Source organism: Helianthus annuus, chromosome 13, assembly GCF_002127325.2.
Source record: "Helianthus annuus cultivar XRQ/B chromosome 13, HanXRQr2.0-SUNRISE, whole genome shotgun sequence".
Classification (NCBI taxonomy): domain Eukaryota; kingdom Viridiplantae; phylum Streptophyta; class Magnoliopsida; order Asterales; family Asteraceae; genus Helianthus; species Helianthus annuus.
The window spans coordinates 79,906,077-79,977,800 of record NC_035445.2 but is presented as its reverse complement, the minus strand read 5'-3'; the positions used below and the strand labels follow the sequence as shown (position 1 = coordinate 79,977,800).

General features: G+C 36.5%; 5 protein-coding genes and 3 long non-coding RNA genes across 50 annotated transcripts in view; 4 read left to right on the top strand and 4 right to left on the bottom strand.

The window, feature by feature from the left end:
- The window catches only part of LOC110898299, a 2,886-nt gene extending 2,646 nt beyond the window's left edge, over positions 1 to 240 (top strand). For both annotated transcript variants that reach the window (XR_002569336.2, XR_002569338.2), the window contains one exon: positions 97 to 240. This is a non-coding gene — a long non-coding RNA (uncharacterized LOC110898299). The remainder of the gene's footprint in view (positions 1 to 96) is intronic.
- An 8,074-nt stretch (positions 241 to 8,314) lies between these two features.
- On the top strand, positions 8,315 to 18,120 carry LOC110898297. 41 transcript variants are annotated; one of them, XR_004877294.1, is made up of 16 exons: positions 8,319 to 8,541; positions 8,756 to 8,813; positions 9,139 to 9,208; positions 9,406 to 10,385; positions 10,474 to 10,550; positions 10,651 to 11,189; positions 12,369 to 12,491; positions 12,761 to 12,848; positions 12,967 to 14,207; positions 14,302 to 15,622; positions 15,753 to 15,816; positions 16,067 to 16,223; positions 16,302 to 16,459; positions 17,004 to 17,066; positions 17,166 to 17,229; positions 17,474 to 18,120. It is a non-coding gene; the product is annotated as an uncharacterized LOC110898297 (long non-coding RNA). The 41 variants fall into 41 exon arrangements; XR_004877290.1 differs by having other exon boundaries at positions 8,319 to 8,550; XR_004877300.1 differs by lacking the exon at positions 9,139 to 9,208 and having other exon boundaries at positions 8,323 to 8,550; positions 9,406 to 9,523; positions 10,323 to 10,385.
- Positions 18,121 to 19,183: 1,063 nt separating this feature from the next.
- LOC110898296 (60S acidic ribosomal protein P0) lies at positions 19,184 to 22,879 on the top strand. Of its 2 annotated transcripts, none has more exons than XM_022145055.2 (4): positions 19,184 to 19,689; positions 21,849 to 22,016; positions 22,105 to 22,497; positions 22,592 to 22,879. In XM_022145055.2, exons 1-4 carry the CDS (start codon positions 19,435 to 19,437, stop codon positions 22,727 to 22,729), a joined length of 954 nt encoding a protein of 317 aa, XP_022000747.1. In that variant the 5' UTR covers positions 19,184 to 19,434; the 3' UTR covers positions 22,730 to 22,879. The 2 variants fall into 2 exon arrangements, with proteins under 2 accessions (XP_022000747.1, XP_035837897.1); XM_035982004.1 differs by lacking the exon at positions 19,184 to 19,689 and adding an exon at positions 21,522 to 21,602.
- Positions 22,880 to 23,640: 761 nt separating this feature from the next.
- LOC110898295 lies at positions 23,641 to 25,107 on the bottom strand. Its single transcript, XR_002569321.2, has 2 exons — positions 24,884 to 25,107; positions 23,641 to 24,157 (listed from the first exon to the last, which is right to left on the bottom strand). It is a non-coding gene; the product is annotated as an uncharacterized LOC110898295 (long non-coding RNA).
- Positions 25,108 to 34,029: 8,922 nt separating this feature from the next.
- Positions 34,030 to 36,127, top strand: LOC110898293 (DNA-binding protein S1FA). The gene is made up of 2 exons (XM_022145054.2): positions 34,030 to 34,164; positions 35,692 to 36,127. Exons 1-2 carry the CDS (start codon positions 34,150 to 34,152, stop codon positions 35,908 to 35,910), a joined length of 234 nt encoding a protein of 77 aa, XP_022000746.1. The 5' UTR covers positions 34,030 to 34,149; the 3' UTR covers positions 35,911 to 36,127.
- Positions 36,128 to 36,900: 773 nt separating this feature from the next.
- LOC110898292 (cell number regulator 8) lies at positions 36,901 to 39,568 on the bottom strand. Its single transcript, XM_022145053.2, has 3 exons — positions 39,172 to 39,568; positions 38,797 to 38,999; positions 36,901 to 37,323 (listed from the first exon to the last, which is right to left on the bottom strand). The coding sequence occupies exons 1-3, from the start codon at positions 39,461 to 39,463 to the stop codon at positions 37,093 to 37,095; spliced, it is 726 nt and encodes a 241-aa protein (XP_022000745.1). The 5' UTR covers positions 39,464 to 39,568; the 3' UTR covers positions 36,901 to 37,092.
- A 5,197-nt stretch (positions 39,569 to 44,765) lies between these two features.
- On the bottom strand, positions 44,766 to 47,700 carry LOC110898291 (lipid phosphate phosphatase gamma). The gene is made up of 2 exons (XM_022145052.2): positions 46,884 to 47,700; positions 44,766 to 44,978 (listed from the first exon to the last, which is right to left on the bottom strand). The coding sequence occupies exon 1, from the start codon at positions 47,567 to 47,569 to the stop codon at positions 46,901 to 46,903; it is 669 nt and encodes a 222-aa protein (XP_022000744.1). The 5' UTR covers positions 47,570 to 47,700; the 3' UTR covers positions 44,766 to 44,978; positions 46,884 to 46,900.
- Positions 47,701 to 60,787: 13,087 nt separating this feature from the next.
- On the bottom strand, positions 60,788 to 61,618 carry LOC110898290 (lipid phosphate phosphatase gamma). Its single transcript, XM_022145051.2, has one exon. It carries the CDS (start codon positions 61,554 to 61,556, stop codon positions 60,888 to 60,890), a length of 669 nt encoding a protein of 222 aa, XP_022000743.1. The 5' UTR covers positions 61,557 to 61,618; the 3' UTR covers positions 60,788 to 60,887.
- Positions 61,619 to 71,724: the final 10,106 nt, after the last annotated feature.

Below are 71,724 nucleotides of genomic sequence, written 5' to 3'. Positions count from 1 at the left end.
GCTGGATAACAACTGTACTGTTTTGTGCTATTTTAATAAAAGTTGGTTTTTGTTAAAGAAAATGTAGTTGTTTATTGTTTTGCAATATGGATGCAGGTTGTGTATCTTGATAAAGATAAGAGGAAAGCTATTGTCCATGTGTAATGAACTTACCTATATGTACTAAAGTCTTTGTAATACAAACATCCGACCTGTCATTGGTTTTACCCTAATGAAGTTACCTGTTAATTCTTTTTTTTTTTTTTTCTGTAATGAACTTACCTTTTTTCATAAATGTACTCAATCCCATGTAACACCTGAAATAATTGAACTGATTATTCAGTTATGATTTTTTCAAAACAATTTATTAAATAGTACAACCTGTGTATCACATGGGTAAATAATCTAGAGGTGTTTATGGTTCGGTTTTTAATGGTTTTAAGGTGAAACCGTTAGTAACGGTTTTTTATTATTGAAAACTGAAGAAGACCAATAACGGAGTTGTAGTGTTTATTTTATATGAATAAAGTTGGATGATCCGATCAAAAAAAAAAAAAAACAAAAAAACCGATCAACATTCATTTGAATCCCGTGTGAAATTATGTGTTTATGGTATGGTACATTTTTTTTGTTGGTAATGTTTGCCAAACATGAATGGTTATCCACTTGTAAGAAATCATATAAAAAAATTTCTTTTGTAAATATAATTTTTTTTAACACAACTCATAACCCGTGAAACTCACGGGTATATAACCTAGTAGTATAGATATAGAGGTAGAGGATCCTGTACAAAGTCCTACTTTTGTGAGAAGGGTGAGAAATAATGTGGTGATGACAAGTGTCCTATATCTAAATTAATTCAAAAGGGTGAATTAATAATTTTCTATTTCTTTCAATTAATTGATTAAAAGATAACTGCCCAAAATAACCGCCACCCTTTATTATAGGAATTCGAATTTAGGAATTAATCTACGAATTTGTGTAGTGTTATATAATTCTGTAGTGCAACAACCATTCAGAACTGTATAGTGTTATATATTTTTTATATAGTGTTACTTGGTGTTATATGGTGTTATAATATGGTTTTTGGTGTTATATAATTCTGTAGTGTTATATAATTCTGTAGCGCAACCATCAAATAACACTATATAACACCATAAATTATTAATGCTGTAGTGCAACTACCATTCAGAACTGTATAGTGTTATATATTTTTTATATAGTGTTACATGGTGTTATATAGTGTTCTTTGGTTATATAGTGTTAGATGATGGACGCATAGTGTTATATAGTGTTATATTTTTCTAGTAGCATGCTATGATGGATGTATAGTGTTATATATTGTTATATAGTGTTATATGATAGATGTATAGTGTTATATGATAGATGTATAGTGTTATATGATGGATGTATAGTGTTATACGTTTCTTGCAGCAGTTACATATTTTTGTATTTTTAGAATTAAGGATCGATATAATTTAGCAATTAAATTTGAATAGCTAGTTTTTAGGAGATTAATGGGGGTTTTGGTTGTGTAGGATACGGTTACCATATTTGAAACATTGGAAAAGACACTATTGCCCTTCAATTTTACATAAGGTCCTTCTAATTAAAACACAATTTACATTTTTATACCCTATTGATCTCAACCATTAGATCAAATATCCAATGGTTTAAAACACTTCTTACCCTTCTCACATTTTAGACACTTTTTACCATATCCCTACCCTAGATATAGATTTATTAAAATGTTGGAAAAGATTTTTCCTAGAGTATCAGAATTAATATGGTTATCTAAGTTATATTACACAAATGGGGCGTACTCAACCAAAGAGAGGAAAGGAGGCAAAACCAAAAGTAGCGGCCCAACAAAAATGCTTTGATCTTTAAGCTTTTGTCTTTCTCTTTCTTGGTCAAGGTTAATTAATCTCACTTGATTTGCTTTGATTCTCTGTTGATAAAGTCCTTGTCACAAAGTAAAATATATTTGGACCATTCACAACGAACTATTTTTTTAGAGTAAAAGGTGGATAACACAGTCTGCGGTTGGTGTACGATTTAACCATGGATCGACTATAAGATTTTTGTCCAATTTGACTAACCTTTTGCACATGAGAAACCAGAAGTATTTTTTTAAATTTATTGAGTGTTTATATTAATCAATCTTACACTAAAGATTAAACACAACAATAGAAGGTGTTTGTTGAACTTATTGTGTTATCATACACAGGGCCGACCCCTAACACATGTGCAGGGTGGGCGACCGCAAAATGCCCACTCTTCCGGAGGTCAGAGTCTCTGTTGTTCTCATTTTTTTTTACTTTCTTTTATTTTTTCATTATTGTGACAGTGGGCCCTTGCAATTCCAACAAGATCAATTATTTTTATTTTCAGCTCAAAATAAATTTATATTTATATTTATATTTGTCATTTTTATGTTATCCATATAAACAAAATCCCAATAAATATTGTTTCTTCGTTCTATTTTTTAACTAAATCTTTTAAACACATTTTATTTAACCTATAAAATTCAAAATATAAACTAATAAAGTATCAGTTCAAATAATTTTGCCACTAAAATGTCTAAATAAATGTATAATGTATGATTTGCCATTTCGAAGTGAATCTTTTTTTGTAGGGTGAACGCCATTGTACAAGTCTACATACTTTTTAAATAAATCTAGAAATTATGGAATCGTTTCATTCCAAAATCTTGGATAGGTAAGGAAGACACGTGTCAACTCAAGATTCTTATTTATTAGGTAGTATGAATATGAATATAGACATAGATATAGATATAGATTACTGATTTCAAAACAACAAAGATTTTTAATTAACAAACATTTTGAGACGAAGAAACTACATAAATATTTGTCATTAATTTTAAAATAAATTATCCACCTCGCTATTGATTGTGGTTTGTCTTATGAAACCAAACATTTGTCACACCCTTTCAAAGTTGCAGTACATCGAAGGACTACTTGCACATCGCAAGGCAGCATGTTTTTCTACTTTTGTGTATAGAAGCCGAGGCTTTCATGAACAAAATAATGTGGATTGTATATTTTGTATTAAGATGCGATGTGATATTAAGCTAGAGTCTACTTTCATTAACTTGATACGTGATGAAACACTGGTTAACACTTAGGCTAACCAGCTGGGTCGTCTCGTATGTGGGGTTCAATATCTTTCTCCACTCGCTGATTACTGGAATCCTGCAAAACAAAACACCGGTGACTCGCCACAAGGAGGAGAATAGGGGGGTTCTCCTTATGACCACCCTCCGGCGTGAGAATAAGTACCGTTTTGAGGAGAATAGTGTGTGTTGTAGGTGAAGGGTAAGGGGAGCAGAATGTTCTACCTGAATGAGAAAGGGTCCTATTTATAGCCGAAGGATGAAGAAGGGAGGAGAGGCCTTGGCAGCGGCCACCGGGCGCCAGCTGTCCGACCAAGGGGAATATCCTCTTGGTCTCCTCTGCTGCACTCAGAGTAGTGGGTGACGTGGCGCGCCGCTATTTGTCCAGGTAAGGGAATTGTATCAGCAGTTGTCGGCCTGTCCTAAGATCGTGTTGCAGGTCCATATGGCGTCTGATCATTGGTGACACGTGTTGTCTTTTTTGTCTGGAGGAGCATCTTTGGTGTCATCTGCGATAGCTTCCAGAAGCTTCTAGAAGCTTCTAGATACGCTTGCTAATGTAGGCGTCATATTGGATAAAAGGGGTGTGGTCCCTGCCATGTATGCATGGAATTGGGACCATACCTCTTCAATACGTCTCATTAGTTAAGTTGCTCGGGTGGGTGTTTTTTGTATAAAAAGTAGTATACTTACTATATGAAAATGTGTATTAAAAAGTATAGAAATTTCAAACTGAATGATATGATATCGACATAAAGAAAAGTTGAATTGCAATGAGCTAAAGTGATCAACCCACCTTACCATTCTACAACCTTATGAGATGGCTCTGGCCCCTTGGTTGCTAAAACCTGTTCTTTTGAGATTTGAGCCTGTGGTTTTCACTAACAAAGTAACAATTGTCATATGTGCAGTTTGTAATCCACAACATACAACATCTATTGTAATCTTTACTAATCATTGCAGCGTTATTGGTTGATCTTCTTAGTTTTTATTTGAATTAATTACATGGTTAGTATATGTGGTTTACCTATTTTGTCATTTCCATGCCTATTTTTGAAAATTACACCATTGGTACCAACTTTTACAAAATGATTTCACCATTGGTAAGTCAAAGATACTAATGGTGAAACAATTTGTAAAAGTTGGTACCAATGATGTAATTTTCAAAAATTAGATATGAAAATGGTAAAATAGGTAAACCACATGTACTCCATGCAATTATTTCATTTTCTTATTTGAGAATTGTTTTACTTTTACACGAAGCATATTGATATTGTACTAGAGAGAAATGCGGTGGGGAGCACAACTATTAGGTTGGTGTTTTTAATTTTAATGACTTGGATTTTATTCTAGTTGATCCAATCAAACTCGGATTTATGTGTATGGGGATTGTGCTCGACTCTCATATACCTTTTAGCTAGAATTCAACCAAGTTGTCTCAACTCAAGTTCAAAATTGAGCTAGTTTGAGGCCTAAGCTCAAGTTGAATAAAATTCGAGTCAACTTAGCTCGGCTTGATTTAGCTCAATTTTGTTTTGAGTCACAACCATAACGAAAACCAAATGTTTGGTTTAGTTCAGTTTTGAACCCAACTACTGATTATTAATAATAGGCTCATGAACCAAGAAAAAACTAAACAGGCCAAAGGACCCATCAACGCAACCAGTGCCGTTCCTACGTTTTCGGAGGCCCTAATCGAACTGCGAAGTGGTGGCCCTTTTGCAAAGTTATCATTTTGAACATATTTAGTGACAAAACTCTCCTTCTTTATCCGGGCTTGGGACCGACAATTATAAACTAAAAAGTTTATAATTAGCGTAGTTAATTTTTTTTCGAAAGTCATATGTTTTCTATACTTACAGTGTATGTTTAAACGATTCTTCTAAATCGATAAACAATAAAACTAAAACGCTAGGGTTTCATAATGAATTACCAACATAAGGACCGTTGATCATCGGGGCCACGTACATTCTGCACAGATGATCTTTTCAGAGGGTGATTAGCCGATATAGACGTATAAAAATCAGGAATATTGTGAGCTATTATAAGACGCCACTGATTTATCACACGATCGCCCATCAACATGGCCATTTCAGACCATCTGTTCTCAGTAAACAATGTATCTTCAGGCTTAAACATCTTTATCCATCTTAATCTACAACTGTTGCCTAAATATTTGTACACACACATTAATAAATAAATAAGTTGTTAACTGATTATATTAAATGTATTATAATAAATGAATCAAAAGGTATAGAATGTTTAATTAATTACTGGTTCTTTGAGGGAATTCAGCTGCTATTGTTTTCCATACAAATTTCTGCTTCTGACTAGCAATCACCTCCACTAGCTTACAATCCTCTAACAAAGTCCAGCGGCGGCGAGATACACATTGGCGACGCCTTCGAATGTTGTCGCGATCGCCTCCTTCTTTTGTTCTTGTAGGGTCTTCGGAGGCATCATCAGAAATAATAACCACTTCCTGACTGTACATGTAAATAAATCAAGATGATAAAAATGTAATCTTTATACCCATTTCAAACATTTGGTAAAACAAGGAATGATAGTGTATTTGGACAAGCTATTCCAAATACGACTAAAGTACTGGATGAAGTGAGATCTATGGATTAAAAATCGATCAAGGGAGGCGGAGCTCACATGGGAAAATTGGTGTAGGTTCAATTTATTTGGCTAAATTGTTTGTGTAATCTTGTATAATTTGGTGTACTTTGTAATTATGGTGTATAGCACCTTGCTATAATGAATATAATTTTCTCGGCCGTTCAAAAAAAAAAAAAGAAATCTAACAAATTCTGGTGACGAAGTCAGCAGACCCTTTTGACTTCCGCCCCTGGACTTTTACACTTTTACTTACCTAATGGTTTCTTCTTCATATGTGGATATCAAGCTTGTGCTCTTTGGGTTGTCATGACCATTAAAAACACCTCTCCTTGATTACTGTAAGAAAAACAAATGCAATCTTTATCATATCATCTATCAGCTAAATTAAAAAAAATAATAAAAAGTAAAACTCAATGCTTTAATGGTACGAGGTTTATTCAAAAGGAATTACCTTTGAGGAAAGAGCTCCATTGTGGTCAGTGGCGAAGCTTGAAAAAAATGTTCGGGGGGTCGGAAGTTAACGGTCCTAAAAAAAATTTCTATCGCGATTTTCGAGGTGTACGTTCGGGTCGGACATCGGTGATTCGTTTCGGATCGGGTCGGGTCAAACACTAATATCAAATAAAAAACGTTCTCAAACATTAAAAAAAAAGTTATCATTTTATTCTTCCCCATAGCATAATCTAATAACAAAACAAGTTAACAAATTACCATAAATTTCAAACTCTAATTTCTATCTAAATCAAATCATAATAAGATTAAACAAATAAAATTAGACATAGTTACAGAAAGATTCAAAAAATTTAGAGCGAAAATTCGGACCATTTTCACCCCTAATTTCAACTTAAATCACATAAATTGTAGCCTTAAATTAAACCTAAAGATAAAAAATACATACCTTTAACCTTATGAAGATTGAAGAAGAAGTCGAACAAGAGTACAAGACCACAACAACGAGCAGCGTTTTGGCTTCTGTTCTCGAACAAGAAGCTGAATTTGAACAGTTCTAGAACTTGCGTTTTCCCCCCTTCTGCAGTTCTGGCTTGTGGCTTCTGTTTTTCTGGTTGATGTCCCAAAGTAAACGAATTTGGTTTTTTTTATAGGGTGAGCTTTTAAGTTGGGCTATATAATGATTTGATCTCGGTTATATAATATACATTCTAGTATTCTACCAAATATAATGATTTACCCTATAATATTTTGGCTAATTAAATATTTTGTTTGGGCTATATAAATAAAAAAAAATAAAACCAGGGGGTCGAAAACGTAATACCTAATTTTTTTTTATAAATCCGGGGGTTCGAAAAAGTATATACCTACAAAATCCTATAGGAAACGTACATATATAACACTGCTGACCAAAAAGTTCGGGGGCTCGGGCGCCCCTCCCCGCCCCTTAAATCCTGCGCCCCTGATTGTGGTTGTGGTTTTTTTCTGTTTGTCTGATTATCTCTTTATAGCAAAAACCCATGGATCAATAAAAACGAGGAGGGAGAGAGATTGCAGAAGAAAACAAAAACACACACAGATGAAATAGCGAGGAAGGAATTGCAATGGATCTTCATCATCATCTATGGTTGCGTGTGTTGTGAGCCGTGACAAGGTAAGAAAGCAGAGCAACCCTAGGTAAAAAACGATAGGACGGAGTAAGTTAAAGAAAAAGAACGTAGGAACAGGCTCCGGATGGAGGTGTACAAGTCCTGTGCTTGGAAGCATTTGGGTTTGGAACATAATATTATTGAAGAAAGAGGTCCAAAATCCAAAATCTTGAGACCCTTAAAATTTGGAGGTCCAAGGCCTTTGCCTAGATCCACAAGCCCATTGGGCCGGCTCTAAACGCAACTAAATAAAGCCACTAAGGAACTTTGTTGAATTACTAATCTCTATTTATAAGAGTTTTCTTTGACAATGTTTCTTTATGCAAGCGATGTGAGACAAAACGTGTTTGAGAGTTCCAGCTTTATAAACTCTAATTTTAAGACGCTAAACTCGCTTAAATATTTGAAAATCGTCGCAAAACTAGTATTAGTTCTCGCGCTTCGTTGCGGGGTCATAGAAAAGTGCTGGCGAGGATGTATTTGTTACATGATATATTGATGCGTTATATAGACCACACAAGCTTTAATCTCAACGATGGTAAAAAAACAAGCAACACGATTTAGTAAAGTTAAAAGTTAGCTTTAACTATAATAAGTAAAATAAATATAAAAAGGATAAAAGAACAAAAAATATAAAAAAATTAACTTTATTAAACTTCAGGGCCCGTATTATCACTCTATTAAAGTTCGAGGGATCAAAACGTAAATTGTTTATAGAAAAAAGAATTATTATTAAACTTCCGTTGAAAAAAGAATTATTAAAGTTAAGAGTTATGAACGTAAATTATCTATATCTATACTATATTAAAAAGGAGAAGTGATGTACTGAAATGTAATTTTACATCGTGTACAAGTTTTGAAATAATATGTACAAAGAAATACAGCACGTTTTAAAGGAGTAGAATGGAAAAGGGCTCAACATTTTAAGACCCTAGAGGGTAATTGGGGGATTTCACTCCTCACATATTGAATGCTTCAGTTTCAGATGAGAACGTCACCCCATTCAATCCAATAGATTTTATAGAAAGCATATTAGACTACGGCGACGAAGAGATTCCAACTCTGAATCCATAAAACAGATTTGGTGATTTCAGCAACCCTCTTTGGAGACATCGACATCCAATTTTGGTGGTTTCATCAATAGCCGCCAAAGGATTGAAGCACATATTATAGATGAGAGAGAGAAAACACACCGGAGGGACCCCGGTAATCCAGGTTTCTTCTCTCGATTTCTATTTATGCATATGTTGAATTGTTGATTATTACGTGATGTTACTTGTCGATTATGATTGAGTACCTTGCAGTTTTAGTTCATCACTGATATTCCAATTTGTGATTTTTGATTTCCCAGTGTCGGTTTTTCAGTTACAATTTTATTGGTTGTTGATTGCTTTATGTTTTGGGGTTTTTCCTTATTCAGATAGGGCTTTTTTGGATGGGAATATGAAGAATTTGATCAAGTGATGTTAAAGGCGCTGGTATTCTCTCTACCCTTTCTACAACTGTTGATGTGCCAGTCAACCTGTTTGTCAAGAAATCATCTACCGTTTTAAGTGTTAGTTGATGAATAATTGCAGTTAAATTAAAAGAGAGTTTTAGAACTATGTTTGCTATTATTCATACAGTGTTCTATGACCATGGCCTAATGAAAATTAGGTGATACGTTTGAACCTGCATTTTATAAAATATTCAAATATTTTAGGACATATATGTGGGTGTGTTAGGTTGTAATTAAAAGAAAGATATTCTTAGACCATGGAATGTATATGATTTTGTTGCTTTTAATGGCTCTGATGGTGTTAGGGTTGTGTGGCGGCAACCGCCGCCCTAGCGGCCACAACCGGTCGTGGCTACGGAGGATCTAGATGCGAAGGTAGGTGAATTTGTTTGAGCGTTGACTGGCGACCGTAAGAAGCTAAAGTTCTCGTGACCTAAAGATATTCACTATCCAGTTAATTTATTTTTTCTTAAAAAGCAAAAATAATAATGTTAAAAAGTAAAAAATATATATATATAAAAAATGGGGTTGTATGGTCATTGGTGATGTTGTTCTAACTCCAGCCCTTTCAGGTTGAAAATGACGTCTCATAGTGGTGTTCAACAAACTAACAGAGATATAGAGATATGTGATAAAAACCATTAAGGTTTTTATATATGTGATCTGAGCGGTCGTGTTGGGTCGATTCTGGTACGGGGGCTTTATATTTCACTACGGAGAACCAGTTACAAGTCGATTTAAATTGACCCATTTGACACACATATATATATATATACACTATGTAAAACATTTCCTTAGAGTATGTGTTATGGGGCGGCATGTGAGGGGCGGTATGCCTCTTCGCGCCTGCATAGCGCCGGCACACCGCCACGGAGGGCGCCATGGCTGGAAAAAATGGAGGAGGCGCGATGGTGATGGCGCCGCTACTCTTGTTCCTTTCCAAAATTCCACCAATCAGAAACAAGCAATTTTTTTTTATATTAATTAATAAAGTTGAAAATTATTAAATAGGTAATGATGGGTAGGGGCTTTATGACTACGGGCTCTAGTGTTATAACGCCCCATAAAGCCCTTGTGTGACGTGGCACGACACGTGTCGCATAACGCCCCACAAGGGGCTTTATGACTACGGATGGCCTTAGGAGGACTTGATAGTAATTTCCATAAAAATTTTTAAGACGGCAGACGAAAGATCATAAGTTCTTAACCTAATCTTCATCTCTTTCTCCCAAATTTGCCCCCAATTCATTGTCAGTCGCCAAACAGATCAAGGAATTATATGTATAATATCAACCAGCTGAACAGGGGAGATGCAAACATCAGTGCAATTACTAATTCAATCAAGATTGAAATCAATTCTTCCCCACGAAACTGAAATCAATTACTGATATCATCAATAAGGCTTGATGGATGAAACTGATATCACACCAAAAGCCACCAAAACCCTACTATTTCAATCCCATAAATCCGATCAATTCTCCCTCTCCAGGACTTGGACCAGCCGATCGATTATCTCTTCTGGAAGTGACACAGTTCCTCTAATAAAAAAGATGTAAGATTTTCATTATTTCTTGATCGATTACTTGTCTTTCCATTGTATTTTTTACTATAATCTTAAATTTATCAAAATTAATATGTAGGTTTGGTAAAAATTTGATCTATGAAGAAAACCCTAACGGTGGTAGCTGTGAAGCAACCAGTAGAATCTCATTTTTCAGTTATTTGTTTTGAGTTTTGTTGAAATTATTAATGAGATTTTGGAATTTAGGGTTTAATTTAGGATATTGTTTGGTAATTTATGTTAATTGAATATGCAGGTTAGTATAAAGATATCACGCAGTTTTAGGGGGTGTTTGGATGCACCATTAAATTGATAATGGTTGTTTGGAGTTGCAATTATCAGTCTTGAGAACTCTACATGGTGTTGCTTCCTGCTGGAACTTTCAGTTCAGGTGAGCTTTCTATTTTTACTATTCAAACCCAACCACTTTATGTGGTGCATTTTTATGTTTTAGAACTTAAAATATAAAAAATAATCCCATATTATTGTATTTGTTGGACCTTTATTCTGGGCATACGGACTCCGGAATATCCAACTCAAGTGTTTCAGTGAAGTCCGGGGGGTGCTAACCCTGGATTGTGAGCCTAAACGTATTAGGACCAGGGTTTCAAGCTTATTTTGGACTCAACCCGGCCTAGGAGTGGGCTTGCGGAAAATATGTAGGACTAATGGACATTTAGGCTAAAGCATGCCATTTTGAGTTCGTTTGGCCTTTTCTTTAACCTGTCTCGGGTTTTAACAATTGAAGATGCACCAGACGCTTTGTACCGTTGCCGTGGCAGATCTGCGTTCAAGGTAATTTTCGAATCGATTACTGCATAATATCAAATTTGCGTTTTCTGTTCTGGTGATTTGAATGAGTATTCTAGAGAATGGGAACAAGACGATTTTGATGATTTTCGTTTCATAACTGTGTGTAGTGGGTTGAAGGTTCAGATTGCCAGTGAGTCATTTAGGGAATTTTAATTTTTCTAACCGATTTCAAGATGTCAATCCAAATAAATTGTTTTTAAATTACCGTTTGTTTGATGGTTTTGGTGTTTTGGTTTGTTATGTCAGTTGATGATGATGCAGGCTGGGGCTATAGTCGGTCCGACTGACAGATCTATTGTGGCTAAGTCCAGGTTGCGTCAAACATTGCTCATGATCGTAATGTGCCGTTAAAAGGTCCTGAAGTATAGTTTGGGTTTGAAATGATTTTCAGATTAGTTAGGGTTTGAAATGATTTATTTTGAATTAATTTTAGGACTGATACAATTGATAATTTGTATTTGTAATTTTAGCGTAGTTAAAGTATAGTTTGATTTTAAAATTTATAGATGCTCAATTTGTATTCTGATGTCAGTTGAAGTTAACCAGTTATAAGTAGAATGTTATGCGGTAATGGAATTAGGGATGTTGAGTTTGTGACTTGAGCTATATTGATCTTGTGTTTTGAGTTTTGAAATCTATTAGTAATGTCAATTTCTCGCTTTAATAATCGGGTTGTTTCGTTAGAAGTAGAAGTAGAACACCTTATGTTAAAATAATAATCTACGGCGTTATTTCACCCGGTCTCTGAATCTCAGCGCTTCGCTGAATTGGAGTTGTTTTTTGGATCGTTTTCGAGGTTCGTTTTAACTTCCGGATCAAGTTTTCCCCCTCTTTGGTATACATTTATGCACTGTATAATTATCTGGTGAAAATATTTAGTTTTTGGGTGATTCTTGATCATATGATGCTAACAGCTACGAGTATTTACAAACACAAAATTGATTTCTTTATTTGTTCTTTTGAAATTGATGATTGGTTTAATGGTTTTTTTTTTTTTTAAATTATGTGGGCCAATTAGTTAGTAAACAAGTGTCTGACATCACTGATCACACACTCTCTGGATACATTAGACCAAGTTTCACCCAATCTTTTGTCTCTATCAGGAACCGGTTATTTTTCAAAATATGGTTCTCATTTGTTTTTCCACGTTATGCTTTTCAGTTCTTGTTGTAGACCAAAAAAACTAGAAGTTAATCAATCAATTTTAGGAGAGGATGAAGATGTGACTCTAACCTATGAAGAGCCTCCTACTCGGCCTAAACATGAAGCTGAGATTACAGGAAGGTAATTTGTTTCGCACATATGTTTTAGGGAGTAAAATGGGTATTGCTGGGTTGACCAAGATTGAATTCAGTGTTCATTATTTGAATGTGTTTCAAACGAATAATCTTTACTATGATATTATGCTTCATTTTACACATGATCTTGTAATTTAAACCAAGTTATATGTAGAGTTCTGTTATTACATCAGCAATTTAATAGTAGTAGACGACCTTATATCCAAAAGATTTAGTTTGAGATTTGTCAACTTTCATGATGCTTTGTGTTTGTAGATTTCCCAGCACTACTTCATTGTGTGTCCAGCATATACACATCTGGCAAGAACGATAGTATTATGACTGAACGTGACACTAATGAAAGGTGAGTGCTTTGTCTCAGTTCGCTAAGTTTGTGTCATCTTTATTAAAGATAAAAGACACACCACCGGTAGCAATGAAGTTAACACAAATACTTGGTGTGTGAATTTTTGACATCACAGAAACTAACATAAAGTTCGGGGGAAAACAAGTTTCGTTTGTTTTTGGGTGGAAACCATGTTCACGCATAGCTTAAAGGGTCTAATTCAGGTCAGCCCGCAATGTTATACATTTTCTTTAACGGACCGTCCATAATCTTGAACATTGTTCAAAGCCATGTCGGTGTTGAGACCATTATGATGGATAATCTCCTCAAGCCGACAACGGAAACGCTCACGACGCCATATCACGTTTCAACGAGATGATTCGCATCGGTCTGACGCCAGACGAGGTGACGTTTCTCGGCGTTCTGTCAGCTTGTTGCCATGGCAGTTTGGTACACGAGGATCGTGAAATTTTCACCCAAATGACATCGAAGTTCAACGTTTTGCCGAAATGTAAACACTACTCGTGTATGCTAGACCTTCTTGGTCGGGCTGGGTTGCTGAACGAAGCCGAAGAGGTTATAAACAACATGCCGATTAAACCGGATGACGGTGTGTGGGGAGCGTTGTTTTTTGCGTGCAGGATTCATAATAACATTGAGATGGGTGAACGGGCGGGGTTTAAGCTTCTTGAACTGGACCCGAGTGACGATGGGATTTATGTGTTGTTAGCGAGTATGTATTGGGAAGCGATGATGTTCGAGAAGTCGATGTAAGTGAGGAAGTTGATGAGGATACGAGGGGTAGATAAGACGCCTGGTTGCAGTTCGGTTGAGATTAATGGACGCGTTTTTGAGTTTCTAATTAGAGACAAATCGCACCCTCAAAATCGAGAAATTAGTGAAGTCTTGGTTCATTTGATGAAACAACTTGTTGGTTTTGAAGATTTAGATTGTCAATTCGTTCTACTGTCAAGTGCTTAGTTAAATGGCATCAACTGCACCTGCAAGTAAATCAGCAAGAAATATCGAGATTTACAACATTCAAGCACCTTACTAGCGTTATCTTTTCTAGAGGTGGTAAAGTAGATGGGTTGGGCTGGGCTGGTCGGACCTGAAACATGAGGCTGCTGCAAAGTTGCAAAACCAAAACGTTCATAAAAGCTTTCGGACGCGAAGAAAGCTGGTAGATTGTGCAGTTTTAGTTAAACAAAGCTGGTTAGTAACACTTGTATGGGGATCTCTTATTTTGCTAATGCAGTGTTTTTGTGATTGTTGGATTCTGTAGAACTCAATAGAAGTTCTATATCATTTTTCCATATTCGTAAACATGAATCCGCTATATCACGTTCGGACAGAGCAAAAACAAGAGCTGCCAAGGTATATTCAAAACCAAAAGAATACGATTGAATACAATTATACAAACAAAGGGTTATTAAAGATCGATCTAAGACATCGTTATTGATTTTTGCAGGTTGGGAAAGGGTTATTAAAGAATTGTTATGCCCAGAAGCTTGCTTTGCAGCATTGGCTTGAGGCGGTAGTGGAAACCGTGGTTTTACATGATTTTTCTAACATTGTTTATATCTCATCTCTTTTTAACTGGTAGCATTGTAAGAAACTTAAAATATCAGTTTCAACATATATGATTTTATAAAAATTAAAATGTACAGAACTGCATTAAATAGAAATCGAAACTGCAGTAGAGGTGGTGGGGGTTCTGGATCACAAGTGATGTTTATGTTTGTAATGAAAATTAATTACTTTGTTGAATTTTACCCTTCACAACAACAAATGAATGTAAGGATTCTATCATGAGATGTCCAAAATGTTAATTAAAAGTTTATTCTTACTGTTACTCTGGTATTTTTATTGTTATTATTTTTTGAATCACTATTTTTATTGTTAAAAATTTAATCTCTGGGATTTGAACCCAAAATCTCCCCTTCCCAAACCTTTGTGTTTAAACCTTTTGACTTTGCCAATTGACCACCGCCCTATTAAGAGATTTAAATGTGATTACAAAAATCTTTGTATAATTAATAGATTGATTTTGTTAATCGCGGTTATTTGTATTAAGGGTGTTCATAAAGACATAAACCATGTCGAATCAATGTGATTTCTATTATAGGTGTCTATCAACTATGTCGAATCGAAACAAATCAGTTGGTTCAATCGGCTCTAAGAAGTTGGCTCGATCTTGAAACGACTAAAGGTGGTTGGGGTATATGTTGAAAACAAGAGGCGAATTTTAGTGACACTGTATAATTTCTTGTGATATTAGTCGGGACACCCGCCGCAACGCGCGGGCATTCCCACTAGTATATATATAGGGTAGGGATCCTAAGAGAAGTCCACCCTATTTGAGAAACATAAGAAGCATCCTGAACCACACATTTTCCTAAGTTTTTCGTAATATACACATATGTATAGTTTACATTTGACTATATACATATGTGTATAATTCAATATACATATATGTATATAGTTACTTTTAAACTATACATATGTGTATATTACGAAAAGCTTAGGAAAAATGTGTGGTCCAGAATGCTTCTCAAGTTTCTCAATTAGCCTAGTGCTTCTCACATGATCCTAACTCTATATATATATATAGTAATTTTATGTTTAGGTAAGGGGTTATGAATTCCGAAACTGGAAGAACTGGTGTCGAAAATATGGCTGGAAGCCGTTCCTGGGGACTTTTAAAACCCTGTGCTAAAGAAACTTAGTGAATTTGTTGAGGGTGAAATATAATGTCTCATGCCAGTTTTCCTTTCGCAACATTTTATCAGGTTAGAATATTTACCTTCGACATCTGGTCAACTGTTTACTTGAATCTTGAATCTATTTAAAACTAAAACGAGTACTTTAGTGTGATTTTTATGATATATCTAAACATGAATCATTGTCACTTTTTTACAGGATCAATGAATTGGAGAACTAATAACATCATCTTTTTACATTCCCAATCGCGTATGCATACCAGGTTAAGCTATGGGCTTTTTTCTTCTGTTCCTTGAGGAATAAAATACCTTTTAAGTTTGATAACATGTATAAAGAACTTCAACATGATTAGGGGTGTTTAATCCCATCTCAGAAGTTGGATTGTAATTGAAACGATATTACTTCTGTAATTATAATCAACCTACGATAAAGAGCTTTCAAACTATAAAAAAAGTGTTTCAGTGTTTAGAAGCTAATAAACCCAAAATAATGGTCAAGGGACAAATTCACAGGTCAAATGAATGGAATATGGGTGTTTTATTTGAAGGGATCTCAACAGGCTATCATTGGAAGGGGTATTGATACGCTACAACGGTATTACTGCTAACAGCGTTGTTTCCTGCCCAACATTCCCTGAGATTGCAGATAAGGTTTACGACATCTTACATGGTAAAACTGTCTTTGTTTTTGTTTTTATTTGTAACTGTCAAAATGTGACGATTGGTGTCAAAATGGATTGTTTTACAGGAAGAGTGTGGGCGGGTCACAATATAGTGGAATTTGATTGTGTGAGGTTAAAGGAGGCGTATGCTCAGATAAACGGAAAGCCTCTTGTACTCAAGGGAACCATGGATACATTGAAATTGTTGATTGAGACGTTTGGGAGGAGAACCGATAACATGAAGGTATATTATCGTTTTCCTTTTAATCGGGTTTTTGGTTATTATTTCTAGCCCGTTTAATAAATGGGTCGTGTTTGGGTTGACGTGTTTAACCCCTTTATAGCCAGTCTGTTAACATGTTTAAAATTGATATTCAAAATGTATATTTTTTAAGGTGAACCTATTTACTACAGCTGTGTAACCAGTTTATGGCCCATTTAACCCGTTTACAACTTATTAGGAACCGGCAATGTCGGCTCGAAACATTTAGATAAATTGGTAACACAGGTTACACGATATGAAGTGTGTCATGGTTGATGGCTTTGACAAGTATAAATAACCGGACACAATTCCTACACCTAGAAATTATGTATGAGCAATGATCATATAGTTTGTGATCACATACTTTGATTTTTATACACATTCCGTGTCTATGCACTTTTTTTTATGGCTTTGTAATATATAACGTTAATAATGCAAAAAGATATCATAAACATGGTGTATAAACAAAAATGGTTTGACTATGTCAAGTGGCTTATACCAGTTATCTACTTTTGGACTTGGACAGAAAATTATATATTCAGATGGCCACTGTAGCGACATATTTTGGACTTGAACAGAAAAGTCATCGGTAACATTTGCATTATATAATAAAGATCAAAATTTGTCCAATTTTTTACGGAAAAAGATATTCAAGACTAACGTATGTTTCTTATACAATAACTTACAGGAGTTTAGCTGATGTTCGAATGAATTTTGAGGTTGTCAAGCTTTGCGCATCAGTTCTTTTCTTGGTAATTTCTCATTAAAGCATTCCTTTTTTTATTCTTGAAGTATTGCGCATTGTTATCTTAGCCTTGGGTCAAATGGGTTGGGTTGACGCGAAACACTTTTCTTTTTCTTTTTCGTTTTTTTTTCCTTTCTAAAATGATGTTTTAAAAACCAATCTGTGTGTCAAACATGGTTACAACATCTGCTTTCAATATAAAAAAAAATCACAAAGTGATTAAAAAATAGAATTTTATCCCGCTTACGCAGGAATCAAGCCAACAAGATACTGAAAACAATTGGGCTTCTTTGAATGCTGGTCCCATTAGAAGCTCTAATCGAAAATCCACTCTAGAGGTAACACACTCGAACATAAGCTCATTCACCTCAACTGAAACCCGTACGGTTCCTGCAAATCTACCAAATCCAGTTGAATCTGGTAACGCTCAACCCGACCCGTTTCACACAGGCCCATCTGTAGACAGAATGGAGATTGTAACTCTTCAGTAAAATGAAGCTATGGTGGAAGAATCATCTACCACCTATCTAATGCTTTCAGCAACGACAATGAATTCATAGACCCTGATTCAGTTCCAATGGCTTCAATAACTTAACCGTTGCTCCCTTTGTTAACGGGCCCCACAAGATACAAATATTTCACAAAGACATCCCTATGCAGAGTCATTGCGCAGGCGTGGGAATACTTTTGGATTAAGCACACATTTTGTTGATCATGCTGGAAATCCGATCCTAAGTTTTGTAGTCAGTGCAAGTTCTTTGAATCTCTGTAAGATACTTGATGCACTTTAACCTTTCAAACAATTGTTATTTTAGTAAGCCAAACAACTGTTATTTTTAGTAAGCCATGTGCATATTGTGTTGTATGTATCGATTTTATATTACGATTTTTTAAATTACAACGTATGTGTTATGTATAGATCGAGCCGCTACTAAAACTGAACACAGGAACAATTTACTTTTTTCATATTACGACATCAGTTTTTATGCTCTTTCTTTCGCTTGCTATAGCATCTATTGGTATTATATTGTTGAATCGATACCGATCAAATTCTCGTCGCTTCCCGCGGCAACGCGTGGGTTCCCCACTAGTCTATAAATAAATACTAAAATTTGTAATTCTCTGATAACTCTATTAAAGTTTAAGACGTAAATCTATACTATATAATAAAAGAAACCTATTTTGGGACACTTGTCATTCTCTCATTTAATTGATTAAATTATTAATAATATACTAATAATAATAGTATTTAATCTAATCTAATACAAATAATAATAATATTTAATCTAATCTAATACAAATTCTTATTATTAATTCAATAACCTATTGTTAAACTAAAACTTCAATAGAATCTTAAATCCTAGCTAAACAAGTTTCGAAATTCATAATAATATTAATATGTTAGAATAAATATCTTAAAATTATTATCAATAATATTAATAATAGGTTTAGAATCAAATACAAAGATTCAAAAAATAAGAAGTCGTACAAAGGGTATCAAATAGACTCTAACTGACCTCATTCAACCGACATTAGAGCCGTCTTATCGAACTCTACGACATTAATTAATATGTACGAGTTGATGGGTTACATTTATATTAACTCATTTATGTCAATATAGTATGTAAATGTCTCTGTCTTTGTTTTGCATTTACAGGAAATATCTATACTATATAGTTTAAATTGTTCAACCCGTGTAACACACGGGGAACTAACCTAGTAATAAATAAAAAACAATAATATTCTAACTCCCTAAATTAAAATATCATTGACCAATAAAAAATTATTGGAAGAATTGGCCGACAACAAAGTGAAAGCTGTAAGTTTACACACATTTGCGTTATTTTTATCTTCATCATTATAATTGATTCTTTATCCAACCAACGAAAAAAAAAAAACCAAACCCATTACTTTTGGTGCAAGACATTCAAAGCCCACCAAACCAAAGCCCAATTGACCAATTTAGGGTTTCAATCTTATTATTAATCCACACCCAATTTAGGGTTTCACACACCGTTAGTTGTAGTAGTTAGGGTTTACAGTTCCCTCTCTCTCTCTCTCTCTCTCCACCACTTGAATAGAAGAGGTTAAAGCGACGGCCGCCACCGCTGTCCGCCTTGTTTCAGCACCTCCACCGCTGTCTTGGCCCTCGGTTTTGTAAACCTCCATCTCTTCCGTTCATATCTAGTCTATACTTTCTCAAAAAACAACAATGGGCAAGGTTTCAAAGGCTGATAAGAAGATCGCTTACGACCACAAGCTCTGCCAGCTTCTCGATGACTACACTCAAGTGCTTGTTGCCGCTGCCGATAATGTTGGTTCCAACCAGCTCCAGAACATTCGTCAAGGGTTGAGGGGTGATTCCATTATTCTGATGGGGAAAAATACTATGATGAAGAGGTCTATTAGGATGCACTCTGAGAAGACTGGGAATACGGCCTATTTGAACTTGATTCCGCTGCTTGTTGTAAGTGTTTTTTCTTTGCTTTCTGCTTTTTGTTGTGTTCTATTGTTAATTGATTTCATTAACTTAGTTTTTATTGTGATGTTCAAGGTGTTTGGTTGTTAGATTTGCGATACACCTCTTTGATTTGAAAAGTTAGGGTTTTTGGTTATTTGTTAGGCTATATTTTGTTGTGATAGTGTAAATCTAGGTCTGTTTGTTGTATTTTGGATGGATAATTGTTTAGGTTATTCTTTGATGTTTTTAGGTTTAAAAATTAGTTTTTTAAAGTTTAGTTTGTGTTAGGGTTTTTATTAGTTTTTTTAGGTTTTGTGTATTTATTTTTTCAATTTTTTATTATACAATATATTTTATGTCATAAAATAGTCTGAGTGTGTATTTTATGCATAATTATAACTTAAAAATAGATATTGACTCAAAGTTTTATAATTAAAATGCAATTGTATTGTATACATTTTTGTTTTTATAGTAAAATTTTAATTTTTGTATATTAACTAGTTAATGACCAATTTTAATATGTTAACTTTAAAGTTTTTAATTTGCATGCGTTGTGACAAAGTGCAATATAAAACAACGTTGTGATCACCAGTCCCTAAACGGCTAAACACATTTGAAATTTTTGAAGCACTGTCCTAGATAGAAAACAGTTGATACATAAAGACATACGGCTTGAATAAACATCCCTACACGGCTACACGCAAAAGAAATATAGAAGATACACAAGCCAAACTCATGTTAGAATTGAATTTCATTGGGAAAATGTGTGTTGTACTGATGAAGCACAAGAAGTTCATCACATACGAATTAATTTTTGTCAACAGTTGGTGTAATCAGGGGCGGACCTAGAGGTTACCGGGGGTAACCTCCGCTACGGCTTGGCTCGGAAAAATTTGACGTTTTTAGTGTAAATTTTGGAAAAATTTGATGTTTTTTCGATTTCGTTACGGCTTATTTATAAAACGTTACGGCTTGGCGTGAATCCTAGATCCGCCACTGGGTGTAATAAAGTGGGATATGCAAGTTAAAGTGACAACATGAACATGGTATCATATGACTCCTAACTATACGGATTATTAATATATGATATGATTAAGTGAAGAGGTGTGAGGGTCTTGGAACTCGATTCGTTACGTAGGAACATAAATGGAAGGTTACGCCACCCCCCTCAATGATTCATGGTGGTTGGCGTGGATTGAACCACAAATTGAAAGTAAAAAATTAAGTAGTGTCTTGTATGTGTGAGAATGAACTACGAAGAAACTAAGAAAAAAGGAAAAGTTATTTGAGAAACAAAGAAAAATTCTTCTGAGTTGTGACCGAATGAAATAATGAGTTGTGACAGAATGAAATAATGGCAATAATGTAAATAAGCTTTAAATTTTAGGCAATTCTTGCACTGTTCACAAGCTTCAACGTCAATTGTTATATATAAAAATTTGTGAAAATTTTTTTTAAAGGTTGAAAATTCGGGTTGGACGGGGCGTGTTTAGGTCAACCCACTGATATTCTGGCCGTGTACGGGTTCATATGTATGCCAAGATTTTCTGGCTTGGGTCGGGTTCGGGTTGGATTGAACCCGCCAACCTGCAAACCGGACCTGTTTAGCACCTTTTATTTTAAGTTTGTTGATCGGCTGTGTTATTTAAGTACATGAAGCTGTCATTGAAGCATGATTTTGTATAATAAGCTCTAAATTTTTATGCCTGTATTTGTTGGAACTCTATTATATTGTTCATTACCGGTTTCCTAATTTTTAAGATGTTTTTTGGTTATCATTTGCCAAATCCTTTTTAGTCTATGTGATATTTTTAAGTCTCGGAATAAAGAAGAATGGTCTAAACAAGAATACAATGTATTCGTTCTACGATTTAAACCACTTAAGATCACATAACACATTATTCAAAATATTGCTTGTTGTTAGTGGAAATGTGGAATTACTTATGATTTACTATGTGATATTTTTCTTAATGTTGGATTCCATCTCTGGCCAATGTGGCTAACTGGCGCTTTTGATGAATTTTATGTTGAAAACTAAACATAAGTAAGAAATAGTTAAATATGTTTCTCTGTTACTTACGATACTTAAGTGGACTGTATTTGATGTTAAGTGTTCTAATGTATGAGCATGATTAAACGGAATTATTTTTGGTATGTTCATATAGGGAAATGTTGGTCTGATCTTCACCAAGGGTGACTTGAAGGAAGTCCGTGAGGAAGTTGCTAAGTACAAGGTTGGAGCTCCGGCTCGTGTTGGTCTAGTTGCCCCAGTTGATGTGGTTGTCCCCCCTGGCAACACCGGTCTCGATCCATCACAGACCTCTTTCTTCCAGGTTCACACTTCATATCATAATTTATTAATTAATTCGCCATCACATTTCATACGAATATAATTTAATCTTTTAAATTTGTAAATCACAGGTTCTTAACATTCCCACCAAGATTAACAAGGGTACTGTCGAAATTATCACCCCTGTGGAGCTCATCAAGAAGGGTGACAAAGTGGGTTCATCCGAGGCTGCTCTTCTTGCCAAACTTGGCATCAGGCCATTCTCATACGGTTTGGTTGTTCAAACCGTGTACGACAATGGTTCTGTCTTCAGCCCCGAGGTGCTTGACCTGACCGAAGATGACCTCATTGAGAAGTTTGCTTTGGGTGTGTCCATGGTCACTTCCTTGGCACTTGCTATCCACTACCCAACTATCGCAGCCGCACCTCACATGTTGATCAACGGTTACAAGAATCTGTTGGCTGTTGCTGTTGAGACCGAGTACTCTTTCCCATTGGCTGACAAAGTGAAGGAGTACCTCGCTGTAAGTTTAAAAAAACATATACGTTATTTTTATTATGATTTATATATACGGTTTATAGAGTAAAGTGTAAATATGAACGGACGATTGATTGCAGGATCCAAGTAAGTTTGCTGTGGCTGCACCGGTTGCTGAAGCTGCTCCAGCTGCCGCTGCTGCACCTGCGGAGACGAAGAAGGAAGAGCCAAAAGAGGAATCTGATGATGAGGACTTTGGTATCAGTTTGTTTGATTAAACGATTTATGGGATCTTTTTATCGCCTTCAGACATTGTTTTTGGTGTTCTTTTGAGAAGTTTGGTTGTTTTTGGTTTGTTTTGGAACAATACTTGGTCTTGTTTGGATATGGATATTTACTTTTGAGAAGCTAAGTTGGTGTTTTGTTAATTTTGTTTGATCTATTACCTGATGCAGCATGTTTACCGGTTTTGGTTTAAAGATTATTAAGAAGAAATTTAATATCACATTAGATATTAGTGTAGGTTTTAAGTATAGTTGGTTTATCTATATAAACCAAGTCTAATGTACAAGATTGTATTTTTACCACAACTTATGAAACATTTACAAAGGGCACAACTGGAATTTCGGATCTTCTGAGCTTTCGAACCTTCACCTTTCAGTTGAAAGGTCGTGTGTTTTGGCTGTAAGGAAGATTACGGGGATCTTCTGAGCTTTCATTCATACCTTCGCCTTTCAGTTGAAAGGTCATGTGTTTTGGCTGTAAGGAAGATTACGCGAACAACCTGAACAGAATCAGTTTGAGGATTTAAACACTCGAGCTAAAGGAGTCACTGTTTCGAATCGGTTTGGTTGATTTTAAACAGGTTTTTCACCCTGAAATTATTTGATTAGTTTAGCACAATTCTTGTATTTTATATCTAACTAGTTTTTTTCATCGTCGCGCGCTGCGCGATTGTAGTGATGGGTTTCTGCGTTGGTTCAATTCAGTATCAAAAGGTGGTTTTCTACGTTAGTTCAATTCAATATTAAAAGGTGGTGTACGACGACATTCGTGTGGTCTTACAGGATATTACCACCGGTGTGTGGCGCTGGGGATTCCTGGTGTTAAAGCAAGGCGAAGCAACAATGAGTATTTAACCTAACCAATTCAAGTAGATCAAGGCCATCAAAAACAAAATATACCAATATAAAATGAAATCGACCCAAAATTATCCATTTACTCTTACTTTTACAATAATATTTTACAACCAAATTATTTATTTAACTGATGTATATTTGATTACAAGTACTCTTTACATAATCCCTATGGTGCATCTGGATCAGGCTAACGGTACCCGTCCATGTAAAAGCTTCCACGGTGGTGTCGGCTGCATCATTTTGTTTTTCTACAGCCGACTTCAAGGCATACATAACTTGTTTGAGCTTTTCAAAAGCATGCGGGTCAAAAATGAAGTCTTCATTGAAGCCAGCTCCTCAAGACACTTTATACTTTCAGCCACCCCAACTCTTATCCTCGGACAATCGGGCTCTAGCATGCTCACATTCCATTGTCTCGATCCTTTTCTTCATGGACTTAGTCGTGCTAGTAAGGAAGTGACTCTGAGATAGCAATACAAATTCCCCACTGCACATAATATGATGTCTTTGTGTCAGCCAAATTCTTCAAAAACTTTGCCGGCAAGATCTTATTATAAGTCACAAATTCTGAAAAGTACAAACTTAAATTAAACCTTGAAGAGCACAACCATAGTAAATGAGCAAATTGTTCCTAAGAAAACCATGTAAACAGTTTTAACTTGGTATTTGTATTTTAACCTTAGGGTGGAAGGGGCGCGCAAGGTCATCACTTATTTAAGTGAGGCTTAAATTTAAATGGCTCATCAGCATAGCCCTCAACACCCAAAAGTCTTAGGGTTTCACGTAATGTATAACAACAGAAGCAAGCTCATTCAATCCCACGCGCATATACAAAATAACAGTTTCATATTTCAATCACCCAAAATACATGAGAATGCACGATTTAAAAAACACAGCATAAGAATGCAGAACAAAAAGTCAATAGACATAACACAATAAATTTAGCTTCTTCTTAAAAAATAACCCTTTTTAAAGGTTTTTTTTTTAAATGCATTTATAAGTTGGTATGGCTGCAAACAAACTAATATAGAAACATCATAAACAATCCCCAAAAATCATCATTGTTGTCAAAGGCAACCCACAGCCCAAAAATCCACCAAACCCCTGCCCTACCTTTAAAAAAAGAATATTAGAATCACAAATTTAATAAGAAGAGATTTGTTCTAAAAGCAAAATAAAGAAACAGATAACTCCTGCAAATAATTAGTTAGGGTTAATAACCAAATCTATAGTATGTATTAGGGTTCATAACCAACAGTAAGAGTTGCCAGATTGTCTCCGGCCGGTGGATACCTCTTCCCCGATGTCGACGACGCCGGAGAGCTGCCACAAACTTCTTCGCCGGCGGATCCCCTTGGTCATCTCGACACCGGAGTCATGTGCGACGGATCCCCCGTGTCGACGCCGAAGAGCCTACTCCGTCTCTGTCTCCCATCTGTTATCCGATCTCTCTCTTACAAACAGACTTTCTTTTATGTGCAGTGTGTTTTGAACAATTTAGGTTTTGGATGTGTGGCAAGCACAGTTGACAAAGGCCCAACACGTGGCTTTTTAAAATGTGGCCCAATAAAATAGTAACACCACCTTGCACCACTATTCATTTGCGTTTACTTATTAAATAAAAGTAAAAAATAAAAAATAAAAAATTATTAATACACTATAAAAAAGCAACATAACTATGCATATATGAGTTGTAATATTAGCCAGTGGCGGACATAGCACTATAATAGGGGTAGCCCCCGCTACCCCTTGGCACTCCGGTGGTAGTGTAAATTTTGGAAAAATTTGGCGTTTTTTCGATTTCGTTACCCCTTTTTTACGAAACGTTACCCCTATAACGATTTTCTAGATCCGCCACTGATATTAGCTATGAGAGTTTTTAAAAAAAAATGGAAATTTTCATTTTTAACCCTAAAGTTTTAATGTTTGACAATTTAAGTATAAACTTTTAATCTTTGTTTCTTTTTTAACCCTAAAGTTTTAATCTTTGACAATTACCCTAAATTTTTATTCTTTGACAATTTAAGTTTAAAATTTTTAACCTTTGTTTCCTTTTTAACCTTAAAGATATAATCTTTGACAATTTAAGTTTAAAGTTTTAATATATGGTAATTTAACCCCTTTGATTAATTTGATTTTTTACTTCTAATTCAAAAGTTTTCATCTTTTGCGATTTAACCACTTTGATTTTTTTACTTATGTGTTGTAATCTTGGCTTTGGGGTTTTCAAAGAAAAAATGATTATGCATATGGTTGTTGTAACCTTGGCTTTAAGGGTTTTTCAAAAAAAAAAAAATCGAATTTTTTACTTTTCACCCAAAAGTGTTTCAAAAATTACTTTTAACCCAAAACTATTTGTTTTTTTTACTTTTAACACAAAACTTTTTATCTTTTGCAATCTATCTTCACAATTTTTTTACTTTCAACTTTGGTCCTTTATAGTTTTCATTTTCCGCAAATTTTTCGCTTTATGCTTCGTTCAAAATTTTGTGACTTAACACATCGCAACGTGCGTCTTTGGTTTAGCGTTTTTACGTTTCATTCTAAATTTTGCGAGTTAACACGACGCAACGTGCGTGTGTGGGTGAACGTTTTTACATCGTCTATTTTTTCCCGTTTGACAGGTTCAACATAACGTACGCATCCTAAATCGACTTAGTTATAACTAAAGAATCCCCGCCGCATTGCGGCGGGTCGTAATTCTAGTTATTATTATTAATATTAATTATTAATAGATAGAGATGGGTGTGCATTTTTAATTTCTTTAAATTCTTTCTGATGTTGATCTTTTTTTTTAGAAAGGTGGTTTCATTTTGTTTTTGTCTACTAGAACACCCTCCTCATTGACAAACCTAAATTCAATGGCCAAAATCTTTTCATAGGGTCCCTTATCTGATTTGGGTGCAATTTTTAACTAAATAAAATTGTTCTCTTGGTTTTTGCTGGTTAATTCTGTAGTGGGGTTTGTCATCGTGGCTAGGGTCCTTAAGAGGGTCGGACAGAGAAGTGGTGCTGTCTCCTGGGTGGGTGGTTTATGGGGTTGGCGGCTTTGTTTTGCTTTGCTTTGGTGTGCATGTGTGTGTTGTAGGATGTGATCGGTCCGTCGCTGGGGTTGGGTCCATTGGCGCGCGCGTGTGTTTGGTCATTTGATGTGCTGGCCAACAAGATCAATTAAGTTTTCTATTTTCAGCTCAAAACAAATTTATTAATGTTAATTTTTGTGTTATCCATATGTTTCAGCTCAAAACAAATTTATGAACAAAAACTCAACAAATATTGTTTCTTCCTTCTACCTTTTTAACTATATCTTTTAAACACTTTTTATTTAAGGGAATATGTCGCATAATAGTAACTAAGTTTTAAAAGTGTTCTAATTAGGTCACTCGTATCGTTTTTGTCCTAATCAGATAACTTAACATTCAAATCGAGTCATGTCCTTTTTTCTATGTGTCAAGAAAAAAATGAAGAATAAGATGTTGGGGTCGGATTATTTTAGTATATGACATTATATTTATTAAAAATAAAAACACTTTAATCACATTAAAAATTAAAAAAAAAAAAACAAGTTACAATCCACGTCATCACTCGAAGTTACCATCAAATAAAAGGGAAAGAAGAAACAGAAATCCACATCACCATGGTTACTTATGAAATGGATGAAAAAACACTTAATTTTGATGAAAAATGAATGTTGAGTGACCTGATTGGAACACTTTTGAAACTTGAGTAACCTAATTGGAACACTTTTAAAACTTGGTTACTATTCTACAAAGTTACCCCTTTATTTAACCTATAAAATTCAAATATAAACTAATTCAGTATCTCTTCAAATGAATTATCTTAATAGAATGTCTAAATAAATGTTTAATGTACGAGTCCAAATACTTTTTAAATTAATCTTGAAATTATGGGATCATTTCTTTCCAAAATCCTTGATAGTTAAGGAACACGTGTCAACTCAAGATCCGGTAGTATGAATATAGATATAGGTATAGATTACAGATTTCAAAACAACAAAGATTTTCAATTAACATACATTTTGAAACAAAGAAACTACATAAACATTTGTCATTGATTTTAAAATAACTTATTCACCTATCTAGGTTTCTACAACAAATCAACAATGATATACACAAACTATATATAACGTTGTTGTAGGTGTCATGAAGACACTGCAGATGCTTATAACAGTGAGGACCACATATTGGTTCATAAACAAATGGCAGAAGTAGAATTGGTGGTAGATAACGTAAAAACAAAGATGCATGAACAAAGGAAGGCACAAATCCAAAGGTGTTGCGAAAATCGATCTTGCAATTAATCTCGATTTTTCTTAGGAAACCAAAAGTTTGTCACATCCTTTCAAAGTTGCAGTACATCGGATGACTACTTGCCAATTGCGCTGGCAGCATGTTTTTCTAGTCTGTCTAGAAGCCGCGGCTTCCATGAACAAAATAGTGTAGATTGTATTAAGCTAGAGTGTACTTTCAGCAACTAGATACGTCTTATTAGTTGTTAAGTTGCTCGGGTTGGGTATTTTTTGTATAAAAGTAGTATACTTGCTATATGAAAATGTATATTAAAAAGTATAGAAATTTCAAAGTGAATGATATATATGATATTGACATAAAGAAAAGTTAAATTGCAATGGGCTAAAGTGATCAACCCACCACACGATATTAATTTTTCTCTCTTTCACCTACACAACCCAACCCAACACAACCTTTCACACCCACTAGTAACCCAACCTAAACCATTTTTTTATTAAAAGAAATCATATTTATGACTATTTTATTTTATAAAATCGAGCTATTTTGAGGCTTGGGCTCAACTCAAATAAAATTCGAGTCAACTTAGCCCAGCTTGATTTAGCGCCAGGGTCGGACCCTATGTATACCAAGCCGTAGCACGTGCTACGGCTCAACTTTTTATCGGTAGTGTAATTTTTTTTTTCGGTTTTTATACCAAGGATACCCCTTAACAACTACGAGGACACCCCTAAAAATAGTCTGTAAGCCCAAATCAATTGAAAATAATAAGCCCAAATCCCAATTGTCCGATATGTTAGTCCAAATCAATTGAAGATTGTAAATAATAAGCCCAATTGCCCAATATGTTAGCCCAAAATAATAAAAAATTGTAAATAATTGCCCTGAAGTTTTAATGCACGGCAAGACACAACTACGAGGATACCAATAAATTGAAAATAATAAGCCAAGATCCCAATTGCCCATTTCGTCACACTATAAGCGATGATGATAAATTTGCAAACTTGAATGGAATAAGTGATCTTGCGCGTGTTATGGTTGAAACGGGAACGCATAGTTCTTGTCCTTCAGTTTATCGGGTAGTGAAGCTAGCTTTGCTTTTACCGGTTGCAACCGCAACCGTTGAAAGATGTTTTTCGAAATTGAAGCTTGTCAAGACGGATTACGCAATCGAATAGACCCGTAATTTTTTAACAATGCTATGGTTTGTGCGGTCGAAAAGGATTTTTTACGTGAAGTAAAAGACGACGATGTGATGGAACGATTTCAAGCTATGAAAAAAAGAAGAGGACAAATCTATTAGGTATTTGTTTTACTTTATTTATTTATTGTCGTTTTTTAGTATTGTACGATTGCACGGTGAATTTTTTTTGGATACCCCTGAGTTAATGTTCTAGTTCCGCCACTGTTTAGCGTGATTCGGTTTTGAGCCACAACCATAACCAAAAAACTAATCCTTACTAATCATTGCAGAATGCAGTGTTATCAGTTAATCTTTTTAGTTTTTTTAATTTTATTTTGTTTTTTTATTGAGCATGTTTTACACTAAGCATATTGATATTATTACTAAGCATGTTGATATTATAATAGAGGGAACCAGTTGATCCAACCAAACTCGGATTTTAGTTGTACGGGATTGTGCTCGACTCTCATAGACCTCTTATCTCGAATCGCGCTAAATCAGATCACGCTCAAAATTATAAGCTATTTTGAGGCTTGAGCTCAACTCGAATAAAATTCGAGTCAACTTAGCTCACCTTGATTTAGTGCGATTTGGTTTTGAGCCACAACCATAACCAAAATGTTATGTTCAGATCAGTTTTGAACCTAACTATTGATTATTAACAATAGGCTCATGAACCAAGAATAAACTAAAAAACTAAACAAGCCAAAGGACCCATCAACGCAACTGAACAAAGCCACTACGGAATTCTGTTGAGTTACTAATCTCTGTTGACAAAAGTTTTCTTTAATAATGTTTCTTTATGCAAGCGACGTGAGACAAAATGTGTGTAAAAGTTCAGGCTTTATAAACTCCAATTTTAAAACACTAAACTCTAATGTGGTATAATGTCTTTAGGCTATAACCATTGGTGACCAAAACCTTGGTTGGTTGGTCAAAAAGTAAAAAATAAAATAAAAAAATCATATAAAACTCACGACCAAGTTGGTGTGGCAACTTTGGTTGATGATTTTTTTATTATTTTAAAAATGCCACATGTTGGCTATCGAGTGGTTCTTTTATAATTATGTTTTTCATTTTTGTTTTATAAACAATTAATTCTAGCTAAAACATGATTTTCTTTAATAACTTTTTAATATTTAATTATTAAAAAAATCTAAAAACACAGTGTTGTTTAACTTTTTTTTGTGAACACATCGATATAAATTTTATCAAAAACTGAGTTCCTTCAAAAAAAATATATTTTTTAATTTTTTTTTTATAAAAAATGCATATATCTTTGTTTTCCACATGTACTGATCTTACTGGTTCGTTAGATTTTTTTCGATAATTTTATTAACTATGTTTGATGAATGTATTTGTTTTTTTATTAAAAGATTTCTTATATTGTTGTTATTTATTTTGCTTTTAAAACAAATCGGTTTCAAATGAAAATATTAATTGTAATTATTTTTAACACATTTATGGATAATTAATAAGCATAAAAATATATATTTAATAAAAAAAATGTTATAAAGGTTGGGTTGTGAATGTGAGTAGAAGGTTGAGGTAGGTTGGGTTGTGTAGATGGAAGAGAGAGAAATTAATATTTTATTATAAGGTTGGGTTAGAGAAGGTTGTGGATGGAGATAGCCTTATCAACACACTTAAAAATAGTTGTGGCCTACGTACTTGGGGGTTGGTTTTTGTCAGGGATGATAGAACCCAACAATGCACTATGTGTTATGTCAATATCATACCCATTACCCATCAAGAAAAATACTATTTCAACCAACCCTACATTATTTTACACGGCCCACTCTTGACACATTGCAATATTAAACGCTTACATAGCCATAGAAATTGTATATCCCCTCCTAGTTGAAATTATGTGAAACTGATAGGGGCTCGTCCATAGCCCGCCGTACCCACAAACCTGCCGATAAAAATCGGCCACGAACAGACCTGCGTAGTAGGGTCCTCTGTGGCAAATTCGTCTGTCGTTGCAACATCATCGTTTGTGAGTCACCACGGCCGTGCGTTACGAATGGTCTAATATACACATCTTCTTTTTTTAACTTACACATATCAAAATCTAATAGTATGTATAAAGACTAATATTATGTATAAAGCAGTACTTACGTTGTCTAGTTCTTATTTGTGTTGCTATATAGAAAAGAGCTTATGTGAGAGCTCCTTCGAGTTGTGAGAACTCGTGAGAACCGCATTTCCTGTGTGAGTTTTTCAACGAAATTTTGCACAAAAATAGAGTAACATCTAACTAAGACAACTGTAAAACACCGAAAAAAATTACGAGCCAGTTTTTTCTCGTCATGTAAGTATTATTTTACGGTGGCGTACATCATTGTAGCGATAAAGTTTTAGTGATTCTGCCCCACCGTAAAAAGTGCCCTATAAATTTTTTTTGAAAAGGTAATTTAAAAAAAATTATGAATTTTTTTTTGGAAAAAATCTTTGGAAGTCATATTCTCATGAGTTCTTACAACCCAAGCCACTTCTCATTTTAACCATCCCACATGTTAGTATTATGATTCTTGTTATATCAAACAATATGTCATTTTTTATACTAAGTTTAACTGTACCTTCCAAATTGCGTTATATTCGTTACTTTGATATTTGATCTATATTACTTTTTTTCTACATATATTATAATACAAAAATAACTGGAAAATTACCAAAATTACCATGTTGAGTATTAAAATTACCAAAATAATCATGCAAATTGTAAATTATCACTTAACTAGAGATATACATGTGTCATTTCGACACATGAGGTCCAGGCTATTTTCATAACTTTATTGGTAGGAGCTATTTTGGTGATTTTCCCAAAACTAAACCATTATCTTGTTTGGCGAGGAAAATTGTGTATTTTATTTTAATTAGAGTAAAGTACAGTTTCAGTCGTGAGGTTTACACCTAATCTCAGGTTCAATCCTTATTTCAAAAAATTCAATACTCCAGTCTCTGATGACGTATTCAATTGCTCATAATCAAGACCCTGACACTAAATGACCATTTGTAATTCTATAAAAAGACTAAAATACCCCCAAAACTTTACTTACAATTTCAGTCCATGCAGGTTGATTTCTTAATTTCCCTCCATTGTCAAATGTTTTTTTTTTCTAATATAGTAACAAACCACCTTTAGCCATTAGTTAAACAACAATATCAAGGTACTAACACAACAACAACAAGAGATCAACACATGTAACCAGAATTGGAATGCAGTTTATAAGTTTAACTGGGTTTAACTTTTTGGAGTTGGGTTGGCTTTGACTTTTTGGCGTTAGGTTGGGTTTGACTTTCACTTGTGACCTTTTTATCTCGTCAACTAGTTCATGTTATCCCTACAAAGATGTATGCTCATTGTTCAAGTGATTGACAAATCCTACTATGCATAAAATAGTCTATCATCCCTGTTCCGGGGTTTGCTAAATTGTACTATGCATAACAATGTGTATCATCTTTGTTCCTGAGTTTGGTAAATCTAGTTGTGCAAAACAAAGTCTATCATGCTTGTTCAACTTATAAGCAAGTCCAATTGTGCATAGAATGAGAAAAGAATTAGTGTGCAACAGCTATTCAACGGAATGTGCAACAACTAAGCAACTAAATGTAAGTCCAATTGTGCATTTCGTGTTCAAAGGCTTATGTACATTTATGTTCAAAGGCTTATGTGCATGCATGTTCAAGTGGCAGCATCCTTGTTCAAATGCTACATTTGATCCTAAACACACTCAAGTACCAGTCAAAATCAAAGACTAATCATATGCTCCCTGCACCCTTATCAAACAAACAATACTGTGAATTTAAGTTATCCTATAAACCTGCCAAAGCCTTATGTGCAGCAAACATCCTAAGCACATCAAACAAACATCTCAAATAAACAATACCATCAACTTAAATTATGCTCAGTGTCATTTGACCCTAAGCACATTAAAGTCATACTCAAATGCTTCAGTAGATCTCAATGTGCAGCAGTGAAAGGCATTTGATCCTAATGTGCAACAGTGAATGGCATTTTGATCCTAATGTGCAGCTGTGAACACAATTAATCAAATGCTACAATTGATCCTTAACACATAAATATCAACATTAAAGACAGCGCAATAACAGTTAAAGGCAGAGTCGTTTGATCCTAAAATTAGTTTAATAACTTCAAGCAAAACACGGTTTAATAAGGTTCATTAACACTTAAATATCAACATTAATAACCACCATTCATACACAATAGTTTAATATCCGCTATTAGATAACAATACAAGGGTAATCCTGATCATTAACTTCAAAAACCCAAAAAATGATCAGTGGCCAAAATAACCCTTTTATACTGTTATACGTAAGCTAATAGTTAGGCATCCTATGTACACCCATGCTAACCCTTGTCTTCATGCTCGACGGCTAAAACAGAGTTCAATCCTGAACCTTCTTCCTGTCCGTAGCACAACCCGATATTGGATCCAGACAAGGCGTCGGGTGACCTGCACCCTAATTCCAACTGCAAATCCATGAAAGAAATACCAAATTTCAGATTATATACAATGCACACAAGACAAAATTCAATGATTTGGAGTAAAATTAACACAATGCCATACCAACAACATGGAAAGTGAACAGAATTATAGCGAATTGTCGCATGTTGGTGATGATCGGACCTGGATTGCCGGAGAAGGTGGAGTGAGCGGAGTTGTGGTGGGCGTCGGGAAGTCTTTGAGAGAGAAAGGGAGTTTATTGTAGCTTCTAAAGGAAGATGGGGGATCAAAAAGGTGTGAAAGGTGTCAACTTTGGGTGAAATGAACATATTGCCCTTCACACCGTTAAATAAATAAACGGTCAAATAACGGCTGTTAGTGCCATGGTTTTGATTGTGAACAATTAAATACGTTAGGGACTGGAGTGTTGATTTTTGAAAAAATGACTGAATCTGAGAATGAGTGTAAACTCCAGGAACTGAAACTTTACTTTTTAATTAATATAAAAAAGATTTGGGTGTAAGTGAGAATTACATAAAATCCAAGGGTGAAAAAGTAAACTCACACAAAGCATATAATAGTTCATCTAGGAGTCTCCGAGACGCGTTTTCAAAGAGCCATCTCAAAGTTTCTCTCATGGATTCGGAATCGGTTAGTTTCTCTTACAGATATCCTAATTATTCTATATCTTTTACCAAGATCTGTGTATCTATGTATGTATGTATCTATGTTCCATTTGATCTCTAGGTTTCTCGTACCTCAATTTAGGGTTTGTTAGTCTGTTTCAATTGATAACTACATTCTTTTTACCGTGTTGCGTGATTGATGTAATTCATATGTTCAACTGTGATCGTGTTCTGAAACTTGTTTACAATTGAGAACTCTAGCTGCTGCAATAGTTTGTTCAAAAGGAGGTGAATTTTGAGGGTTTTTTTTTTAAATGTTGAAAGGGGAAATTTGGTTTTGTAATATGTGTCTGCAAGAAATTGAAAAGGTTCAATGTACATGTACCACATTGTACTTAGAAACATTTTAATTTTTGTTTGTAATGTAAAGTTTTTTTTTTATGCATCCTGGCTGAAATTGTTTATATTCAATCATAGTTGTTAATGGTGAATAGCGACAAATTTTTTTATAAATAGTGATACGCTAGAAAAAAAAATTAAAAATTTTATATGTATATTATATTAAAATACCCTGGTATATATGCTATTTTACATGTTTTTTTTAACAAAAACGTAAAATCCAGCTATTTTATAGCTATATTTAATTGCTATTTATATTAAAAGAAAAAAAAATTGTTGCTATTATCGCTATCTATCGCTACAATCCTAATAGCGAGCCTAGACCTGTATGCTACGTAGCGCGCTATAGCGATCGCTACGCTTGCTATTGACAACTATGTATTCAATTGAACTCTCCTATAGTTCTATGGTGGTGGATAGGTGTCTGTTTTCGTTTGGAATGTGTTAGTATCAAAGAATTATCTTAAACTAAGAACTTCTCTTGAAGCATTTTGGTGGTTATGTTATATATATATCTGGTTGCTGCTTGTAGGGGTGTAAAGCCGAGCCGAACTGCGTCCGAGGTTGTTGAGGATTGAGCTCGGCTCGGCTCGGCTCGTTTTAACTTAAAAGGGATCAAGCTCGAGCTTGGCTCGTTTTGTACTCTGTTTCCAACGCTTGAGCTCGGCTCGTGGGTAGTTTTTCAACCTTGTTTATTAATTATTTAATTTAATTATTATATTAATATATTTTTGTAATTATTTACACATATATTTATAATTATAATCTTTACATATATAGTATGATATGTAGTATTAATTATTTTTATCATAATTTTGTATCTAATAATAGTTATTATATTAATAGATTAAAAATTATATAAATATAAGGTCGTTTAGGCTCGCGAGCTGGCTCGAGCTCGTTTAAGCTTAGCTTGGTTCGAGCATTTTACAAGTCGATCTTGATTAGCTCACGAGCAGGTTGGCTCATTTACACCCCTATATGCCCGTATCCTCTCTATGCGGTCCATTTTTTTTTCATTTAGCATATAATTTGACTCATAACATAAAAAAATCTTTCCACTAATGATCAAACATCTGAAAACTATGTTATGTCTTGTGAACTAATCATTTTCACGGAACTCTAATTCATTTGTAAACTCATGCGACATCAGCAACAATTTGTGAACAAGAATGTTGAAGCAACAGGATTCAACCCGGGATTGATTGTCTTGCTGGTTGTGGGCGGGCTGCTGATAACATTCCTTGTTGGCAACTATGCATTGTACATGTACGCACAGAAAACGCTTCCACCGAGAAAAAAGAAGCCAGTTTCCAAGAAGAAGTTGAAGAGGGAGAAACTGAAGCAAGGCGTTGCGGTACCTGGAGAATAGACCAGACATGGTTAAAAAAGTGGAGGTTAAGTTTGTGTTAGTGTTTCGGTACCTATTTGTCTTGTTGTGAGATGCTTGCGCTGGTGTTAGTTTTGTTACTGTTTATTTACTGGTGAGTGCTTTAGTTTTGTTAGTTTTGGTCCGTTTGGACCTCTGGCTCTGGTTTACTAAACTGAATAAAGATATACCATGGGGCGTTACCTGATTGGGATCTAAACGGCTTGCTTAACAAAAGTAACCTAGCGAAAAAACAAGGATATATCGATTTTTTGATGGTATATTTTATGAAGTTAAATGAGTCTTGTTAGCGTCTGCAAGTTTACACAATACATTACATAGAAATCGGTAATGGCTTCTACAACCGCTCCAATTACTATTTCAGAACTTAATGCATGTCTTAATCGTGAAGAGGAATTTTTGAACCCAATCGAAGCTTTTGATTTGCAATTTACTTCGGTGTTAGGTGACGATGATCCAGACTCCAGAAGTGGTTCAGCCTTTACCAATCCAAAGGCCTGAAGCAAAATGAAAATCCGGTGCCTTCTTTGAATGCCATTGTTATAATCGTTATTCTTTATCAGGTCTTGAGACCGACAATAATAATTAAAAGGTAGAGTAAAAGTTATAATAGGTAAGAGGAAAACTAGTCGCCACGAGGACTTTAGAGACGATTCAAGAAAGTTCAGAGTCAGGGAGATGAATTCGCAGTTTGGGTAAAGCCATCTTGAAAAAACGGCCAGCCCTTTTTTCAGGAAAACCGCTAATTTTGAATGTATGTAAATGATGACAACAATCATACCCACAATAGTAAAGCTATTTGTCGGGTCTGAAGAAAGTGAGATGTAGGCAAAACTTACCTCTATCCATAGAGGCAAACATATGTAACATTGTTTATATGTTTGCGTGTTCCATGATCTAGTCAAAAATGTTTCTATGTTGCGTAAGACTATGTCTATATGTTGCGATGAGTTTAGTCCTTGTAAATATAACGGCTAAAGATCACTAGATCAGAACGAATTTATCACACACAAAAAATAAGAACATTTCCACAACATAGCACAAGCACACAAGTGGCAATATCGCGGTCCATACTTATTTACTCACATATTATCATAAAGTATGAGTTTCACAAAATATTATAACAGATCTTCACTTTCCTTCCGTGTCAAGTTCAAGATACTTTCAATGGCGGCCCATGGTTTGACCGCCAGGAGCGATCATTACCGCCATCGCCTGGGCCCCAAACCCAGGATGAGGAACCCTACGGCGAATCTCACGACCTTCTTGGCAAAGAGCGCACGGGTGGCAGCAAACATGAGTTGCAAAATCACACGCCAACTCAGCCTGCTCCAGTTGTTCTTCCTCCATGTCGCAGCATCCACCACATGATTTGCTCATTCCCTCCCAGTTACCCTATAAACAGTCAACCACATATATTCAATCGATTATGAAATATTTGTAACAATGATTTAAAAGAACAATGATTAGATAACACTTCTAAAACTATTTGATTTGCTCAAGAAAACGCATCAGGTGCTTGAGGCAGCACCTCATGTAAACTATGGGTCAAAACTAGGATTTGTAATTTTGTAGGAGGATTATATATATTAGAGTAAATTACAAAAATCGTCCTTTATGTATGTCACTTATTGCAAACTGTGTCTTTTGTCTTCAATAATTACAGAAAACGTACTCGATGTTTGCAAACCCTTGCAAGTTATGTCCTTTAGCCCTAACTCGGTTAATTTTTGTGGTTAAATCTGACCAAAGAACACAGTTTGCAATAAGTGACATACATAAAGGACGATTTTTGTAATTTACTCTATATATTAGGGATGAAGAAACTATGAAAGGTTTACGTGATGAAAAAGTTTATTTGTATAAAAATTCAAACGGATGAAGAAATTACGAAAGGTTTACTTGATAAAAAGGTTGATATGTAAACATGTGAGCCAAACGCAGCTCTAGTTGTAAATTAAGCTTATTTAGTTGTACATTAGACAACGCTTTGCACCTTGCGCCTCATCTTTTAACGACCCAAAAGCCTTGGAGCGCCTCACGCTTTCTCAAACCAAGGTCCCAATTGTGTAAAACTGATGACGTAAATGCCCATCGCGTAAAATAGCCAACAATACGCCACTTCATCAATTCTATACAACTGGGACAAAACGTCAGCTGTTTTACACGATTGGCACACCACCACCAGCATAAGTAAGCGGTAATATACTAGCAGGTCAATTTTTTACAAAAAAAAATCGCAAAATATAGAACACGTCAACTTTTTTACAAAAAAAAAAAAATCACAAAATATAGAATTAAGTTGATCGGTAAAAAAAATTAGACCCAATCAGCTAACTTGGTTATTATCTAGTGACATTTTCCATTTAATGTATGAATCATGAGTAGGGCTGCAAACGAATCAAACGTTCAACGAATAGTTCGTGAACCGTTCAGCGGGAAGTTCGTTTGTTTATTAAAAAAATGAAATGAACAGAGGCTGCGTTCATTCATTTATGTTCGTGAACATGTTCGTTTGTATTCGATAGTTCATTTGTGTTTTTAGTTTTTATATTACGACAAATAAAATATTTAACAAGTTTCAGTGTATTATATATTCTGTTCATGAACGCTTGTTTGTGTTCGTTTGTTTTCATCTGCGTTCATGAACTTTAGTTTGTGTTCATCAACGTTCGTTGCTTAAAATTATCAAACAAACACAAACGAACACGAACATAAAATCTCGTTTGGTAAGTGTTAATGAACACATATATTTCTTAACACACGAACACAAACAAGGACTTGTTCATGTTCGTTCAGTTCGTTTGCAGCCCTAATCACGAGCTAACTTCACAAAACAGTAAAAACAAGAGCCCAAAAGACACATGCCTGAAGATTAAACTTCCTGCGAATCGCCGTACGAGTAGGATACGAGAACCAAGGCGCCATACAGTTCCACCCGAACAACGAATTCCCAATCAGATACAAACCAGTATAAGGCAAACAATGATTCGCAAAAGTCCCAGGAGCCGATCCGAGCCTTTCGACATTACTTCCGTAAACCACACAAGGAGCCACACTCCCAAGAAGACCTGCCCAATTCAATAAATCATCATCAAAATCCAATTAACAAAATCAATCAAAATAACCACAATCAACTATTCAGATCTATACCAAAACCCTAATTACCAAATTAACCTAGATCCAGATAATTAATCGATTAATTTGAAAAAAGTGAGATAATAAAAAGAAATAAAAACTCACAAACTTCAAGATCGCTGCTACAGAAGTCATCATTATGACCGAGACAAGCGAATAATCCTGAATCCCATTGAGCCCTAGGCAACGGCTCCCCAATGACATTAGCTCCGGCGTGAGTCAACGGCAAGCCGTCGGCGGTCCAGCCGTAAACTGGTGCAATTGGTGGAGGAGATTGCTTGGTCTTCGTGTCGGGTGTGGGTGGGGTTTTGGTGGGGGATTTGTTGGTGGTTTCATCGGTGGTGGTGGGTTGAGGTTGGTTTGATAAAAGAGGGCTTGATTCTTCGGAATTTGACATGATTTTTTGTGGGTGTTGCAGATGGGGAGATGACGCAGGTGAATGTTTTTGGATTTTGGATTGAATGAATGAGCACTTAAACAAACCCCCCAATAATAATGGTGATGTATATTCTTTTAGCAACTTGTTACCTAGGCTAAACTTAAGACGAGTTTGGTACCGGTATTGAAAATGTTCGGTACGGTACTGGTATTTGAAGGTAAAAATACCAGACTGTACTGAACTGGTACCGTAAAAAATTGATACGGAAAATTTGATACTGATACCAAATTCTATATGCTCATCCCTAGTCTGAACCGAAATGATTTCATACAATATGATTTTTTTTTATTACAGAATAAAGTTATAATAATAAAGCAATCACAAAATTTTGTTTGTATTCAGTTACATTATTCATGATTTACGTTTAACCTTTAAGTGATGCTTTACAATCTTAGATTTTAGGTTCTTACTTTTAAATATTTAGCTTGTAGATTTTAGAATTTTTGTTTCAGATTATTGTGTTTATTTCGTTACTGTGTTTTTTTTTAGGATTCATTGCGTCTTTTTTTCTTAGAATTGTGTTATATTTTGCATTCATTATGTCTTTGTACTTTTTTTAGATTTAGAAGACTATGTGTATAATAACTCAACCTGTGAGTGACAAAATGACACTTTTAGAGACTATAGTTTGAGATCTATAACGTTAACTTTTGTGAAAACACCTACGGTTGATTGTGGTGTCAATTACAACTTTAGGTATACATATACTTACACGTGCCAATGATCCCCAGCCCAAGTGGTTGGGAGGAGGTCAGGAGTTTTCCCCCTTGGGGTTTCTTCTGGAGGGGTGCAGGTTCGAGTCCACTCTGGTACCAATATTGGGTAATTCCAGTGCGGCTGGACCTTAGGGGGGGCCTGGGATTCGAACCCGCAGTGCGGGCGAATTTCTTAAGGGGAGTGAACCGTTAACCGTTCAAAAAAAAATATACTTACACGTAATAAATAAGGTAACGTATTAAGATTTTGCTTACCTCTGTCACAAATTGCAATACTTATTAGCAAATATTATGACAGGATATTGTCACATCGCTAACAAAAAGAGTCTTGGCATTAAGAATGGTGTTTCATCTTTATTTGAGATCCGTTTATTACTTTATGAGGTTAAACTTACAACTTATTCCTTTTGGATTTATGAAACTCGATTCTACACTTATCTTAACAACTAACTTGAAATATCATATACGCAACTACATATCTAACACTTATTTAATTTTTTTATAATTTCAAGTGTCTAACAACTTCAAAATATTGTTTATTATGTTTTTAATAGTACTAGATTCATTTTGGTTTTCTTGTAGCATCACCTTATGTGATACGCGTCTAGCGTCACAAATACGCTTAAATTTCTATAATTATTTATATATCTGGATATTCATCTCCTTTCTATCTAAGATCTTCCGATTTAGGTCTTTCGGCACATCTAGGTGTAACACCTCAAAATTTGTTATTTCAATATTCGGTAGGTTATTTGCAACACATTAAAACATTAGTTTATTAATAATTATTTGATATTAGAAACCTTATACAAAGAAAAACGTACGTGTGCCATGTCAACATATAAATTCAGTCTTAGATATGTTAACACCCACAAGCAAGTAAAGGTTATATGAACTTAAGTATTTTAACAATATTCATTGGTAACAATATTTTGATAAACCCTGGTGATTGGAATGAAATACTAAAAATATCAATTTAAGTACGAAGGAAAAAAAAATAAAATAAAAAAATAAACCATATTTTCACTCAAATATTATAGTTGTACTCATGACTACATACTCAAGAATGACAAAATTAGTTCATACACAAACTTGTAATCCACATTCCACAATCAATAAAATGCATTATTACACCCTTTTAGTCTCTTTTGAAGTCACCATTGTTGAAATTTTTTCATCCATGAACCTAATCATCAACAACCATCCATTGAAGAAGATGAAATTATAAAGTAAGAAAGAAAATGCTTAATAAATCTTACCTTCTTTCTGGTATTTTCAGTTGATGGTCTTTTGGATTCAGCATGCGCCTTGGGATGGTTGGATCTGTTTGGCGGAGTCCTGTTAAAATGAGACTCGGGTCCTTTGTAATCAATCTCATAAATCTCTGTATTCGATTTTATAGTTTTCAGTTTCAACGGACCTACACACATCCAATTCCACCGTCAAATCAATCAAAGCACTCTATCATAAGAGTATCCACAACAAAGAAACCAAAATATGCATAGTTAGCTGTCACATCAGAGAAAAAAAATGTTCTTCAAAAACACCTAAAAACATTGCCAAATCATCACTACCTTTTTATTTATTTTTAAGTATTTCTATCTTTATCTATATTTAATATAACTATGAAGATAGACCGGCACAATTTGTTCTTTGCGTTCTTAAGGATGAATGGCTTGGCCAAAACTGGCCTATAAACAACGCTCTTCAATGGAGACAGACAGAACCGATGACCTAGTAGTCTAATGGTCTGGTGCTTGCACCTCTACAAAAGTGGCGTGGGTTCAAATATGATACGGTAAAACTAGAGAATGAGAGAAACTAGGAGAAGAGGAAGGAATTCAAACGCCAAAGAATATCTATTCATCATACGTGACATCAACAAATAGCCATACAAATACACACCACCCGCAACCCCCATTACAAAAAAAAAAAAAATATATATATATATATATATATATATATATAAGATAAGAAAATTTGTGGAGCGATAGGTGGTATTTAGATGTAAAAAATTGAGTTTTAGATAGTGTGTAGGGGAGGAAGAGAATTGAAGTTTCAAGAAACCAAAAAACCTCTGGATAGAGTGGGCGCCGCAAGTAAGATGAAGATAACGAAGACGGTTGTGAAGTAATTCTTTAGCTCCATCTAGAGAGTATGACTATGAGAGATTGAAATGTATAGGGACGGCAGATAACGGTGGTGTTGGATGGTGATGGTGATGGTGGTTCAGCATTTGAAACCATTGAAATCTAGAGAGCTTTTTGACTGCTGAGGTGTATTTCTTTGTAAAGGTTGTTCAGCCACCTAAATCTGAGCAACAATGTTGCAATTTGGGAGGACACTCACCTGTCCTAATTATGTTTAATTTTTTTTATAAGGAAGCAAATGATTGATAAACTTTAATCTCACTTTTATGAAGAAGACTTTGATGAAACATTTATAAAGAACAAAATGTTCTTAGTTTTTATTGCAAGATCTTTTAAAAACCCCATCCCATATATGTGTGCGCGCGTGTGAGCGTGCATGTGGATATGTAGAAAAGATTTAAAAAAATACATCATTTTTAACTTGTTTTTGGGAGCCACTTTAGATAATGAGGAGGAGATGTAACATGTGAGCAACCATTTCGAGAGCTTCAATCAAAGAACAAACAATAATATTAAAAATCATTTATGCCCATAACAAGAGATGTACATAAATCCATATTGCACTAATTCAGACAAATGAAATGTTTTAGTAGTAGAGCAAGAAAAAGGTAAATGAAGATACTTGTAAAGTTGACAAGCATGACATAAAGACAAAGTATTGATATAACTTGAAATAAACTCTCTTGGCACTTAAAAAAGGGAAATGGACTGTATCACCCTAAACCCTAAACTATGTAAAATTGGCCAATACCACGCCCAACTTTCAAATTGGCTCCCACCACCCTCTACTCGACATTTAGGTGGCAGTGTCACCCCTTCGTTAAATAATCACTAACTCAGTTAGGTTTTTAATCCTACGTGGCAAATGAGTTGTGACCTGGCGTGCTTACTGGACTCACCCCTTACAACACTTGATAAAAACCCTAAGTCAGTTGCATTTCCACACTCCACACCAACACCCACACACCCTCTGTTCATCACCAAACCCTAGCTAACAACCAACCGATCACCATGGCTTCCGACGACGAAGAGCACACCACCACCGCCTACGACAACAACAAAACATCGACGAAGAAAACGACGTCGTTTCAATCGACGACGATGACGTAGAAGACGAAGACGCCGTTTCCGACGACTCCACCACCGACGAGGTCACAATCGACGTCGCCCGCAGTCTTCCAACCGTAACTCGCCGCCACTCCTACTACCGCAACCACCACAACCGCCTCAATTGTACGGTCAGATGCAATTGTTGAACCGAAAAAACTGTTAGATGATTCCAAACGGTTATTTCAACGGTTATGGACCGATGAGGATGAAATTGAGCTGTTACAAGGGTTTTTGGAGTATATGACACAGCGAGGGGCAAATTCATCACATCATCATGATATGACGGCGTTTTATGACCAGATTAGAGGTAAATTGCAGTTAGAGTTTAATAAGAATCAGTTAGTTGAGAAGCTATGGAGGTTGAAGAAGAAATATAGGAATGTTTTAGCTAAAACTAGTGGTGGTAAAGAGTATGTTTAAAAGTCCTCATGATCAAGTTATTTTTGATCTGGGTTATAAGATTTGGAATGAACCGGTAGCCGTTTCGGTCCCGGTTATGGCTGATGGTGGTGGATTTGATGATGAAGAGCCTCAAAACCCTGGTTAAAATGCAACTGATTTGGGGGTTTTTATCAAGTATAAATGGGTTGTAAGGGGTGAGTCCACGTAGGCACGCCATGTCACAACTCATTTGCCACGTAGGACTAAAAACCTAACTGGGTTAGTGATTATTTAACGAAGGGGTGACACTGCCACCTAAATGTCGAGTAGAGAGTGGTGGGAGCCAATTTGAAAGTTGGGTGTGGTATTGGCCAATTTTGCATAGTTTAGGGTGATACAGTCCATTTCCCCCTTAAAAAAGCATAGACACCGAGGTGTTATAATATGTGACGCCATGTGGGAGGCGAAACAACGGTAAAGGGCTTGTCGCCTAGCAATATCAAGGTGTGTAAAAAGGTGTTCTCACCAACTGGTTGAGGGTTCCAGTCCATATGCATAGATTTAGAAGTAGGTTTATAGGGTATCTGAGTTAACCGGTTAATATTACAATTTCAAGTACTGTAGCAAGGAAGTGCAGCTAGTTATTTGTTTTAACTGTGATTTTAAAATAAATGCAATTTTTTTCTTCTTTAAACTACATTATTCTATGATTTTTCTTATAGCTATAAATTGATAAGCCAATTGAGGAATCTCCATTTAACCACAATGTCCAAAATAGTGTGTTTTTTTTTTTTTTTTTTTTTTTTTTTTTTTTTTTTTTTTTTTTTTTTTTGTAGTGGATGCATAAAACAAGATATAAAAAACAAAAGGTCTATACTCCTATAATAAAAAACACACAAGACAGTAGCAAAATATATGGGGTATAATTGTTCTATTATATTTTGCACTTGCCTGAAAGTTTATATGTAAAAGATAACAATAAGTTCCTATTAAGCCATACTATGATCACCTGGTGTTAATGGCATCAAACAATACATATAAGTTTTTATCAATTGTAAGACGAAATATATAGGAATTCAATTCTTGCAGATCAACAGCAAACTGCAACATGACTACCTGCAGGCAGAGGAACAAGAAAACAAATTATAGTTAGAGTTAAATGTCATTTTAGTCCCTGTGGTTTGGCCCATTTTGCCAGTTTAGTCCAAAGGTTTCATCGTTGCAATTTTAGTCCACTGAGTTAACTTCATCCATTTTTTCTGTTAACGAGAAGGGCAATTCGGTCATTTTATATGGCCGAATTTCCCTTCTAGTTAACAAAATTACATATAAAATGACCAAATTGCCCTTCTTGTTAACAGAAAAAATGGATGAAGTTAACCCAGTGGACTAAAATGGCAACGGTGAAACCTTTTTGGACCCACAAGCGAAAAATAAAACCTTTGAACTAAACTAGCAAAATGGCTCAAACCACAGGGATTAAAATGACATTTAACTCTTATAGTAATTATTTATTAATCACTATACTATAGTATGCTAACTTATTATATTATGACATCTTCTATAAAATATGTAACTTCGATAACTACTACATTTTCTTGCAAAAATCACCTTAAGTACATGTTATATAACTGGTGACAAAATTACAACGGTAAATAAAAAGGGTGCAGAATATGGAGATAAAGGGTGCTAAGTAATAAATCAAACAATTATCGTCTATATACTCTAAAAAATCAAATAAAAAAAGATTTTATCAGAGATTGGAGTCTAACATTAATCAGTTCGCGAATATAAATTATGGGTTAATGAGGGAATTTTAGGCCTAACCGATTACATGACAATCTATGCCTGTAATACCTGACCTCTCATACCAACCAATATTGTCTGTTTTGCCTACGAAGAGCTCACGTGTTAGTTTTTGGTTGCGAGGGTGTAGACTTCCCACGAGGTCACCCATCATCAAATTACTCATTACCCGAACACGCTTAACTGTGAAGTTCTCCTCTCATCCACGGAAAACGTGCCAAGACACGTTGATGATATGCGAGGCGCGTCACTCTTATGAACCTAACATCTCTCCTATCTACAACCGATATGGGATTTGCCTAGGGTGTTAGATGACCAATCGTGGTGTTTGTTCATCTTAGGTATGCATAGATACAGAGCCAACCTACAATAAGTGGTAGCCGCATACTGCTAAAAAAATTTATGCGTGTTTGAGGGTGTTTTTGGAAGATTTGATCATAGAACATCAAGAGGTATTGTAGGAACAATGAGAGTTTATCTGAATATGCAAACCCCTAATGGCATATTCATCCCATAGACGACATTTGCCGATTCTATTTCAACTATTTTAAACATTTAATGTTGTTAAATTGATGATAGATTCTTGTTCAACTTTAGAGATAATATGTATAAAGACAATTACACTCCTCAGATCCTACCTTAGCTTTGCTATTGGTGTGGGGCAGAGGTAGAGGTGTACAAATCGGTTAATCGGTTTTTAAAAAACCGGTTAAAAAAAAAACCGGTTTTTTTCACCCAAAATAAAAACCGGTTTTTTTAATAACCGGTTCGGTTAATAACCGGTTTTTGAGGTCCAAAACAATAACCGGTATAACCGGTTGGGACCGGTTTTTCCCAAAAAAACCGGTTTTTTTCCGGTTTTAACCGGTTTTTTAATAACCGGTTCGGTTAATAACCGGTTTTTGAAATCAAGAATAGTAACCGGTATAAAAACCGGCGGTTAAAAAAAACCGGTTAAAAAAAAACCGGTTATAAAAAAAACCGGTTAAAAAAAAAACCAGTTTCGGTTTTTTTTCCGGTTTCGATTCTAAAACCAGTTTTTTTGTACACCTCTAGGCAGAGGTAAGGCTGTCTACATCTTATCCTCCTCCTCCTCCTCGGACCCTACCTTAACTTTGCTATTGATGGGATTTACTGAGTATGATGATGATGCATAAAGACAATTACACAAAACTAATGTAGCATAAACAACCAAAGATAAAATCAATCACTTACCAAATTCAATCCTCCAATCACTCCGACCGCTTATACGACGAATGCCTTCGCGCAGCTCTCGCATTATCATACTCAAACTTCAACAAATTCGGTATATGCGACGTATCCTTAACATAAAACAATCTACCAAAGAAACTCTCTTCGATCACCGGAAACAACCCCCGTAACAAATTATTAACCACCCAAAACCACACCCCACCAAGAAAAACCCCAAGACCCGCACCCGCAAACACCTGAGCAACCGTATGATACCCCAAATAAACCCGAGAATACATCGTCAACACCGCCAAGGGCCACACAACAAAAGCCACAAGAAGCATCTGTTTTCTAAACAAAACCCCCATCTTTTTGTAAGTGAGTAAAGTGAAATAAGTAGCGAAAAAGAACATGTACTGCGAGTGACTTGAGGGCCACCCGTGTGAATCGCAACTCTCAAGCAAGATGCAGGTTTCGGGCCGGGCTTGTTGTACGGAAGTTTTGATAACTTCGTTGATGAATTGGGAAATGGTTAGGCCTAAAGCGAAGAACATACCTTGGAGCTCACGGCGGAAGAGGAAGTGGGAGACGAAACCACCGAGGCTGATGAACACTGGGACTAGTGAGATCCATGCGAGAAAGTGGCCGAATTGGTCGCCTTTGTGGTAGCGAACGTGGGTTAGGGTTACGGCTCTCAGTTGGTTTGACATTGATTGAGGTGAAGAAGATGGTGGAATTGGGTAGGAAAGGGGTTGATTGTTGATGCGATCAAGATCTGTGTATGAGGGTTTTGTGGCGAATTTTCTTCACCATAAATCAAGGCATGTTGTGTTGTTAACGTTGATCTACTTTTGTAATTTTTTTTTTGTTTTTTTTTTTTTTTTTTTTGAAATATCGGATTTTAATAAACTCAACTCGCCCTTGGCCGCCAAAAGTCTCAACTTTAAAGATAACCACTGTCAGTCATAACTTTTAACAGCCTCCAATGGACCCTAACTAACAGAACCCTAACGCCGTTAGTCTCCGGAAAAGCGTTTTTTGGCCGAAAAACTCATTTTTGGCCAGGAAACTCAACATTTTCGTCCCGAACCTCTTTGTAACCTTATTATGAACCTTTGGGAACCTTTTTTCTTTCTAGTAAAAGCATCAATTATTAAAGTCTCCGGAAAACTCCTTTTTCGCCGGAAAACTTCTTTTTTCGCCAAAAACTCAAATTTTTGGCCGGAAAACTCAACATTTTCCTCCCAAACCTCTTTGTAACCTTAGATCGGACCTTTAGAAATCTTTTTCTGGACAAAAGCGGTTTTCCGGCGATCGGAGATTAATGGCGTTAGAGTTCTGTTAGTTAGGATCCATTGGTGGCCAATATGTCAATAGTTGGGACTGCCAGTGGTTATTTTTTAAGTTGGGACTGTTGCCGGCCAACGGCGAATAGTTGGGATTATTAAAATCCAATATATTCCTTTTTTTATCGAAAAATTTGGATTATCGACGGATCACTGGTGTATCATCGTGTCATTAGTAAAATTGCCGATCATATCCATCTCCACTATGCTATGATGCGTATACACCAATTCAGAAGGAAAGCCCAATAAATTTCGAAAAACCCCTTTTATAAGAATCAATCCCAAAATCTAGTGGTCTCCTTAAACCTTATCCTACCCTAAAGATGAAAAAAGCCATAATGCTAAATCTAATAGATTGTTGAACGATGCTTAAAGAATCTTCTATGATTACATAAAGGTATGTTTTTCTAAGATGAGATTTGTTTTTTTAGTGTTTTAAAGTTTAAACTAGATAGAAACAAGTATTTTAAAGGAAAGACAGGACTGAGGGAGTTTAGAAACTTTATTTATTGATTTTTAACTAGTAGATTTTTCATCCGCGCGTTGCGGCAGAGACCTAATGTCTGCAAAATGCGTGTCGGTAACGGTAAGCAAATACATCAAAACATAAATAAAAATGACGTGGTACCGATAGTCACTTCGTCCTAAAAAGGCGATTTAAATAATTTAATATATAATAATAGGACTCACACGTCCTACACGTTGGAAATTCGGTTGTTTTCAGTTTAGTTATTACGGTTCTAACACGTTAAAATATAGATGAGCTCGATACCGGTAACGGCACCGAAAGTACCGATCTGGAAAATCATCGAAATTAGGTACCGGCACCGAAAATGTTCGATACCATACAGTATGGTATTTGAAGGTAAAAATCAGTAAATACAAGTATGGTGCTAGACCGGTGTCGAACAGAAAGTAACGATTCTGAAAACGCCAAAAGGTGGGTACCAAATTGGTACCGAAAATGATTGGTATAGTAAATTTGGTACCAATACGATACCGGTTTGATTACAGGATTTGATATGATTTGCTCATCAATAATCTAAACATCCAAGTTAATTTTACATGCTACAATTCATTCATTATAGAAAAAGACAAAAAAAAATAATAATAAGTTGTGTATATAAAACCTCATTCAAACGAAATACAGTTTATTTATAATGTGTATGAAAAGTAAACTAAACGGTGCAATACTTGCTACGTTGGTACATGATTTGATGAGCTCGGTACCAACCGGTACCGAAAATACCGTTACCAAAAATACCGTCACCGAAAATCCCCAAAAGTGGGTACCGGTACCGAATATACCTGGTACGGTAGGGTTCGGTACAAGTCAGTACTGGTACAGTACCGGTATTTGAGGGTAAAACCGGTGAATACTGGTACCGAATCGATACCGAAAATGTCAAAAGTCGATACCATTCGGTACCGAAAATATACCCGGTTTGGTAAATTTGATACCAGTACTGGTACCCGATACCATTTGCTCATCCCCTTGATGATGTTACTATTCATTGGGTTGTGTATGAAAAGTAATATAAACGGTGCAATTACTTGCGTTGCTACGTTGCTATAGGATTTGATGAGCTCGGTACCAACCGGTATCGAAAATACCGTTATCCCCAAAAGTGGGTAACAGTACCGAATATACCTGGCACAGTACGGTTCGGTACCGGTCGGTACTGGTACGGTACCAGTATTTGAGGGTAAAACCCGGTGCCAAAGCAATAACAAAAATGTCAAAAGGCGGTACCGAAAATATACCCGTTTTTGGTACATTTGATACCAATACTGGTACCAAATACCATTTGCTCTTCCCCTTGATGATGTTCTTGTTCATTGTGTTGTAATTTTAATATATAGGTAATGTCCTCATTAGCTAATTTAGTGACCCCACATCCCACCCTCTCCTCATAATCCTCATATAGGAATTCAGAAGATTAAATAAATAAATAAAAACTTATATTTAGCTACTGTTCATTCCTGGATGATTAATATATAGGACAATTTGTGTAAATTGATGGATCTAGTATTATATACTTGTAGTTTCTTATTTTTATAACCGGTGTTTATTACAGTTTTTCGATCGAGTCCTAGCCAATGGGACATGGGTTATCATTATTAAAAACTTAGAAATGTAAGATTAAATATATTATGTTTAATATTTAATCTATAGCCATCTTAATCATTTACATTATAGAGATCAAAATATATTAGAACCTATTATTAATTAGTTGGTAATTGTTGATGGACCATATTACCCTTAGTAACTAATTAGGTTTCCTCCTGGGTGCTTATATAAGGAGAATAAGGTGGAGGTTTAAGGGTTACTCAGTTTCACAATTCACACCCCATTAGATCATAACATCATTAGTTTCGGCCTCCTCTCCAAGCCGATATCCCTTTTCGGTTTTCTTAGCACCATCATCAGTTAGCATCCTAAGGAGGAACCGAATCAAGATGACAGGCATGTCGAACTCTCTCACAGGATTCTCCTCTGCACTATCTGCGGTGACAGGTATGATTATATTGTTTTCCTTCATGAACAAACAGAACTGAACCAACATGTGGTATCAGAGCATATGTTGATTAGTCAGTTCTGTTTTCGTATCCATAATTCTGGGATTGAAACTTGGAAAACGGAATTTTTTGAAACCGTATGAACTTGACAGCCGGTTTCGAGTCATAAGAATCGACTCGAAATCATGATTTTCGATGAAAGGATTAATTGTTTGTTCACCGAATTAACTGGATCATGTTTTAACCGAAATCTGTTTAGTAAAATTATTAAAAATTCAGGTTTCGGGTTCCAGAATTTTATTTTTTATGATTAGGGTTCATCATGTTTATGTGAAAATTCGAATATTCTGTTATGTTTTGGAATATGATTTGGATTATTAAGTGTTTTTCCTGATTTTGATCTAATTTTGTCCTCTAAAAATTTTTAGAAAACTGTTAAAAGATAAAGAGATTTAAATTTCGAAATCTGTTAACAAAATTAGATCAGCTTAAACAGGAAAGGATATCTTTTAATCCCTTAGATTTCGAATTTTCGGTTATGATATCACAATTACAGCTGTTAACGAGGTTGCTACTCGCAACCATGAGGTTGCTACTCGCAACCACGAGGTTGCTACTCGAGACCACGAGGTTGCTACTCGCAACCATAACGTCATTAGTCGCAATCATGAGGTTGCTACTCGCAACCAGAATGTCATCACTCGCAACCATGAGGTTACGACTCGCAACCATAACGTGATTAGTCGAAACCGTAGTTGCGACTCGCAACCATAACGTGACTAGTCGAAACCGTAGTTGCGACTCGCAACCATAACGTCATTAGTCGAAACCGTGGTTGCGACTCGCAATCTCATCATTTTAAGCTGCTTGCGGATCCGATAACGTCATTAGTTCGATCCGCGCTAACGGGTGGTTTGCTATTAAATGAATGGTTTTGTAATTTACTTAGTTAATTAATCAGAATCAGATAATGTTTTACAAAACCAGAAATAGCTTAACTTGAATGAGCTTTTGATATATCATTTCTGGCCAAAGCTGACTTGATACATCTACTTATCATTCAAGTATTACGAAAGCTATGCTAAGTGTGCATCATAAGCATGAATGTTTTAATATCTGGCCAAAGCTGATTTAATTCTTTCATAGATGGCATACTTAGCAAGTGCATAACTAAAGTGATTGTTTCAATTTCTGGCCAAAGCTGATTTGTTACAACCACTTTGCACATATGCTTAAATGATTACACTTCTGGCCAAAGCTGTTTTGTTTTCGTTTAAGTAGAATTTTTTAGTTAAGTCTATTATTTTGATGTTAGTAATAGACATTATCACAGCTTCATTATGTAAAATGGTCATTATTTTGCCTGCCTTAGTTTAACGTGCCCATAGATCACATTAGTTTTCTTCCTTAGTATCATAACTTGCTCATCTTATTTCCACTATCAGCACCCAACTGCGGGATTCCACCTTTGACTGGTGATAACTTTGCTGCATGGAAGGATGCTCTCATGCTTACTCTCGGATTGCTTGATTTCGATTATGCTCTAAGAGAGAAAAAGCCAGCGGACCTTACCACTCAAAGTACTGCTGCTGAGCAGTTAACTCATGAAAAGTGGACTAGGTGTAACCGCATGTCTCTCATGTTTATGAAGCAATCCATAAGCAATGCAATCAGGGGAGCTATTCCTGATTCTGAAGATGCTAAAACCTACTTGGAACATGTGGAGGCTCAGTTCAAAGGGACGTCTAAGGCGCACGCTAGTACTCTTATTCTCAAGCTTGTGACAACTAAGTATGATGGGAGGAGCGGCATTCGCGAGCACATCATGATGATGAACGACATGGCCAATAAGCTGAAGGGGCTGGAAATGGAAATCAGTGATGGTTTCCTTGTTCATTTCATCATTACTTCGCTTCCTTCTTCTTTTGAAGCATTCAAGATCAACTACAACACTCAGAAGGAAAAATGGACGATGAGTGAGCTGGTCGCCATGTGCGTACAGGAGGAGGAGCGTATGAGGATGGATCGCCATACTGATGTTGCCAATTTCACTACCTCCAATCCTAAGAAAAGGAAGCACAATTATCAGAGGAAGGATGCTTCTAAAGTCCATAAGTCTAATCCTAACACTAATGCAAGTGCACCTTCCAGCTCTAAGAACTCCTTAGGCAGTATCCGCTGCAAGTTCTGTAAAAAGACAGGACACATGCAGAAGGAATGCCCTGACTTTAAGGAGTGGCTGGCTAAGAAAGGTAACGATTATTTTATGATACTTGAGTCCTATAATTTAAGTGTTCCTGCTAATTCTTGGTGGTTTGATTCTGGTTCTATGGTTCATGTTACCAATTCTACTCAGGGATTCCTTTCAATCCGGAAGCTGGAAAGAAACCAAAGAACGCTTAAGGTTGGGGATGATCGAGAATTAGAAGTGAAGGCCATTGGAACATTACAATTAGTTATGAAAACTGGTTTATGTATTAAACTTTATGATACCTTATATGTTCCTGAGGTAACTCGGAACCTTGTATCAGGACCAAAGTTAGACATGGACGGTTTTATTGTTTCCCATGGTCATCGCCAACTCTCTATCCATTATGATTCTGTTCTTTATGGTACTGGTGTTCTGGATGGAGGTCTCTATAGATTAGAACTAGATGATGGCTTTTCCAAATCTTTGTTGTCATATAACATTAATGAATCACTCACAAAGATGGAAGAGAAACGAGACTTAGAGACTTCATCCATGTTGTGGCATCAGCGTTTAGGCCACATTTCAAAAGAGCGATTAAATCGTCTCGTGAAGGATGAAGTCTTACCTCCTCTCGATTTCTCTGACTTTGGAACATGTGTCAAATGTCTTAAAGGTAAAATGACATTAGCGAATAAGAAAGGTGCCACTAGGAGTTCTAATTTATTAGAACTCATTCACACTGACATTAGTGGTCCCTACCAAATCGCTGGCATAACAGGACATACTTCATTTATCACTTTTATTGACGATTATTCTCGTTACATGTACTTGTATCTTATTAAGGAGAAATCTGAATCTCTAACAACTTTTAAAGATTATAAGGCTGAAGTTGAAAAGCAATTAGATCGTCAGATTAAAGTTGTGAGATCAGATAGAGGCGGTGAGTATTATGGAAGACATACTGATGTGGGTCAAGCTCCTGGTCCATTTTATGAGTTTTGTAAGGGCCAGGGGATTGTGAACCAATACACCATGCCTGGTACACCTCAGCAGAACGGTGTCGCTGAAAGAAGAAACCGTACCCTTATGAACATGGTGCGCAGTATGTTAGCCAACACTAACTTACCATTATTCCTCTGGACTGAAGCGTTAAAAGCAGCTGTTCATATACTCAATAGAGTTCCTTCTAAGTCTGTCCCTAAAACTCCTTATGAACTTTGGACAGGAAGGAAACCGAGTCTTAAATATATGAAAGTATGGGGCTGCATTGCTGAAGCAAAACTTTACAATCCTTTCCTAAGGAAACTTGATCCTAAGACAGTTACCTGTTTCTTTATCGGGTACCCTGAGAACTCTAAGGGTTATCGTTTCTATTGTCCTTCCCATGTCACCCGTATTGTTGAAACCAAGCGTGCCGCGTTCCTGGAGAATTTCAAGGTCAGTGGGAGCAGTACCAACCCTTACGAAGAATTGCAAGAAGTACAAGACGCGGGGGGGAGAGACTCGTCGCTTACCATTACTCCGATTACTCCTCTTGTACCCAATGCAATTATTACACCTGAAGCTACTGCACCAACTGAAAATTTACCTCTACAATCAGAACCAATTATACCTCATGACGAAGGCACATCAAACGCTCAAAACCAAGACAACGCTGAACCCGATAATCTACTCAGGAGGTCATCCAGGCAAAGAAGGCCTCCTAATTGGGATGATTATGTTACCTACCTGACTGAAATGGATCCCGGAAAGCTCAATGATCCTATCTCTTACAATGAAGCCATTAGCAGTGATCAGTCTTCTGAATGGAATAAAGCAATGATTGATGAGCTTGATTCCATGAAGAAAAATGACGTTTGGGATTTGGTAGAATTACCCAACGGAGTCAAACCCGTAGGATGCAAATGGGTGTTCAAAACAAAACTGGATCCGAATGGTAACGTTGAACGCTACAAAGCGAGATTGGTTGCAAAGGGCTACACTCAGAAAGAGGGAATTGATTATCAAGAGACGTTTTCACCTGTCTCTCGTAAAGATTCATTAAGGATCGTCATGGCCCTAGTAGCTCATTTCGATTTAGAGCTGCATCAGATGGACGTTAAAACCGCTTTCCTTAACGGAGATTTGGACGAAGATGTTTACATGAAGCAGCCTGAAGGCTTTGAGCCTGAAGGTCAGGAGCATCTAGTCTGTAAGCTGAAGAAATCCATTTACGGGTTAAAACAAGCATCACGTCAGTGGTACCTCAAGTTTGATGAAGTCATGAAGAAGCAAGGTTTTATGAAGAATCAAGTGGATCAATGCACCTACCTCAAGATGAGTGGGAGCAACTTTACTATACTTGTCCTTTACGTTGACGACATTCTATTGGCAAGTAATAGTTTAGACATGTTGCATGAGTCGAAGCGTTTACTCTCGCATAATTTCGACATGAAGGATCTCGGAGATGCATCTTACGTCATTGGCATCGAAATTCACCGAGATAGAAACAAAGGGATCTTAGGATTGTCCCAAAGGGCCTACATAGATCGTGTCCTTACACGATATAACATGCAACAGTGCAAACCCTCCATCGCTCCAGTAGTTAAGGGAGATGTTTTCGGTTCGTTTCAGTGTCCGACAACAGAGGTTGAGAAGGAGCAAATGAGCCAGATACCTTATGCATCAGTAGTCGGGAGCTTGATGTATGCTCAAGTCTGTACTCGTCCAGATATCGCTTATATTGCTGGAATGCTAGGCCGTTATCAGACTAATCCTGGCCTAGATCACTGGAAAGCAGCTAAGAAGGTACTTCGATATCTGCAAGGGACGAAAAACTATAAGCTGACTTATAGAAGAAGTGATCATTTAGAAGTGGTGGGCTATTCTGATTCTGACTTTGCCAAATGCAAAGATGACAAGAAATCCACTTCGGGCTATATCTTTATGTTAGCAGGCGGCCCTATCTCTTGGAAGAGTCATAAACAACAGTTGACCACAACTTCCACAATGATGGCAGAGTACATTGCTGTCTATAACGCAACCTGTCATGGAATGTTGATTAGAAATCTGGTCACTGGACTCAAAATAGTTAATTCCATTTCTAGACCATTGAAGCTTTACTGTGATAATTCAGCTGCCGTTAGTTTCTCGAACAGTAACAGTTCGACTGGAGCTGGTTTATATCTCGATACGAAATATCTATTTGTACGTGAACGAGTTGAGGAAAATAATCTTTGTATCGAGTATATTAGTACTAAGGATATGCTTGCGGATCCGATGACTAAAGGTCTCCCTCCTAAGGTTTACGAAGAACATGTTCGGAATATGGGATTATGTAAAGACCTTATTTGAGCATATTGTACTAGCTTATGTTTTATGTTTAATGAAATTTCCTCAAGTTTGATTTTGTATGTCTGTTAGAATATGTTCAACCGGTATAATGGCATATAGACAAATAAAAAGTTACAAATCAAACAAAGGGCTTACGCGTATTTTGATCATAACGACTAGGTTTTAAATTAAGGCTATAGTATGATTAATGGGGGTCCTGAGTCGCATAATGATTCAACGGCTGTATTTCTCTGCTATAGTACTTGTTTAAGGCTAAAATGAGTGTTAACTCCTGATCAGGCTTAGCTAATACTCATAGTAAATGATTACTCGGCTAAGTGGGAGAATGTAAGATTAAATATATTATGTTTAATATTTAATCTATAGCCATCTTAATCATTTACATTATAGAGATCAAAATATATTAGAACCTATTATTAATTAGTTGGTAATTGTTGATGGACCATATTACCCTTAGTAACTAATTAGGTTTCCTCCTGGGTGCTTATATAAGGAGAATAAGGTGGAGGTTTAAGGGTTACTCAGTTTCACAATTCACACCCCATTAGATCATAACATCATTAGTTTCGGCCTCCTCTCCAAGCCGATATCCCTTTTCGGTTTTCTTAGCACCATCATCAGTTAGCATCCTAAGGAGGAACCGAATCAAGATGACAGGCATGTCGAACTCTCTCACAGGATTCTCCTCTGCACTATCTGCGGTGACAGGTATGATTATATTGTTTTCCTTCATGAACAAACAGAACTGAACCAACAAGAAATCAATAAGTGATACACTGTTGTTTTGAAGCAATAACTAAAAATTTCTTAAAGGCACATTAATAACATGATTAGATTTTGATTAGGTCTCAAAATCATATGATGGAGGAAAGTAGTATAGATTGAGTTGCTAGTAGTATTTCTTTTGATAAAAGGTACGATATGTTGTATCGAAGTAGGAAGGGCGTCGAGTTACAAAATAGAATGTGTAGGAATCCGTTTGTGTAAAATAAATAAAAAATTCCTTTATTAACTTGAATTACAAGAACTAATCAGAAACAAAAATAAATACAATACAATACAATTACAACTGAAAAATGGAAAAACAAGATCAGAAAACTCGAACAGACGAAACTGTTTTTGGCTGAGGATCGTGTTAGACACGGGTCCCTTAAAACAAATTTCGTGTCTCCTAGGAGAACACGTTTGTTTACAGGATACAACAGCCGCAAGCAGTTGCACTGCCGGTCTTGACTCCAACCCGAAGGTGTACCTTGATTGCTTGAGAGAAGAAGACAAAAACAGAGAAGATTGTAAGTTGTTGTGTTTCGGTGTCTTTGGTTTGCAATAGGATGCTCCTATTTATAGTTGTAGGTCTTGAAAAAACTGAAAAATGAATTAAATGGGTGAATTAAACTACATTAAACGTCTTTAATGCCCTTTAATTCGTCACTTAATTCTCAGTCAAACGCATTAACTTCGTCAGTTTCAAATGCTGAATTTAACTGCACTGGCATTAACTGCAGTAAGAAGCTTCTGCGCGCGCGCGTAAGACACACTGGTGCGCGCGTGCAGGTCTGCACGCTCATGCGCGGTGCGTCCATTTGGCTCACTGCCATGCGCGCGTGCGCCTCAGTCCCATGCGCACCTGCGCGCGTGCGCCACGTCACCTGGTAGCCTCTACGAGCACGCCACACAGTCGCGCCGTTTTGGCTCACTTAGGTGTGTCGCGCACGTCACCTCAGTGCCCATGCCATGTGTACTCGTGCGCGCATGCGCATGACTGCCACGTCATGCGCCACATCACCTACCACTTGGTCCTTGCAACCCTTGTGCTCGACCACGCGCACGCGGTCAAAAATACAAAGGCGGCTCGCAGCGATGCATTGCGCCTCATCGCCCACGCCACGCATGCAAAGTGCGCCATCAAAGCGCCACATTGCCCACGCCGCGCGCGTGTGCGAGTTAGGGTACGGAGCCCTTAACGAGTATACTAGTGAGTGCTTTCATGAAATAATAAGTATGGAGAGTTCCTACTTAAATACCCCTTTAAGTTTCATCTCTCATCCGATGTGGGACAAGGTGCCACTTTCCCACATTTTCAGCATTCAAGTTTCAAACACCAAACTTTGAGCGATATCTCATTCATCTTAGCTCCGTTTTGGACGTGGTTTAGTTCGTTGCGAAACTCTTCCGACATAGAACACAAACCCACAAATAAATATATAAAACCCGCTCATTTTATTATATTTATTTCTAGTTCAAAATAGGAAAAAATCATTTTCCTATATTTGTGAAAAATGCTATTTTCACAATTTTCCAACAGAATGTAATAGTGCAGTTATTGAGAAACTTGTTGACGAGTTTGGAATTTATTCATAAACAAATGTTTAGTAGTTGGTGGAAGCGAGAAGTGGGTTCCTATCATGTGCGATGTTTAAAGCTTTTAGTCTTGCGGGTTCAGGAATGGGTAATAGATGTTATGCGCGGATCTTCTTTTTTGGATTGTTTTCATGGGTTTTCGTTTATCTACTTCCTTTGTATGTGTTGTTAGCTGGTATGTTATAGGTTGTTCATAGTTTTATTCTCACTATTAAAATTATTTTGTTTCCTAGAGACTCCAAACTAGTTGCTTGCTAGTTGGTTTATTACAAAATTTAGCTGTTCAAACAAAAAATCACATAATTAGAATTAGCTCTTCTTTCCTCTCAAGGAGCATGAGCGAAAAAGAATGGTACCAAATCTATTAGTTGGATAGGTTCTAAAGTCGGGCTCGACTAAAGCTTACATGAGGGGGCATACAACTATCAGTTTAGAAAGCTAGTAACTCTGATCTAGGATAGGAAGGGAAGCCCTCAGTCTCACTTTACGCCACGCCCAGTGGCGAAGCTTCAGATTTCCTACCAGGGAGTTGAAAACGTATATACCCAAAAATTTCTATACGAAAACTACACTCTCCACTACTGAGCGAAAAGTTCGGAGGGTCGACCGCCCCCACTATGCTGCGCCCCTGGCCACGCCACCTCCCCTTTCGTCGTAAGGCTTGGAACTAGACCAGGGGGTCCATACGAACAAGTCCCTTAGATTTCGCACATAGGAGATCGACACACAGTCCCAAAGATATGAGGAAAGATCTTGATTGATCACCCTATGAAACCCACTTTAATAACATGATTACTTGTCTGCTTGTGTATATCCGGTGTTATGTTAGTTTGGTTTTATATTTATAGAGTGTTTGTAATTTTTTTAGAATGCTAAATCGCTTAACACTTACACTCCTCTAATTATACTTATATTTCTACATTGATGTCTACCATTAGACTCGAACCATCTTCAACCACATAGGAACGGACACACTTTACCCATTTTGATACCGGTAGACTAAAAACCCTTTAGCTAGAGTTTTTGTAAATTCTAATAATTTAAGTGATAAAATATAAATCTACGAAACTTGTAAAGATTTTCAAATTTGTTACTACAATGATTTTATAATTTGTAACCACTTGATAATTAAATGTCACGAACTAGCATTTTGTTAGACAATTATTTCTCACATGGATATTTTTTGTAAAATTGAATTCCTATTTTTTCATCAATTGATTTTTTTATAAAGTAATAATATAACAACATATATCCAAATAATTTAAACTCACACATCAACATCATATACACTTATATAGTCACATGTCATACCACCTACTCCCTTCCCAACATCGTCACATGTATCTATCTATTTGAGGCTTATTTCACACCTCATCAATGTGGAATCATTTCAAAGTGGTTCAAATTCTATTTGAGGCTTATTTCACACCCACCAATCTGGAATCATTTCATAGTGGTTCAATTTAACTTTGTATGCACTTGGTTGAAAATCCGGTGAAAATATGTTTTTTTTTTTTCTACCAACACTCGACACAAATAATTATATTTATATATGAGTTATATGATTAATAGTTTATGGCTTTGCGTTCTCCTTATTGACAACTTAAGAAAAGTTAGGAGCGTCCAAAATGTAGAGTGGTTTATAAGTAATAAGTCAATATGTTTGGTAATTTCCTTTAGTTGTATTTTACTCCAACTCATATGCCCAGGAAAGAGACAACCTTTTCTTTACCCCATAACACTTGGATGTGGAGGGGCGACTTGCTTCGAGTCGTGGGAAGTTTAGCAATAATAATATTATATAAATTGGAATTAATATTGCAAATACATGACTTAGTGGAGTATAAAAGGGCCTTAGGAAGTCTAGTTAGTTGTTAGACTCAAATGCCACTTGGTTAGACTCATAATCTAGTTAAATATTCGATAGAAAACATACCAAACTGTCCAAAGGCATTGTGGAAACATGTTCACATTCAAATAAGAATTTGTGTCATCTCAAAGATAATATTATAAGGTTATTGTCTTACAAGTTGACAAGAGGCAAGAATGTCTTATGAGTCGATAAAACGTCAAAACAATTTATCTCAATATTATGGAGAGAGAAGTGGGGTCAATTCAAAAGAATCATTTAGGTGGCTCAATTCATAAGAGCTACCGTAGAACTAGGCTAGTGTCCATGACCAACACAAAACATTGACAATAAATAAAACGTTTACATAAGTTGAACGTAGCATAAACAATGAAAGATAAAATCACTCGCCAAGTTTGGCTTTTGAATCAATCTATACGCTTATAAGGCGCATGCCTTCGTGCAGCTCGAGCATTATCATACTCAAATTTCAACGAATTAGGTATATGTGATGTATCCTTAACATAAAACCATCTACCAAAGAAACTCTCCTCGATCACCGGAAAAAGCTCTATGAGCAAAGAATTAACCACCCAAAACCACAACCCACCGAGAAAAACCCCAAGACCGGCACCAGCAAAAACCTGAGCAACCGTATGGTACCCCAAATAAACCCGAGAATACATTGTAAGCAATGCTAGTGGCCAAACAACAAGACCTACAAGCAACATTTGCTTTCTAAACATAATTCCCATTTTCTTGTAAGTCAACAAAGTTAAATAGGTTGCGAAAAAGAACATGTATTGCGAATGATTCGAAGGCCAACCATGTGAATCGCACATTTCAAGCATGATGCAAGTTTCTGGGCGGGCTTGTTGGACAGATGCTTTGATCACCTCATTTATGAAATTGGAAATCAATATCCCTAGAGCGAAAAACATACCTTGAAGCTCACGACGAAAGAGGAAGTGGGAAACAAAACCACCTAGGCCAATGAACACCGGAACTAATGAAACCCATGCAAGAAAATGGCCTAATTGATCTCCTTTGAAGTAACGAACATGGGTTAGCGTTATAGCTCTTAGTTGATTCGACATTGATCTAAGTGAGACTAATCGAATTGGTGGTTTTGATTGAAGCCTCAAAGGGGCTTCTTGGACTCAAAAGATGGTATATTTGAGTTGTGATATCTTGACCATAACTAAAGGCATGCTACAAAATAAATTAATGGTATTAAATTGTGTTTAGGCCTTAAAAATTGTCAACTATGGATTGTTCCTAAAAAAGGTCAAAATAATGTGACACCAAATAAAATTTCTGTTAACTAAAAGTTACTAATTCTATTTGCATAAATGTAGTAGATTATTGCTGGCAAGATACACGGAATTTTTAATACAACCTATTAAGTTATTAAAAAAATTAATTATAGTATATAATAAAATTATATTTTACTTTCAATCCAAGAAACATATAACTTTTCACTGGCTATAAAGTCTATATAACAAGTAAACTCATATTACTACAATAATTATAATTATAATTATAATTATAATTATAGGGTAGGGATCCTGTACATTAATTCAGAAGTTTGAGAAGTGTGAGAAATGTATTATAACACTATATATATAACACCATATAAACACCGTATAACACTATGTAACACTATATAACAAATATAACACTATACATCTATCATAGACATGCTATCAGACAAAATATAGTGTTATATTTGTTATATAGTGTTATATAGTGTTACATAGTGTTATATGGTGTTACATAATGTTATACGGTGTTTATATAGTGTTATATAGTGTTATATATAGTGTTATAATACACTTCTCACACTTCTGGATTAATGTAGAGGATCCTCTATCTATAATTATAAATATATACTAAAACACAACTTCGAGCTACACTGCGCCAAAGGGTGTTTTAGGTATTTTCAAGTATTTAAAGAAAAATAACATCCACACCCTCTCATCGTATTTTTACATGTCCTTTCCATCTTTATTTTCCAGCATCGCCTGCACGCGACCAAATAAGTGAGCAGCCTTGTTATCTTTGTCTTTGCACAACAATCGATGATACACGCCTACGAAGTCTTCGGCCCACGCCCTGTTCCAATGCTCCTCGCTGACGGGCCCTCGATTCTCGGAGATTAGATCTTTGTATGTGTGTGTTGTACACCATCAGTAATTTTGACTGTCTTACTTACACTACACCATCAGTTTTTTGTCTTTCAGTAAAAAATATTACTTTTTTTACATAATGCAGACACTACAATCCATGCAACGTTCAGCATGTACAATTTCTTTCTCGATATGTCGCCACTTTAAAATGTCACCCTTCACTTGCGTCACATATTTGAGGTAATCCGTGTATCATCCGATCAGTGGGCGAATCTAGGCCAAAGTTTCAGAGATAACATTAAAAAAATTCTATCGTTCTTTATACAATGTAAATGGAAAAAAAAAACACGATAATAAAAAGCTCGAAAACGGGTGCAAACGACAAACGAGCTTGAACCCAAGCCGAGCTTGAGCCTAAGCCAACGAGCTTGATCCGGCATGTGGCGGATCTAGACAAATAACGGCTCGCAAGCTACTCGAGATCGGCTCGAGAAAAAGCTCGAAACAAGCTGGGCCTTATCAAGCCCGAGCCGTGTTGGATCAGTTCTGTGTAAACATTATGGAAAACATGAAAACATACCTGTCACCGCAGACAGTGCAGTGGAGAATCCAGTGAGAGAAGACGACATGGAGTTCGACATCTTTGTCAAGGTGATCTGGTTCCTCCTTAGGGTGCTAACTGATGATGGGGACTTAGAAAACCGAAAAGGGTATCGGTTAGGAGAGGAGGTCGAAATTATGATGTTATGGCTAATGGGGTGTGTGTAATTGTGTAACTGAGTAACCCCTTAACCTCCACATAATTCTCCTTATATAAGCACCCAGGAGGAAACCTAATTAGTTAATAAGTGTAATATGGTCCATCAACAATTACCAACTAATTATTTAATAGGTTATAATATATTTTGATCTATATTATGTAAATGATTATAATGGCTATAGATTAAATATTAATATTTAATATATTTAATCTTACATTCTCCCACTTAGCCGAGTAATCATTTACTATGAGTATTAGATAAGCCTGATCAGGAGTTAACACTCATTTTAGCCCTAAACAAGTACTATAGCAGAAAAATACAGCCGTTGAATCATTATGCGACTCAGGACCCTCATTAATCATACTATAGCCTTAATTTAAAACCTAATCGTCATGATCAAGATACGCGTAAGCCCTTTGTTTGACTTGGAACTTTATTTGTCTATATGCCATTATACCGGTTGAACATATTCTAACAGACATACAAAATCAAACTGAGGAAATTTCATTAATCATAAACATAAGCTAGTACAATATGCTCAAATAAGGTCTTTACTAAATCCCATATTCCGAACATGTTCTTCATAAACCTTAGGAGGGAGACCTTTAGTCATCGGATCCGCAAGCATATCCTTAGTACTAATATACTCGATACAAAGATTATTTTCCTCAACTCGTTCACGTACAAATAGATATTTTGTATCAAGATATAAACCAGCTCCAGTCGAACTGTTACTATTCGAGAAACTAACGGCAGCTGAATTATCATAGTAAAGCTTCAATGGTCTAGAAATGGAATTAACAGTTTTGAGTCCAGTGACCAGATTTCTAAGCAACATTCCATGACAGGTTGCGTTATAAACAACAATGTACTCTGCCATCATTGTGGAAGTTGTGGTCAACTGTTGTTTATGACTCTTCCAAGAGATAGGCCCGCCTGCTAACATAAAGATATAGCCCGAAGTGGATTTCTTGTCATCTTTGCATTTGGCAAAGTCAGAATCAGAATAGCCCACCACTTCTAAATGATTACTTCTTCTATAAGTCAGTTTATAGTCTTTCGTCCCTTGCAGATATCGAAGTACCTTCTTAGCTGCTTTCCGGTGATCTAAGCCAGGATTAGTCTGATAACGGCCTAGCATTCCAGCAATGTAAGCGATATCTGGGCGAGTACAGACTTGAGCATACATCAAGCTCCCGACTACTGACGCGTAAGGTATCTAGTTCATTTGCTCCTTCTCAACCTCTGTTGTCGGACACTGGAATGAACCGAAAACATCTCCTTTAACTACTGGAGCGACGGAGGGTTTGCACTGTTGCATGTTGTAATGTGTAAGGACACGATCTATGTAAGCCCTTTGGGACAATCCTAAGATCCCTTTGTGTCTATCTCGGTGAATTTCGATGCCAATGACGTAAGAAGCATCTCCGAGATCCTTCATGTCGAAGTTATGCGAGAGTAACCGCTTCGACTCATGCAACATATCTAAACTATTACTTGCCAATAGAATATCATCTACGTAAAGGACAAGTATAGTAAAGTTGCTCCCACTCATCTTGAGGTAGGTGCATGGATCCACTTGATTCTTCATAAAACCTTGCCTCTTCATGACTTCATCAAACTTGAGATACCACTGACGTGATGCTTGTTTTAACCCGTAAATGGATTTCTTCAACTTACAGACTAAATGCTCCTGACCCTCATGTTTAAAGCCTTCAGGTTGTTTCATGTAAACATCTTCGTCCAAATCTCCGTTAAGGAAAGCGGTTTTAACGTCCATCTGATGCAACTCTAAATCGAAATGAGCTACTAGGGCCATGACGATCCTTAATGAATCTTTACGAGAGACAGGTGAAAACGTCTCTTGATAATCAATTCCCTCTTTCTGAGTGTAGCCCTTTGCAACCAATCTCGCTTTGTAGCGTTCAATATTCCCATTCGGATCCAGTTTTGTTTTGAACACCCATTTGCATCATACGGGTTTGATTCCGTTGGGTAATTCTACCAAATCCCAAACGTCATTTTTCTTCATGGATTCAAGCTCATCAATCATTGCTTTATTCCATTCAGAAGACTGATCACTGTTAATGGCTTCATTGTAAGAGATAGGATCATTGAGCTTTCCGGGATCCATTTCAGTCAGGTAGGTAACATAATCATCCCAATTATAGGCCTTCTTTGCCTAGATGACCTCCTGAGTGGGTTATCGGGTTCAGGGTTGTCAGCGTTGTCTTGGTTTTGAGCGTTTGATGTACCTTCGTCATGAGGTATAATGGGTTCTGATTGTAGAGGTGAATTTGGAGTTGGTGCAGTAGCTTCAGGTGCAGTAGTTGCATTGGGTACAAGAGGAGTAATCGGAGTAATGGTAAGCGACGAGTCTCTCCCCCCCGCGTCTTGTACTTCTTGCAATTCTTCGTAAGGGTTGGTACTGCTCCCACTGACCTTGAAATCCTCCAGGAACGCGGCACGCTTGGTTTCAACAATACGGGTGACATGGGAAGGACAATAGAAACGATAACTGATGTGCGTTAAGTGTAATATAATTCAGATGTATATTTAAGCCCTTTTTACACTTTTAGCCAAGTTTTAAATTTATAAAACACGATATTTACTAACACTAAACACACATATGGGCAAGTGCACCCATCGTGGACGTAGTATAGTGTTGGTAAGATACCGAGGTCGTCCAAGGACACAAGAGCTTTTAGTACCAGTTTATCCTCAACGTCTAACCAAATCAAAATGTTAGAAAAGATTTTTAAACTAATAAAATAAAAACTAACTAAATGCTGAAAATAAAATAAAAATAAAGACAGATAGACAAGATGAATCACTTGGATCCGACTCGTGTATTAGTATAACCTTTGATTATTTTCGCACTTTTGCACTTGTTTAAGAGATTTATTGTAGTAGGCCCCTCTTTTGAAGGCGGCGTTACCCTCAACCCAGTAGTTTGAGTCAGCAAGGATACAATCCTAAAGGGTCGGATTATTGAAAGATAATGAATTAAGTTATTAATGCAAATTATGGTAGGCCACTCTTTTGGAGGTGACGTTACCCTCGACTAAGTAGTCTGAGTCAGCAGGGATACAGTCCTAAATAGCCGGGTTATAGTATTAATAGTAGTTAACTTATGAGGGGGTCAAAGAGTTTGGATCCCCGCCATCCAATACCTATGGGCATTGAAGGAGATCCTACTAAATTTGACCCAGGTCCCTTGCAGGACCTCTAAACGCTGAACAAGGGCAAGACCCTTACCAAACCATTCCCTTAACCCCCGACCAGGTAGCCAACATACCTCCATATAGACCGTGGAGATATGAATGGTGAAAATCTTTTATTTTATATAGACAGTAAAATAATGCCAAGACACCACGGGCAAACGATAAGGAAAGATCACCTTCAACATAAGCAACTAGTTATTAAAGTCATTAATACAAAACCACATAAAAAGTGCAAAAGATTGAAAATAAAAAGTACTATACTAAACACTTGTCTTCACCAAGTGATGTAAGAGACTTAGGCAAACATGGCCTTGATTATCAAGAACTCTTACGATCAATCTTGGATCCCGAGACGACTCACACACACTCTGATGGACAATGGATGATGGTGGTGGATGATGGTGTTGTGATGGTGGTGGGTGGTGGATGAAGTGTGAGAGAGGTGGTGTGCCAAGGGATGAGTTGCAATGAAACCAAGCACTCCTATTTATAGGCTGAACAGAAGGCTGGGCACGGCCCCGTGTCCCCTGGACACGGCCCCGTGCCTGTCTGACACTCTCTCTCTTCATTAATTGTAATTCGCAATTACAATTAATGCGCCTGCTGTACTTTCGCCACGCCCCCGTGTTCACTGGGCACGGCCCCGCGGTGGGCAATAGAAGCTTCTATAGGTTTGTCTTTTCTGCTGCTTCTTGGGCACGGCCCCGTGCTGGCTGAGCACGGGGCGTATTCAGTCTTCTGCCTTCTCTATTTTGCTTGGGAGGATGCTGTTGAGGGGTCGGGCAATCCACTTATGTTCCTTTTCTTGTATTTATGTTAGATTTAGCAGTCTTTTTGCTTCTTTTGTGAATTTGAGCTCATTTAATCCTGAAAATACAAAAGGAAGACAAAAACACTCTTTTTCCAACATTAGTACTTAAAAAGGGTTAGTTTTATGCCTCATTTGATGTAATTTATATGTTGCATTTTACACACATCAAATACCCCCACACTTGAATTTTTACTTGTCCTCAAGCAAAACTCTTTAATACGTGGCTTACACTCCCAAATGGAATGGGTAGAAGAGAAGTTTTTGGCTTGTCATAGAGTGTCGGGAATCCAAGATCTTTTTGGTTTTATTTTTATTTATTTACAATCCTATTCGTTATGATTTATTTAGAATGTTTCATAGGAGAAATTACTTATTTGGGCATAGCATTCCTTTTTAAAATTCCATTTATATACAAGTTCACATACCTCACGGGAGAAATCACTCACACTCGGCCGAAGGTGTATTTTTAGTGAATCACTCGAGAGCGGCGTGGAACTTATCCCTACCATAGGCTTGCCAAGCAATCAATCCTCCTCCTTTTTAACTTGTTACCTTTGTAAATATCAAAAGGACTTTTTAGGTAAAGGCTTGGGCTAAAGGTGGGTAGTTGGGTTAGTGGTTAGTAGAAAAGGGCGAAAAGCGTAAAAAAACGTCGGTTTTTGTAAAACATTTTGTTTTAGTGACTTTTTAATGAAGTATTTCTTCAAACAAGCTTTTGTTTTAAGAGCTTCGTTTGTTTATTTCTAACTTCATCATTTTTTTTCAGTCACATGAAAACCGAGCTTTTTACTAAAATAAAGGGTAAAAATAAAAAGGGTTTTGGTGGGTAAAAGGGTTTTAAGGTAAAGAAATGAAAGGTTTAGGCTCAAAGGGGTTAACTAGGGGGAGTTTTTGGGTAGGTGAAAAGAAAAATAAAAATAATGGTTTTGAAAGAAAAAGGGTTAGTCCTAATGTCTCCATCATTTACTTACTTGGGTTTAGGTAAGGACCGGGAATGAATCGTCGTGGCAAGTTCTAGTAAGGACCGGGAATGAATCGTCGTGGCAAGTTCTAGAGTCGTAAGAACCAAGCGGCTATTCACACAAGAAACGAAAAATGAGCATTTAGTCTAAAGATGTGTATTTGTATGCTCAATAAAGGCTCAAAACTCACTTTTTATGGGAATGGGTTTTTCTATGTGATCAAGTATATATAATCGAATTTTAACTAAGCTTGTCATGCTGTTTCATAATTTTCTTATGTTAGTTCTTTTTATCACGACGCTATCGGTTGTAAACTTGCAAAAATATAACCTTATTAATCTTAGAATTCCCAACTTAAATTTTAGACAAGTAAATTTTTTTTTTTTTTTTTGAAAAAAAAAATTTGGGGTGATTAGCGGTTCCAATAGAGTTTTGTGTAAGGCTTGTTATTTGGACTTGCAAAATTTCAAGGTTTTAGCATCCCCCACACTTAAATTACACATTGTCCTCAATGTGTCCCAAAAATAAATTTTTAGGTTGATTGAATGTGTAACATGGTGTTTAAAAGCAAAAATTTATGTTACTGGCAGCCTGGACACGGCCCCGTGGGGACCGGGCACGGCCCCGTGTTCAGGTGCCAGTAACGATAATTAAGAAAAAGAAACAGAAGCCTGGACACGGGGGCGTGTCTGGTGAACACGGCCCGTGTCCAGTTACCTGAACTGGGCATCTTCTTGCAGGGGGTTCAGCACGGGGCCGTGTTGGCTGGGCACGACTCGTGTTGAACCTACTGTAACGGAGAAATCGTCGACGTGTGGCCTTGTTCTTGTGCATGGGGCCATGTTTCTCATTTCCCTTATCATCCTTTACCACCATGATTGTGTTTTATTTATTATGAACCATCCAAACCTTAAAACCATCATTCCATTAAAACCATAGAGAGATCTTACATAGTTCTAAATTTATATTAAGCTAGATAAGAAAACAAAGAAGCATTAAACCATGGAGTTCTAGCCTACACGTTATTTTAATTAGCAAAATTTCCAAGAAGCTAGTAATCTTGGTTAGATATGGCCTTATAAAACTCCTTCTTCCGGGTGTGGTTTTCCTCATATGTCGGCGAGCCACTCCTCCACCTCCCTTGGAAGGAGAAAAGAGGGCTCATTAGCGTCAGTTTGAGGAGTTGCGATTTCCACCGGGATCTCTTGTTGGTGCTCCATGGGAGGTTCCGCCGGAAAGTCGTCCAACCCGGTAGGGTTGTTAACTCCGAGCGCCAGGTTCCAATCCTGTGAAGGGAGGACCGGTTCCATCGGGGGTGTTACAAGAATATTTAACCTCTGGTGCAAGAGGTTAATCTCTTGGAAGCTACTCTCGAGTCCCACCGTAAGATCGTTAATACGGTCGATTAAGACCTCCTCTACTGACGTCATTTCGTCGAGAGCCTCCCTTAATGCTATTACATAATGTACAAGTGTAGCTTCAATGGAGGGCCTCCTTCCTCTTCGGTAGTCTGACGAATGCACGGAAGATGTTTCGCTGTTTTCACTCGACATTCTACGAAAAACAAACTAAAGATAGTTTATTTGCCGAAACAGTAGACCGGACACGGCCCCGTGCTCAATGAGCACGGCCCCATGTTCATCTTTCTGCAGAGTTTTGGAGCAAGGAAACTTGAAGTTTTAAGTTATTTTCTGAACTTGTGGGGACTTTTTAAACATTAGTAACTTAAAACAATGTTATACAACATATTTTTACTAAGATTTTCCTTGAACAAAACTCATCAATCCCTACCACAAAACTTGAAAAATTCAAACTTTAATGGAGGTTCTTGGAGAAAGATGAAGAAGAAGGAAATGGTTAAGAGAGGAAAGGACAAGATGGGTTGTTGGAACCTTCTTTTAGAACTTACCTAGGATAGTTGAGAGAAGATTCCTTCAAATCTCTGTCCCAAGTTGGTCCAAATGTGCAGAACTCTTGGCTGCATTTATAGAAAACGACAGCATCCTGGACACGGCCCCGTGTTCAGTGGGCACGGCCCCGTGTGCAGATGGAATTCTGACACAGTTTGTCCGTATTCTGACGTAAGGATCAGAAGGGAATCTTTTGGTGGGCACGGGGGCGTGTTGGCTGGACACTGCCCCGTGTCGAGAGACTGTTTTATGAAGTTTGTCTAATTTTTAAGGAATCTAATAGTATCAGGTGGCTCCTGACTGGTTGGAACAACCCCAAAGTGCCTAAGATACCTTAATTGTCCTAAACCAAGGCGAGAACGCAAGAGGTTGTCGGTGAGGGTAATTCCTATTTTCATTCTAGGTGGACAAGTCCAACCCTTTCCCGGGCTCTCGTTAAAGAAGGTGTATGCCGAATCGCTCAGGTCTATGTATGCACCGAACGAAGTCGATGGAGAGTCCTTCACGGCACAATCGGCACAGGGACGACTATCGTCCAAGTCTTCGCTAGGTATGAAGGTATTTTTGGGAGCAACGAGGTTGTCGGAATGCGATCCCAACATTTCTTCATGGTCGTCGTCTTGGGGTGGATCAATAAAATCCTTCCTAAGCTCTTTTGACCAATTTAAAATTAGCTCTTCTAGTTGAAATAACTCGTCAAGGAGCATTTCTCCTAGAATATCTGCCTGGGCGCATTCGAGGGAGAGATAGTGATTATTTTTACTTTCGCCCCTCTTAAGGTTATAAGGAATCGGTAGGTCTATGTAGTGGGGCCTATAATTTAGAAAGTAACATTCTAATTCTTTATATTCGCCTCCACATAATTGACACCACGTACCATAAGAGTGCCGAAAGTAAAAAGAATTACTATCACTCATGTTTATGTCAGAAATTACCAACCGCCGGGATCTAACGGTTCTGTTTTCAGTAAGTGAATCTTGGGCACGGGGGCGTGTTGAGTGAGCACGGCCTCGTGTTCAGCTTACTGTCTGACTTAAAACAGGATTGCCAGTTCCAATTATTGAGCACGGGGGCGTGTTCAGCGGGCACGGCCCGTGCTGAGCTCTGCAGAAGCTGAAAACTAAGAAAGCCCTAAAAAGTTAAAAAGAAAAATAAAAATATGATTAGGCCGTTGATTCCTAACTTTCTTAAAATCCTTGTGTCCCCGGCAACGGCGCCAAAAACTTGATGTGCGTTAAGTGTAATATAATTTAGATGTATATTTAAGCCCTTTTTACACTTTTAGCTAAGTTTTAAATTTATAAAACACGATATTTACTAACACTAAACACACATATGGGCAAGTGCACCCATCGTGGACGTAGTATAGTGTTCGTAAGATACCGAGGTCGTCCAAGGACACAAGAGCTTTTAGTACCGGTTTAACCTCAACGTCTAACCAAATCAAAATGTTAGAAAAGATTTTTAA

Coding starts and splice junctions, on each gene's coding strand:
- LOC110898290 (XM_022145051.2), bottom strand. CDS start 61,556: ATGTCGAATCAACTAAGAGCTATAACGCTAACCCATGTTCGTTACTTC.
- LOC110898296 (XM_022145055.2), top strand. CDS start 19,435: ATGGGCAAGGTTTCAAAGGCTGATAAGAAGATCGCTTACGACCACAAG. Junction 22,017..22,104: donor CACAGACCTCTTTCTTCCAG/GTTCACACTTCA, acceptor TGTAAATCACAG/GTTCTTAACATTCCCACCAA. Junction 22,498..22,591: donor AAGTGAAGGAGTACCTCGCT/GTAAGTTTAAAA, acceptor GATTGATTGCAG/GATCCAAGTAAGTTTGCTGT.
- LOC110898292 (XM_022145053.2), bottom strand. CDS start 39,463: ATGTCAAATTCCGAAGAATCAAGCCCTCTTTTATCAAACCAACCTCAA. Junction 39,000..39,171: donor TAGCAGCGATCTTGAAGTTT/GTGAGTTTTTAT, acceptor TGAATTGGGCAG/GTCTTCTTGGGAGTGTGGCT. Junction 37,324..38,796: donor GCAGGAAGTTTAATCTTCAG/GCATGTGTCTTT, acceptor GACTGTTTATAG/GGTAACTGGGAGGGAATGAG.
- LOC110898291 (XM_022145052.2), bottom strand. CDS start 47,569: ATGTCAAACCAACTGAGAGCCGTAACCCTAACCCACGTTCGCTACCAC.